The sequence below is a fragment of the Leuciscus leuciscus genome, assembly GCF_965113295.1.
Source record: "Leuciscus leuciscus genome assembly, chromosome: 1".
Classification (NCBI taxonomy): domain Eukaryota; kingdom Metazoa; phylum Chordata; class Actinopteri; order Cypriniformes; family Leuciscidae; genus Leuciscus; species Leuciscus leuciscus.
In genome coordinates, this window is record NC_138725.1 from 26962563 (window position 1) to 27016276 (window position 53714).

The 53714-nt window shown below is 41.3% G+C and overlaps 1 protein-coding gene and 4 long non-coding RNA genes across 7 annotated transcripts; 4 read left to right on the forward strand and 1 right to left on the reverse strand.

The window, feature by feature from the left end:
* The first annotated feature begins 393 nt into the window (after nt 1-393).
* Nucleotides 394-23219, forward strand: LOC309502334 (uncharacterized protein). Its single transcript, XM_082174703.1, has 5 exons — nt 394-1822; nt 2110-2196; nt 22432-22479; nt 22625-22705; nt 22816-23219. The coding sequence occupies exons 1-5, from the start codon at nt 1405-1407 to the stop codon at nt 22869-22871; spliced, it is 690 nt and encodes a 229-aa protein (XP_082030829.1). The 5' UTR covers nt 394-1404; the 3' UTR covers nt 22872-23219.
* LOC309503251 lies at nt 17147-45375 on the reverse strand. 3 transcript variants are annotated; one of them, XR_014207581.1, is made up of 4 exons: nt 44780-45375; nt 19931-22760; nt 19208-19538; nt 17147-19116 (listed from the first exon to the last, which is right to left on the reverse strand). It is a non-coding gene; the product is annotated as an uncharacterized lncRNA (long non-coding RNA). The 3 variants fall into 3 exon arrangements; XR_014207582.1 differs by having other exon boundaries at nt 17147-17811; nt 18300-19116; nt 19208-22760; XR_014207583.1 differs by having other exon boundaries at nt 19208-22760.
* LOC309503186 lies at nt 30337-39524 on the forward strand. The gene is made up of 4 exons (XR_014207543.1): nt 30337-30674; nt 36733-37137; nt 37434-38648; nt 39234-39524. It is a non-coding gene; the product is annotated as an uncharacterized lncRNA (long non-coding RNA).
* LOC309503435 lies at nt 41396-41957 on the forward strand. Its single transcript, XR_014207643.1, has 3 exons — nt 41396-41530; nt 41787-41824; nt 41866-41957. It is a non-coding gene; the product is annotated as an uncharacterized lncRNA (long non-coding RNA).
* On the forward strand, nt 43252-43759 carry LOC309503315. Its single transcript, XR_014207608.1, has 3 exons — nt 43252-43351; nt 43589-43626; nt 43668-43759. It is a non-coding gene; the product is annotated as an uncharacterized lncRNA (long non-coding RNA).
* Nucleotides 45376-53714: the final 8339 nt, after the last annotated feature.

A 53714-nucleotide genomic window follows, 5' to 3' on the forward strand; every position in this document is an offset into this window, starting at 1 on the left:
GAGGGTAAAGCTGTGTGTGGAGTTGTTTAATCCTCCTCTGCTGAGATCTTCAGAGATCTAATGTCTTTTATCTTCAGTTGATTTCATCTAATGCTGAGTTCACACGGCACGATTTTAGTCCCGATTTTGTTACTGTCAAAATTTGGCAGTTTTTTGTACAGCAAATTTTTACAGTGTGCACTGAAACAAATGGCCACATTTTGACAGTAACATGCTGTTTTCCATTAAAACAGCAATATAACGTAGAAACAAATGCATTCTGGGAGATATTTGTCTTTTTTGAGAAAGTAGCCTACAGGAATATACTGTGAATTAACAGCTCAAAGTCGACACTCAGAGGCTGTGTTCAAACACACACCCCTCATTCACTATTCCCTACATTAGTTCACTAATATAGTTGTGACTGAGTGAATAAAATGACTGAGTGAATAAAAACAAGTGAGTTAATTCAGACACTGATGAACACCTGCTGCTAACAAGCAGAATCACTGAAGGACAGAGGAACAAGAAGAACAGAAAAAATATGAAATCGACTGAAGATAAAGACATTAAATCTGTGAAGATCTCAGCAGAGGAGGATTAAACAACTCCACAGACAGCATTACCAGCTTCACTTATTACTAACCAGACTGACTTTATTTCTGTCAGACGTCTACAGAAGCTCTTGACAGGTGACAGAGGTTTAGATGTCATTGTATTTTCATTTGATGTCACCATGATGGTGATCAGTGTTTGCTTTAGTTGGGCTCTGGACCCTTGACTTTTGAACATTAGTTTTTCTTTGGCTGCGATTGCTTTGTCTTTAAATACAGTTGCTATTGCAAAAAAACTGAAAGAAAACAGGATCAAATGACAATGGCTGTTAGTTAATGGTCACATTCATCATCTAGTGCCACGGATCTCATTTATTGTCTAATGTATTTTATCAGCTCAGTTATTTACAGTGTGTATTTTAGTTTTCTGCTTTTTCTGCTGGTATGTTTTATGTTTTCATTTATTAACATATATCATAATGATCACTGATATATACTGTGTTTCAGGAACCAGTGGAGTGACTGTGTTCATCAGTTCTGGTGAAAATGTGCGTCTGTCCTGTAATAAAACTCTTTCTGACTGCAAATCTAAAACTACATGGACCTACTATAACAGATTCAGACTTTCAGAGACAGATGAACTGATTACTTTAGGGGAAAAGAAGAAAGACACAGAGAGACATGAGAGACTGAGTCTGGAGTCTGACTGCTCTCTGAACATCACGAACGTCACAGAAGAAGATTATGGATTATACATCTGCCAACAATATGTGAATAACGAACAAGGAACTGATGCTTATGTTTATCTGCATGTTCTTCATGGTAAATTTATGATTATGTGGTCAATTTAAAAGTTTCCCTTTAAACTCAGATGATGATTGAAGAGTCTGTGATTTGTGTCTTGTGTTCAGTTTCAGTTTCAGTGTCTCCATCTTCATTATCATCATCATCATCTTCGTCATCATCATCATCATCTTCATCCTCACAGACTGAGATCAGTCCAGGCCGCTCTGTGACTCTCTCCTGTCAGTTGTATGCATATACTAGACTCTCCTGTGATGATTTGGTCAGTTATGTGGGATTTGAGCTGTTGTGGGTGAATCAGGCTGGTGTTGATCTGAAGACAGACTCCAGATATCAGATATCATCATCATCAGATCAATATCACTGTATCATCATCACTCTGACTACAACACTCCTGAATGAAGATGACAACAGAGAGTGGAGATGTCAGCTTACTCATGGAAATAAACTCGAGACCTCAGTCAGATACACTGTCAAGTATTCAGGTGAGAAAACAGTGTTAGAAGACCCTCATAATGTCAGTAACACTGAACCAGAACAAACTGAGGGAACAAAAGCTTCTTTGACTCTCACAGAAGAGTAACTCAAAGCATTGCTTCAAACTAATGAACTGCAGTGAAGTAACAGTCCAAAACGTGATGCTGGAAATAATAAAGGAATTGAAACTTGACAGCAAAAATATTAACTTTTTATGTAATGTGATGATCAAAGTTAAAATATGAATGTCATATTGAACAGTATTAATCATCTGAACTAACATTCATCTTCACAGCTCAAGCTGATTCAACAACAGCAGTGAATCCAGTCCACATCACACACTCTCAGGATCCCTCAACTATAAACACACACGTTTCTAAAGGTACATCATCACTGTCTTTCTCACATCAGTGCTTTTCAGAGCATAATGCTAGAGTTATCTTCAGTGTTCACTTATCAACATATGACTGTCATATTCTACAGTATGATTGTCACATTGAGTTGTTGTTTTAGTTTCATTTCATGGACTTTTATGGTGTGTCCCAATTAGCGTACTTATGCATATTCTATGACATGTTTACTAGGGGTGTAACGATATTCAAACCGAACCGAAAAACCGCGATACACCACCCACGATACGTATCGCGATACTCTCATGGCGTACCGAGGACGCCCTGCCCCCTGCTGCCCCGGCCCCTGCTGCCCTGGCTCAATGGACCTCATGTCTTATGTGTACACAACAAATACAGCGTTATAGCCTAACCACCATTAACACCCTACCCTATTCGCTAGTTGCACGTGGCCGCCATTTTGGATTTCAGATCAGCGAGGGTGTGCTTAGACACTTCCGGTTTCGCATTACGCCCGGTGCAGGGAGACGGAGAAAGCCGAAATTTATCTTTTATAGTTGTTTATAGAATCAATTATCACTTAAAATACTACTAAGATCCATATTACTATCACACGAGCCAATGGCAATTAAATGCACGGATGCATAGTCAGATTAATGAATGAAATACAACTGTTCACGAACAGAAGATTGTATTTGACTCATGCTGCATACACATACGCAATGACAGTTACCTACTGTAAATATAGAGATACAACTACGATTAGAGTTGTTTGCATAAAATACACCGTGAACATTCACACGTTTTTCCCTTGCGGTAATTTTGAGTGGCTCAATAGCGCGATATGCGGTTTTACCGCATTTATTAATTTATTTTGATTTATTTGTTGCTATATAAATAAGTGTTACGTTGTGGTCAGCGTGCACAAAAACGAGTACATTTTCAGTAACCAATAAACCGAAACTAAACAGCGTCTCTGCGCATTGAAAGCCTGTCACTCAACGCGCAGTTGTTACGGCAATGGACTGTCTTTGAGTGAGTCATTAGTGATGTCCGGTTCGTGAACGAATCGTTCTTTTGAACCGGTTCTTTTTAGTGAACTGGTCGAACCAGTACACTAAATCGGACTGAATCGTTCGAAACAGTTCGCGTCTTGCGTCAGCATTGATCCACAACAAGTTAGTAAAGTTACTCACTTTCGGACATGCCTGAATCCTGACAGTCACCTCTACTCAAAATAAACCAATATCCCGGAGTAGGCATATATGTTACTCCAGTGAATCCAACAGTTCACTGAACTGAGACGTGCTGAGAGAAGTGATGAGCACGAGCAGTTGATACTGAGCATGCGCGCACTACCGAACGTACAGGTACAGCGGTTCTCGGACCACCAGTACAGAACCGAGAACTGTTTCTTTCGGACACGTTCGATACAGAGAACCGATGAGCTGATGAGCTGAGCATGCGTGCAATTTTTTCAGAGGGACATGCATGCAAATCTTAAGTATTTTACTGAACATCAATAAGTGTAACAAAATAAAACATGTTAGAAACATTTTTATCACATAGGCTACTGCCTTTTCACTGTATTATTTTAAAGATTGGAAACACAATGAATGGATTGTAAAACTAAACATTTATTATTATACTAAAACATTATTTTCTGGAACAGATCGTTTCATTTCTAAGTAAGTTGATATACATTTTTGACGTAAACTCTTGCCAAGGTTTTAAAGGGTGCAAAGTAAATGTTTATAATGTGTTAATCAAAACATAACGTATTAAACATAGATATGCATCAAGTTTTTTGTTTTGTCGACTGAATAAGGCTATAGCCTAGTAAGGTTTCAGTAGTTCTCAGCTCACACACAGGCGGTTCTTGAGTCAAGAACTGGTTGTTGCAGCAGTTCTCGCATCACCAGTACAGAACCGAGAACTGTTTCTTTCGGACACGTTCGATACGGAGAACCGACGAGCTGGAGAGACTGCGCATGCGTGATAACAACGTCTCTGAACCGAACTTTCTTTTGGCCAACTGATGCTGTGTTACTGTCTATGCGCTGTGCTGATACATGAGCACGGGTGAACCAAGGACTTGAATGAGGGGCCGAATTCGGCGAAATGTAAGTTTATTTAATTACAAATAAAATAAAAATGATGAAGTTTATTCACTTTAAGACATGTAAAACATCCGCGTTTGCGCATCGCCTTAGGCCTACTACAGGGTTAATTTTCAAAACGTAAATGTAAGAAACCTATCCAAGATGATTATGACGATGAGCACTATTATTTAACTGAAGTTATGATTACAAATGCCTTTATTTGAATGTATATTTATCCGCCAGGATGATATAATTGACGTCATTACGTGATGACGTAAAAGAACTGGTGAACCGGTTTTTTGAACCGGTTCATTGAAACGAACTGTCCGAAAGAACCGGTTCGCGGAAAAGAACCGGATTCCCATCACTATGAGTCATTAAACCTTTCATTCAACAACACGTTCAAAACAAGCGGCAACCTCCCCGTCTCTCTCTTGAAACCAACACGGAAGTGAGTTAAACTGCAATTCATTAACTGGCCGCTTGGCCTGGCTGCAGAAGTGAGTCAAATCTGTATCTCCCCCATGTTAAAATTGCCAACTTTACAGCAGAAAAAAACATGTTTACAGCCTGGATCTCTATGTGGCTTTGGTCTATACAGCTAATTTTGCCCTTCATAACAACTGTGAGGGGGGTGAATTTTTTTATAACTCGTCCGTTTAGTTGATTAATATTTAAATTTAAGGGTGTGGCCACTTGAGTGACAGATGGATTGCCGCTGTCAATGCTAGCCGTTTGTCTGCTGTTACTAGCCGTCACTTCACCTCAGCAAATGTTAGCTGCTGAACTTGCCTTCTCTGCAGTGTTTGTGCTTTTTTTCGGGATTATTTCATAAAATGTAATACTTGGGTACAAAGCCCACGTCTTTGGATTCCGTCGTTATCGTTTGAGAGAACAACCAGCGCTGTATTTCAGTTGTTTTCCTCTGTGAACATGGATGGATGTCTGACAATTTCTTTGCTTTTTGGGGTTCTCAAATTTAAAACGTCAATAAAGGCTCGTTCATTCTTCTATCATGGAACAGATGGATTATAATATGCTTATGTACTGTCAGATGAAATCATGCAGACGTCGGCGCTTTCTCCGTCCGTGCATTAAATGCACATGAATGAGCGCGGATTTTCTAGCGCATTTACTTGCACTTCAAAGGCAATATATCTATGGTTTAACGGTTTAACCAATTTGAGAGGCGGCCAAAATCAGAATTTAAAATGGACTGAATAAGCTCTCTACGAACTTGAGCGATGCCGCGCTGACGGACCATGAAAGAGTGACTGACATGTAACGTTATGCACATAAATCACTGTCACGCACAAACACTCTCGAAGTAATACACAGTCTCACTTGTAGCCATGTCTTTTAACTATTATAATATTTCGAAGGGCAAAAATAGGAACTTTTAATTGGCTTTACATCATCAGCTAACTCGATCACGTCGAGCTAGGTGATTTCAGATAGCCAGGCTCATATCTATGGCCAGGCTTCTTAGCTCCACTCACGCCCCGCCTGTTTGCCTATTTTCTGTTATCCGGGAGTGACGCAAGGCCAAGATGGCGACGGCCGGCTCCGCCCACTTTAGGCTTCAAAAATGCTCTTCAGAAACCTACGGGTGACGTCACGGACACTACGTCCATATTTTTTTACAGTCTATGGTTCAAAAACGCTGATTGATTCATTAAAAGATAGTAATGAAACTATAGCCTGGGAAAACCCAGACTACTTCCGGCGAATTTTAATTCTCTCTCCAGGATACTCAGTTTCAACTGAGAAGGGTCTGGTTTTAACCAGGCTAATGAAACTAGGTTAATTATTTTTAACTTTGAGCTCCACTTTTCAAGGCTCAGCTGACCAGCAATGCGTCGCATGGGTAACGCTGAAGCTTCACTTAATAGAGAGAAATGGCATTGATTCAATGCGTGACTCACTGAGTTTTGTTTCCCGCGACCGCAAGTTCCTCGCACTGTGGATGCTGACCAACGCTGTCGCTGATGCCATTCATGGTAAATAAATACCCTTTATTTTAAACGTTAAAAGGATGACAGGACAAATATTTAACTTTCCTTGGACACGGCAACCTTTTCACGAATATGACTTGACCTCAAAGACAGACGCAGGTAATCGCACGCGCTCAGTCGATCTCTCTCATTCACTGTCTGTTTAGGCTTAAGTGCAAATCCACGAAGCCTCTGTACAAATCACCATGATAAAACCATGATCACCACGTCTTATTATCATTATTAACTTATTTAACATTCTATACACATGCACAAAGTTTAAAACAAGAAGGGTATAGCCTTATGAAAAAAGAAAACAACATCTTTTCTCGTAATAACGAGATCTTATGTCGTTAAAACAACATATTTTTCTCGTAATAACGAGATGCTATGTCATTAAAACGACATATTTGTTGGCCTTATAAGGACATGTGTAGTCATGTACAAAATATGCCTTTATCCACATAAAACTGATAGCCAATCATGTATTTATCATACTTCTACGTTCAAAAAGCTGAAACAATAGCCCAATGGACATTCATGTTAAAAGATCAAATTCTGTACACACCTTATTAATAAAGCATGTGTAGCCTATACAGATTAGCAGATGAGCCCAGAATACGAACATTGCGTTTAATTGCACATTAGGCTAAACGTTTTCCTTCCATAGAAAACCCTTATAATAAAAGAAAAATCTTAATGTGGCTTAATAGACTACTTCAGTGATAAAGATCAAATGCTGTACACACCTTATTAATAAACCATACTATCCTACAGAAAAGCAGATGAGCCCAGAATATGAACGCAACGCATTTAATTACACGTTAAGCGTTTTCCTCCCATAGAAACCGCCTTGGTTACTAACGTAACCTCGGTTCTCTCTAGATGAGGCCGCCAGCATTGGGCATTTATCTGTAGTGTTTCAGCTGCCCTTTTCAAACTGGCGCAAGAAAATGCAACAGAATTTGATTTGTTAAACATGAAGAGGACTTATCCGTCTGGCATGGCCGCTCGCTCTAACGTGAACCTAGATAAATGTTCACTATTATTAGGCTCAAATCCAAATACGAACAGTACAGTACCATCTGATTATGTAATCCTGTCCGTATGATTGGCGCATCTAGGCTACATTACAGCGGAGATGTGTGGAGATATGTTTGCAGGCAGCCTACACTGATTAATGCGCATGGATATAGTTTACCGGGTTGGCTGTGACGTTGGGAGAGTACAGCTCCAACTCCACAGTCTGAAGCGTCTACCTCCACCACAAACGGGAGATCGGGATCAGGATGTTTTAAGATGGGGGCTGTTGTAAACCTTTCCTTCAAAGTATTGTATGCTTGGTTGGCCTCTTCAGTCCATTTCAGCTTCGAAGGTCTCCCTTTCAAGAGGGGTGTCAGGGGTGAAGCAATCTTACTGTAATTTCTGATGAAGCATCTATAAAAGTTGGCAAACCCCAGAAACCTTTGAAGCTCTTTCAGGGTGGATGGTTGTGGCCATTCTGTGACTGCTTTGACTTTGGATTCATCCATTTTTACCCCTTGGTGACCGATGTGGTAACCCAGGAATGAAGTCTGTCTGACGTGAAATTCACACTTCTCGGCCTTGACGTATAGTTGGTTTGCGAGTAGACGAGAAAGGACTGTCTTGACATGGCTTATATGTTCATCCTCAGATTTTGAGTAAATTAAAATATCATCAATGTAAGCTATTACATACTGGTTCAGAAGGTCTCGGAAGATCTCATTAATGAACGACTGGAAAACAGCTGGAGAGTTGGCAAGTCCATATGGCATAATCTGGTACTCATAGTGCCCTCTATTGGTGAAGAAGGCAGTTTTCCATTCATCGCCCTCTTTGATTCTGATCAAGTTATAGGCACTCCGTAGGTCAAGTTTAGTGTACAGATGGTAACCAACCAGAATGCCTATTACCGCCGCGCCAGCCGGCGCGGTAAAAATAAACCAGTCGCATTTCAAAGTCATTCGCGAAATGACCGCCAGGTGGCTCAAAGGGATATTGTGCAAAACAGCAGCCAATAATGCATTTTTTTCAATTGCCATAAGTAGGGTTAATGTCAATTAACAGTAAGGATGAAATACTACAAACAGAATAGAACATTTTATAAGGCCAGAAAAATAGAATTTTTTTGTACTATTCTATTGAGGAATGAGACGAATGAAGAGCGCTTCTACACACATTAGAACGTTTGGGCTTTTTTGCAAAGAGTAAAGTCATGGCCGAGTGGTAGAACGTACGTGTCGCTCATTTAGATGACGGGTTCAAATCCCGAATTAACTTGAACTACTGTTTTTTTTTTTTTATATTAGCCTATTAATGCATTTTATAGCCTATTATTGATGCAGGGAGATTTGTCTAGTTCTAAAACTCTGTTACACCATAGTTTTTTGCTTATATTTATAAAATAAAATTACCATGCATTTCCATTTTACACTAAGGAACAAATATTATACAATGACTTTACTTCTGTTGCCTATAATAATTCCAATCGCAATTTCAAAAGCAGTTCTGTTAAAAAAATAAAAATAATATAAATATATATCAATGCTAATTCAATAGACCATATAAAATGTATAAAATAAAGATATGCAACAGGCACGTTTAAACGACAAACAATAAAATTAGAGTTACGTTCATGGTTCCAGTGGCAGTAATGCATGCACGGCTTTTCAAAATGTCACAAAGCGGTTTGAGATTGTTTTGAATGAAATATTGAAGTTTATAATAATATATAAAGTGTTTTGGCACACCATGCCGAGTGGCGCTATGCATTGTTCTAAAGTCGGGTTTTATTCTGGGATGTTGAATTAGTGTTCGACAAACGTGGCGGCGCGTTCATTTGGATTTATTTTTCTCTTAACAGCTAAAATAACCTAATAGGCTACTCTGTAATTTTTCGGTCATACAGATAAGAGTAGAGTAGCCAAAACTGCTGATTGATTCATTAAAAGATAGTAATGAAACTAGGTTAATTATTTTTAACTTTGAGCTCCACTTTTCAAGGCTTCGCATTGGTAATGCTGAAGCTTCACTTAATAGAGGCAAGGCAAGGCAAGGCAAGTTTATTTATATAGCACATTTCATACACAATGGCAATTCAAAGTGCTTTACATAGAAGAAATTAAAATAATAAAAAGAAATAAGAATAATTAAAACAGTTTAGAAAAATAAAATGAAATACAGTACAGTACAGTCGGACGAACAGCGGCACAGTGCTCATTCAGTAAATGCACAGCTAAACAAAAGTGTTTTGAGTCTGGATTTGAATGTGACCACTGTAGGAGCACATCTGATCTCTTCTGGAAGCTGGTTCCAGCTGCGGCTGGCATAATAGCTAAAAGCAGACTCGCCATGTTTAGAGTGAACCCTTGGTATTTCTAGCTGATATGATCCTAATGATCTGAGTGATCTGTTGGGTTTATATTCAGTGAGCGTATCTGCAATGTATTGAGGTCCTAGGCCATTGAATGATTTATATACCAGTAATAATACTTTAAAATCAATCCTAAATCTAACTGGGATCCAGTGTAAAGACCTGAGGACTGGTGTGATATGTTCATATTTTCTGGTTCTGCTCAGAATCCTAGCGGCAGCGTTCTGTATGAGCTGCAACTGTCTTATGGTCTTTTTGGGAAGGCCAGTGAGGAGTCCATTACAATAATCCACCCTGCTGGTGATGAAAGCATGAACAAGTTTCTCTAAGTCTTGTCTGGAAACAAAGCATCTAATTCTTGCAATATTTTTTAGATGATAGTATGCTGATTTAGTTATTGCTTTGACATGACTACTGAAACTAAGGTCTGACTCTAGTGTCACACCAAGATTCCTGACTTGATTTTTAGTTGTTTGACCCCTAGAGTGAAGGTATGCGTTCACCTTGAGAACTTCATCTTTGTTTCCAAATGCAATGACTTCAGTTTTATCTTTGTTTAACTGAAGAAAGTTTTGGCACATCCAACTGTTGACTTCATCAATGCATTGGCACAGGGAGTCAATTGGGCTGTAATCGTTAGGCGATAGGGCTAAGTAGAGCTGTGTGTCGTCTGCATAGCTGTGGTAAGCAATTTGGTTCTTTCTCATTATTTGGCTCATTGGGAGCATATACAGGTTGAACAGGAGTGGCGCAAGAATTGAGCCTTGAGGGACTCCGCATGTCATGGATGTCCACTCAGACTTATGGTCTCCTATACTCACATAATAACCTCTCTCATCTAAGTATGACCTGAACCATTTTAGGACTATCCCAGAAAGCCCCACCCAGTTTTCCAGCCTGTCAAGAAGTATGTTATGATCGACAGTGTCAAATGCAGCACTGAGGTCGAGTAGTACCAGCACTGATAATTTGCCTGAATCAGTATTTAAGCGAATATCGTTTATTATCTTAATGAGCGCTGTCTCTGTGCTGTGATGCGGTCGGAAACCAGATTGAAAATTGTCAAAGTATCCATTCGAGCTTAAGAATTTGTTCAGCTGATTGAAGACAACTTTTTCTATGATCTTGCCTATGAAAGGAAGATTTGAGATCGGTCTATAGTTGCTTAATATGGTCTTATCCAGATTGTTCTTTTTCAGGAGGGGCTTGACAACTGCAGTTTTCAGGGAGTTTGGAAAACTCCCAGAGAGAAGTGAGGCATTTACCACTTCTAGAAGATCTGCTTCTAAACTGTTTAGCACACTTTTAAAAAAAGATGTGGGAAGTGTGTCAAGAGCGCATGTTGATGTTTTAAGGTGCTGTATGGTTTCTACCAAAATTTTGCCATCAATTTTATTGAAATCAGACAAAGTTACTACTTTTTCAGGTGGTCTGATCTGTCTGACCCCAGCGCAACTCAATGATGTGCTGATCACCTTTCTGATATTATTGATTTTGTCAGAGAAGAAGGAAGCAAACTCACTGCACTTGCTGTTTGACAGCATTTCACTGGGAATCTGGCTTGGGGGGTTTGTCAGTCTCTCTACAGTAGCAAAAAGAGTGCGTGTGTTGTTTAAATTGCAGTTTATAATATTTGAGAAGAAAGTCTGTCTAGCTTTGCCTAGTTCCATATTGAAAGCATGAAGGCTGTCTTTGTAGATGTTATAATGGACTACAAGCTTTGTCTTCCGCCACATGCGCTCTGCTTTTCTGCATTGTCTTTTCATAATTTGCACTGCTGTTGAGTTTCTCCAAGGTGCTTTTTGTCTGCCACTCTTCTTCCTGACTTTCACAGGAGCAATATCATCAATTGCACTTTTAACTTTTGAGTTAAAAGAATCAAGGAGAAAATCAACAGAGTCAGCAGATATGCTTGGTGTTAAGGATATAGCCTTCATAAATAGTACACTAGTGTTCTCATTTAAGCATCTCTTCTTGACAGACACAGATCTAGCTTCAATGGCAGGAGAGATCAATATATCAAAGAAAATACAGAAATGATCAGACAGTGCTACATCCTTAATAACAATCGATGAAATGTTTAGACCCTTACTGATAAGTAAATCTAGAGTGTGTCCGCGATTGTGTGTGGGTCCATGTACATGCTGAATCAGATCAAAAGTTTTTAAAACAGTTTTGATTTCTTTTGCCATATTGTTTTCTGCATTATCTATGTGAATGTTAAAATCTCCAGCAATGGCAAAACAGTCAAACTCTGAGGTAATTGTTGATAACAGTTCTGTAAATTCCTCAGCAAAGGCTGGAGAATATTTTGGAGGCCTGTAAATAATGATGAGTAAAATGCGTGGAGCACCTTTTAACACAATACCCAGATATTCGAAAGATGAGTAGTTCCCAAATGATATTTGCTTACATTGATAAATATCTTTAAAAAGAGCAGCTAGACCCCCACCTCTCTTAACAGCTCTGCAGACACTCATAAAAGTAAAGTTAGGAGGGGCTGTTTCATTGAGGATTGTTGCACTGCAGCTGTCTTCTAGCCAGGTTTCATTTAGAAGCATAAAATCCAGGTTGTTTGTGGTTATTAACCCCCTGAGGTCGGCTGTATCGCCGGCGATACCAGCTCGCTTTTTTTTTATTAGTGTAAAAGAAACTCATAAATACTCTGTTGACTTTGATTTTCCATAGGAGTTTCATACATCAATCGATTCTGTTAAATGTGTATTATTTTTGTGTATACTCACAATAAAAACAAAGTGTTGTGCTTTTTGCCAAATAAAGAAAAATAAACACGAAGCGAGTTCTGCCTTCTCTCTGCCAGTGAAGTCCATTCTGAAACGCGTCCGAAAATTAACAATAACTCAGCGAATACTCAGTCAAACAGACATACAGACAGACAGGCATGAAGCTTGAATTCTCTTCTTTTAAATGAAGTCATTTATATAAAAAAACAATTATTCTCATCTTGTGAAATCTGTATTAAAAGAGAGCGATTCCAGTCGAGCTCATCTCATCTCATTACGTTATAATCGGCCCCGCCCACGGAGAGCGCGCGCTATTCAAACGCAAATGGCTGAGGCAATCCTGTGAACGCCCCCATCAGCTCGAGAAAACACACACGTTTATTTAGATCATTACTTGTTTACACCGTCTTGCAGCGCTGTGAGGAATAATACTAATCGAAAATGTCCCTCAGAAGTGCGGGTATATCGAGGAGCGAGCTGAGGAATACAAGTAAGTTTTTTCCTTCTCACGTGAATTTCTTCACGTGGGTTTCTGTTTATGAATGAATAAACGGCACAGATACGCGCTGTTTACCACAGCTGGCAAAGACAGTTTAAATTTAAATCGCGTGTGTGAATGAATGATGATGTTTTAGCAAACTGTATTGCTATACTGAGATAAGTAAACATCGACTGAATGTTGAAATAAAATGTAGGCTATTTGTATAAGCAATTAACGTATTAAACTGCAAATTAACAATATGCCCTAATATTTCATGAAAACAACGTTACAGTCAGACGAAATATGAAAGACAACATTTTGTTTAGTAGATTTGGGTACAGTTTTTACTGTAGAATATACTGCCACATCAAATAAGCTTTTGTTTAGCCATTTCTATATATAAAATACGATTTTTGTCAAAAATAAAGTCATCAACTAAGATGTTAGCTGTTCCAATGTTGGTTATATTCAAACTAATGAATACATAGATAAAATGTAGGGCCTATAATCATTTTTTTTTTTACAAAGAAAGAGTACACTTGAAATATTGTTGAAATTGTAATTATTGTTGTAATTGTAACCATTTTAATAAAATAGCAAAACATATTTACAAGATAGATGTAAGCAAAATCTTAAATGGTCAATATAAGTCTTCTTCTAAATATATCTTTTGTCCTTTCATTGTGGCTCAGTCAGTGTCACACCTGAGTGAATGGCTCATCATTATGCAGAGTGGGTGTATTCTAAGGTGTAAACCACTCCTCGTTCACGCCCCCTCGCATATTGGCTTTCCAAGCAAAACCTGTTTTACATCAATTTAAATCAATGTATGGTTTTATGTGAACGATAAAGCAAGACTATTTTCACATAATTTTGAAGAAAAAACTATAGGCGACGACATCCATAAGTCAAAAGTCTTATTGCCACATATTTAGTAGGGTAAACGTACCTATTAAGCTCACCAAAATCTACATTGAGACATTTTTAGTGCATAAGATATTGGTTTTAGTACAATAAGTTATTTTAAAATAAAATATTAATCTCTCACACTATAATATTTCATTTTATTTTAAATGACAAAAGTATTTCAATTAAGATGTACATGATTAAATATAAAAAGTCTGGCTGTGCTTAATGGGTATGTTTTGTACCCTTTAAGCACACCCCTGTTCCCAATAAGCTCACAACAAGTTTTATTAAAAATTCTTGTTTATTTTAAACAACTTTTTTAAGGAATAATTGAAAAAAGTATTATTTGAAGGTACAGAGTCAATCACAAGACTAAAATCAAGCAACAAGGCATTCAGTTTGATCAGGTAGCCTATCCTATTCATAGTGACGTGTCATTCAAACTCATTGCAACATTTCGTCTAGCTTTTGTCATCTTAAGACTGTGAAAATAAGTTTATTAATAATTTTTTTGAAGATTAACATAGTGACAACCATCAGTTAATATTTAAAGTCTGATTATGAAGTATTTACATAGACGTTCAATGTGGATGAGCTTAAAGGGAGCACACTGTGCTTAATTGGAGCAAAAACAATTTTTAATTAATAAATATTAAATGAAATTTAAAGGAAAATATTTAGCTAAATTAATATTCTAGGTAATGTATTAAGTTTATACAAATTTTAATATGAACAACTATTATTGACAATATCTATGAAATGCTTTTTTAAATTGATGTCACACTGAAGCTGTGTGATTGGCAGTAGTGCACCCTTTAAGCTCACCTAACATTAATATGAATTCTTTAAAAATTACAACAGTTTAAAACCACAGACTATCAATAAAATGTAAAATGATAATATTATGGATTTAAAAGTACAAGCCATTAATGCCTGTGAAGTAATATATTAGTGTAGCACACAATCTTATACAGCTAGTAAGCTGGCTATGTTCGTAGCATCTGGGCTATGTTGCTAAAACTATCTTTTAGATCTAACTGTAATTATTTCCCACATCCAGGTTCCAGGTTATAATATGCAAAAGTCTAAACATTAATCTCTTAATTTTGCAATAAGTAGATGTACTTAGCCAAAATAAAGGCTTAAACATATAAAAAATGCACATTTGAGGGGCTCCTCTTCTGGTGAAAGTTTTCAGACAGCTTTCAAAATGACCACCAGACAGTGTGAACACATGGATACACATATCTCAGTGTGCAATGGTCTGATTGGTTTAAAATTTCAGGAGGTATGTAGTAACAAACACATCAATTGGTTAATACATCAAATAGGATAATACATTGCTGTTTCTTTTTATAATCTGAGCTCCAAGATGGTAGTGTGCTTAATGGGTACTTGAGCTTAATAGGTACGTTTACCCTATGTGTTTTGTGGTCTTATTTCAAAAATTTAAATTTTTAGTTTTTTCGATAACCACGCATAAACATTATTCTCTCAAAAATGAAAACATGTACATACATGTGGCTCACATATTATTGTAGTCCTGTTTGTGCTATATAGAGTGAATTTACACCTTTGCCATTAATATGTTTATAAGCAACTGAAAAAAGCACAAATGTCAGGGCATGTCAGAACACCCCCAGGGCCCAAAAAAACGCTCAGACTCCAGAGGGTTAAGTCATTGACTAGAAGTGATTTATTTTTAAGTGAGCGGATGTTTAAAATTGCTAACTTAACAGTCTTACTTTTTTTCCCTACACCAATCTTAGTTAGACGTGCAATAGGCACCAGATTAGTTGAGTTTGCTGTACGGCTATTGAAGGCCTTAGACTTTCTATCTTGTAATAGAACAGCAATAGAGAAAGATACAGGCACACTGGGTTCCCGCTTGTTCTGTAAACATTTGAGAAAGTTACTGTTATCAAAGCGGGGAGAGAGAAATGGCTTTGATTCAATGCGTGACTCACTGAGTTTTGTTTCAAAACTGTAAACTTTTATTCGTATTAGGCTAACGACAAAAGTTTGTCTGTCGTCTCTGTCTCGGGAACCGTGCGTCACAAAAATGAACCGAAAGCACTTGCCTCAGCTCAGTCACGATACGAAATTAATCGGCTATGTCTAAAGCCTGATTATGTAATCCATATGAAACCGAGAGGTACAGAGGATCTACTCAAACATGTTTAGCTATCATGTGAGCGCTTCCCAATGAGGAAAGGACAAGGAAAGGGTGAAAATATCGCTCTAATTAAATAAATCGCCCTGAATTAAATTGTAAAAACAGATCAAATTAATGTATTTGTCAATGTTGCGATATTGTTTCATTTAAGTTAATAATTATTCTATAAATGTTATTTAGTTTAACAGCAGCACGAAGCACTGTGGTTCGAGATTTATTTGAATACAAAAATAAAAAACTTTATTCACAAATCGCACCCTGCGGTTAAGGATTCAAAGATCCCTGTGGAATTTAATATTGAGTTGAACATTTTGTTAATGACAACAAATGAACATGCGTTTGAAGATTGTATTTAGTTTTGCTTGGAAAAAGCTGGCCCAAACTGAAGTAGCGTTTTAATTCTTAAATTATTGAAATAGGCCTAATTAAATATTTAGTAATAAACATTTATGACAGAAATATTACTACATAGCCTAAATTATTTAATTCCTTCATTATCGACACTTGAATAGCCTATTGCTAATGTCTAGAATAGCGATTTAAGTGTGAATTGCAAACACTTTGTTTTGTTTTGCAAACTCAGAAAGCCCGTTGGGGGTTTGGAGAAGGCAGTAGGCTATAGTTGCTTTATCGTGGGGGTGCAGGACAAGAGGTGTTAATGTTCCGTCTTTCATATGGAGAGTGTCGGATAGCCAGTCTGATGAGCAGGCAAAGGCGAAATTCTTTTAAGGATAAATCTCAAAATCTCCAAAAGTCCATATGTAGGCCCTATATCTTATTAAATTATAAATATTGTAGTTTTATTGATTGTATTTAAAGGTTTTCCACACACAATTTCAATTTAGCAGATACAGAGCTCTTTAATTCGCGATCAACCTCGTTTTATTGTAAGGTGAATTCAACAAGGCATGCTGTGTCTTTGAAGCAACAAAGGCTATTTGTTACAGTTTTTTCTTTCGTGATTTGTGTGGATGACACGCAGCGACATATATTATCAGCTGTATGGTGTGTTTTTACCCTGAAATGTTTAAAGGGATACTCCACTTTAAAATTAAAATTCTGTCATCATATACTCACCCTCATGTTGTTTCAATCCTTTATGAATTTCTTTCTTCTAATGGACAGAAAGGAAGATATTTAGAAGAATATCAGTAACCAGATTCTTCTAAATATCTTCCTTTCTGTTCAGCAGAAGAAAGAAATTCATACAGGTTTGAAACAACATGAGGGTGAGTATATGATGACATAATTTTCATTTTAAAGTGGAGTATCCCTTTAATTTCGAGAGAGACCCGGCGCGTGCAGTGAGGGAGACCAAACTTACTAAAAAGAGATCCAGCGCGAGAGAGGCAAAGAAAAACGCATGTTCTTAATTTATGTTGCTTTGAACTATTTTCGTTTTGTACCGTTTTCATTTTTTTTACTTAGCTGCAATTTCTTTGACAATAGAAATTTAAAATGTTGCAAGAATAAGACTGTGTTTCTTATTTTGCATCGCAAAGGGAAAAAACTCTATCGATGCAACCCTGTTTTAAATAAATAAACTGTCCCGACACTTTATTTATACCATTAAATGTGCGATGGGTTTTCAAACTTAATTAATTTTATTTTTATTTTACATTTCCATTGTTTTTTTGTATTTTTCTGATTTGTTCGATCTGTTTTGAAAAATGTCTTCCGTTGCTTTGGCCGGGTATCACTGTCAGTCATCTCAATTTCGTGAATGATTCAAAAAAAAAAAAAAAAAAAAATTAGCAGATTAAAGACGAGCTTCATCATCTTCATTTTCTGGTGCGATCTGCTGACAGTCTTCCTTCATCAGATGTGTCGTCTTTGCAGCGGCTCAACTGGAATGTAGCAAATTTATGTTGTAATGTACAATTGATAATTAAACAAGATGCTTGACTTTAATAAACAGATACATATTTAAGCATCAAGAATGGAAAAACATACGAAAAACTGTCGGCTACACTGAGATTCGATCTCAGGTCGCTCGAAGCTCCGAGAGGCTCATGTTGTTGCATTGACCACAGAGCTATCGTCTGAATACTGTTAAACTAATGTCTTATGCTCTTATAAAGCCTCATTGATGTGGCCTAATATTTTTTTATTGCAATGTTTTATGTTGAATTTTTTTTCATTATTCAATTTATTCAATTTAATTTCAGTAATTTCAGTATTGTGATTATGAATTCGTTCAATGTTTCATTTGAATTGATTTGCTACCAATGAGCCGCGGCGCGGCGGCAGATTACGCAATAGAGAGAATAAACTGACACTTTGGAAAGTCTGTGATTGTAGTGCCTCTTAGCGGTAAGAGGCTGCAAATACACACCCGCAATTTACCGCCGCGGGAATGGCGGCGGTAAAAGTATTATTCTGGTTGAGTACCATCTGTAGATGGTGGCTTCTCGGAGCTGTTCCAGGGCTGAGGGAACCAATGGAAGGGGTAGCAGAATTTTTTGTGTGAACAACATCAGTCCTCTATAATCGATACAAGGCCTTAACCCGCCATATTTTTTCTCAACGAAGAAGAACCCTGCTGCAGCTGGAGATGTGGAGGGTCGGATGAACCCCGAGCTTAGTGCTTCTTCTATATAATCTTCCATTGCTTGGGTCTCCTTCCTGGACTGGTGGTAGACTTTACTTTTAGGGGGCATGGCATTGGCGAGTAAATCAATTGCACAGTCTCAGGGGTGATGAGGTGGTAATTGCATTGCTTTGGTTTTACTAAAAACTTCTGCCAGATCGTTATAACAATTGGGAATATTAACAGTCTTGTTAGTCTCTGGGTTTTCAATGTTAGTTGTGAAACATGGGAAACTTGGGAAAAACAATGGTTTTCACAGAAATTCGACCAATTGGTCAGCTCACCATAATGCCAGGAAATAACAGGGTCATGGATGGACAGCCATGGAAATCCGAGGATCACTTCATGTTTAGGGGAGTCAACGACGTACAGGGAAATCAATGATGAAACAAACCTACTTGGAGTGTTAATGGTTTGGTCTGATGGGTAATCCCCTCTCCAATTGTGTTATCATCAATGGCTTTGATCTTGATAGGAGGATTACATGGTTGGGTGGGAATGTCATACTTTTTGATAAGTTCCTTATGTATGAGGTTCAAAGCTGCTCCAGAATCTATCATTGCTGTTAATGAAATAGATGCATCTTCAGTCTTTAGTTTAATAGGGAGCTTGAATGATTTGTTATTTAGAAGTGAGAAATGTTCAATATTTACCCGGGAAGTTGTTTGGATTTTATGTGGGCACCCTTGGCTGCGATGGCCGGCTTCACCGCAGTAGAAACATAGACGGAGTTGTCGTCTTCTCATTCTTTCTTCCTCAGATAATCTAGATAGACCGAGTGGGCATTGGTTCGTCACTATGCTTGGTAGTTGAAGTTATCGGCTGCGAGACAGTAGGCGGAAAGTGTTGAAATTTCCTCACACTTCTTCGTTTGGGTGCTTGTCTCATCAGATTATCAATATTTATAGTGAGGGTCACAAAGTCAGAAAATGATAAATTCTCTCCTTTACAAGCCAGCTCTGTTTGCAGATCAGGGTTGAGGCTCTGTTGAAACACAGCTTTTAGTGAAATATCATTCCATCCACTTTGAGCAGTGAATGTTCTGAACATGAGGGCGTAATCAGCAGCAGTACGGTTACCCTGTGACATTTGTAGAATTTGTGCTGATATATCCTTGCCCCTAGCGGGATATTCAAACACTTTGTGCAGTTGTTGGATGAAATAATCAAAAGATGTTCTAAACTGTACACCGTTTCCCAAACTGCCGCAGCCCAGTCTAGAGCTCTGCCAGATAATAATGTCATCATGAAAGTGCATTTCTTTCCATCTGATACAAACTTGTCTTCTTGGTTATCAAAGTAAATCCTTACTTGACGAATAAAGCCTTTACACTGCTCTGCACATCCATCAAATTTATCTGGTAATGCAAAGCTTACCGTCTTCGGTGTGGTCAATGGAAGAGACTGGATGTAATGAGTCAGGTGTTCGGTGACAGACTGGAGCTTAGTGAGTTGATCTTGGTAGCTCTTTAACACTTCACTTTGATAGGCGAATGCTGCTTGCAAGTTGGAAACTTCCGCTGGATTCAGTGGAGGCGAAGTATTCTGTAACATCGAGGCTGAGGCAGTATTAGAATCCATTTGCGGATGTTTATTAGCAGCAGGTTCTAGAGACAGAAACGTTAAGCCAGGCAATAGGTCAAAATCACAATAGCAGTCCAATCTAGCAACATACAAAAGGGTAATCCAAAAGGCAGAGATGAGTAATGTATCTAACCTAACTATTTTCACTCGTTATTGTCTAAAAAACAGACAGAGTTATCCAAAGATAGGCTTAACGTTACTTGGCGCCAGTAGACAGACCTTTTTTCTCCCAATAAATAAAAACCTTGCTACTTGGGGTATTTTACATGCACAGTGCCAACTTTGAGTCAGTAAAATAATAATAAAAACAATAATAATAATAATAAATATTTCATAAATATTTGAATAATTCAATTCAAGTATTATATTAGATACATTTTAAAACTTCAATGCACACGTATAATAAGCCTAGTAATAATTAAATACATTTAAAATACATCAATAACTGATATCATAGTTTAACACAGATAAAATCAAAGTTAAGGCTTGCTTTACGTGTTGCTCGATGAGGATTTCTTAATCGTTGCAACTTTCAATCCTGAGGAGACAAAATTCCGTGAGTCTCCCGCCGCGGAGTGAAGAGGAGGTGGAGTTACGAGGATTCTCAGACAGTTGAAGTGTCCAGTGGAGTTAAGAGATTTGCTCTCTAGCTGTTTTCAACACTTTAGATTGGTTAATAATTTGTAAAAATAACAGAACCACGTGGGGATTGACCAATAGCATCGATTTGTGAAAAAATATGGTTTCCGCCCGACAGCGAAAATTTGTAGCCTATAATAATTCCAATCGTAATTTCAAAAGCAGTTCTGTTATTTATTCATTTTTTTGTGGGGGGGGAGTTCCACAGTAATCATTGCTACTTCACCAATAGACCATATAAAATATGCAACATGCACGTTTAAACAACAAACAATAAAATCAGAACCAGCGTTTTAGTTAAGTTTGTGGTTCCAGTGGCCTTAATGCATGCATGGCTTTTCAAAATGTCACAAAGTGGTTTGAGATTATGAATGAAATACTGAAGTTCATAATTAAGTGTTTTTTTCTCAATAGTGAGCCTACGTGGTGACGTGTTAACACAGACGCGCTGCGCAAAAACACTACGAGGCCCAGAGAGAAGGAAATGAATAGTGGAATAAAGTCGTTATTTTTGTTTGTTTTTGCGCACAAAAAGTATTCTCGTCGCTTGATATACTTAAGATTGAGCCACTGTAGTCACTTGGACTATATTAACGATCTCTTTAATAACTTTCCTGGGCCAGCAAGTTTGGGCCACCTAGCAGCCTATGGAGAAGTGATCCAGCACTCAGATTTCATCAAAAATATCTTAATTTGTGTTCCGAAGATGAACGAAGGTCTTACGCGGTTGGAACAACATGAGGGTGAGTAATTACTGACAGAATTTTCATTTTTGGGTGACCTAACCCTTTAACAGCTAAAATAACTTAATAGGCAACTCCGTAATTTTTCGGTCATACAGATAAGAGTAGAGTATAGCCTACATCGTTCAAAACTGTAAACCTTTATTCATATAGGCTAACAACAAAAGTTTGTCTGTCATCTCTGTCTCCAGGAACTGCACGTCACAAAAATGAACCGAACGCCACTTGCCTCAGCTCAGTCACGATACGAAATAGGCTATGTCTAAAGCCTGATTATGTAATCCATATGAAACCGAAAGGTAAATTGTTATGATTCCTGTCTTGTGTTACCCTTGTCTTGTGTGGACTTTTGTCATTTCCTGTCCTGTGCCATGTTTTGTAGTCCCTTGTAGTTGTTCTTGTTTATTAGTCTCCCCAGGTGTTTCTGATTAGCCACGCCCCCTTGTTATCTTGTTTAGCTTGTTTGCCTCTGTATTTAAACCCTGTCTTGTTTCAGTGTTGGTGAATTCTTGACTTTGTAATGTTGTGTTCCCTGTTCGAAGTTTTGAGTTAATCTTATAAAGCTGGATCCTGCCTCCTCCTTTGTTTCAACCTGCTTCGTTACACAAATGATGTTCACCGTTCCCCTTTAAAAATACATGTGGCCCTAACAACCTAAACATGTTGCGACCACACACGCACGCACGCACGCACGCACGCACACACACACACACACACACACACATATAACACCTCTAAGAATAACCCTTAAGTTCGCAGGTCAAGCTCAAATTAGGCTTTAAGTAATTTAGGCTTATCCTGCAAATTCAACACATATCGCCATCTGTGTGAAGCTCGAGCATTATGTGATGGTGATGTTGTGTATATAAGTGGCATTATGTATTGAACTGAACTAACAGACGTGATCCACAGATCCAGGAGAAACTGAAGTCAGTGTGACTGCTGGATTATTATACAGAGGTACGACACGTTCATTTATACTGACAGCTTTATAACATTAAACTATCAGTCAGTCTGTAAAAGCTTCATCAATAACTGTTGATAGTTGAATACCCTTGACTTCAGTCATGTACAGTTTATCTTCTTCCTCTCATGTTTCCTGCAGTGATTGTGATTATTGTTGAGATCGCAGTGTTTGCTGCTCCTACTGTGATTCTTCTTCAGATCATCTGTGCAAGAAGAGCTGGTGAGTTTTGAGCCGCACACGATCTGATCATTCACACTCATCTGATCTGGAACATCTGCAATCATGATAAAAACACATACGAGAGGTCAGTCAATGCTTTTATTTTGCAGGGAGGAAGGACTCGAAGCACCCAGAGGAAATAGAGATGCCGACAATATTAGAATAAAATACTGATGAGTTTAGAGCAAATCTGCAACAATATTTACAATAGCAAAAACTCACAGAGGATTGTTCATTGTTTTATTTTCTTCTCAGAAAACAGAGAAAAAACTCTCATCACAGTGAAGAAATAGTGACACCAAGTTTAGATTAAATTTTCTTGTGCTTCATATGTAAACTGCTTTAAATATAATAGTAAATACAGTAACGGACAGACTCAGACTGTATAATCTCTCTCTGTTCTGTGTGATGGAGCTGATTTGGTGATTCTTGTATCTTGTCTGTTCATTCCTGTTTTTAGCATCTTTTTTTAATTTTGAATAATTAATTTCTTAATAAAACCTCTGCAATTGTGTTTAATATGTCTCCTTTCCTGAGATGTTTGTTACAAATATGGTGATTCCCCCTCATAATCTCGTAATGTATTGTAATATAGAATAGTAAGTGTGAGTATTAATGGGTCAAGTGTTGATGTAAAAGAAGCGTTTCAGTCGTTTCTTGAAAGTGGCTTAAGTCTCTGCAGTTCTGAGAAAATTGGTTTGTTACTGAAATGCTACTCCTGAAATGCATATATCTTCAACAGTCGGACACTAGAAGACTGAAACCAGTGTCATCTTGACCTGCTAGATACACTTTTCACAGCAAAGCCTTTGTCTGTCATTCCGAGTCCTCCAGTCGGGAATGTGGAAAATAAGCATTCTTCATGTTTAACAGCTGTTTGCAAAAACACAGTCTGTGTCAAATCAGAATCATTTGTTTTTCATAGTGCCTGGTTTGTTAACTTTCACTATTCGTTTTTTGTTTCATGTTTAATGCTCTGTCCACTTTGTCTTGTGTTATAATGATATACAGGCTGTGCTGATGAATAATGGTCCAAGCCATTAGATAAATCAGCTTTAGGAAACGCAAAAGAGGAATCAATTTCAGTGTTCGAGCGCTATCTGAAACCCGCCTTTCTCACTCTCTCTCTCTCTCTCTCTCTCTCTCTCTCTCTCTCTCTCTCTGCATGCGCGCGCTTCGGGTGCGAGACCCGATCTTCGCCTCTTCTTCTGCGTTTATAATTGTTTGAATATGTAAATTGACAAGACAAAATATTGTCCAAATTGTAAACTTTCACTCTATGATGGTTAAATTCAGCAGTTAATTTGCGAATCGAACATGCGTGCCGAACTGTGGGCCAGCTGGTCCGTACGGATCACGGATAAACTGCGAGCCGTTGCACCCCTAATGTATATGCATTTCATCACCCCAAATTACATAGTAAAAATCTGAGCCTGTCAAAAAAGGTGTAGTGCTTTCTGCAATTGGGTCGGGTCATGTTCACACCTTAAACGAACCGTACCAGAGTTTGTTTGGATCCGGACCGAGACTACCTCTTCAGCTGAGTCTCGGTACGGTTGTTCGGTCCGCACCCGAGTGAGATTGCTGTATTCACACCTGCCCAAAAGATCCGCACCAAGGGGCGAAACGAACTTGAGTTCGATTTAATCTAATTGTAGCGTCTGGACCAATCGGACACACACAAATTATTAATTTATTTAATGAATAATCCAGCAAACTCACTGTGAAACTTTCACCAAAAACTAACATCCCAAATGAAGCTAACACACTGGCAGGACGGTGTCTTGTTACAGGGAACACAGAGTTTTTACGATCGAAAGGTATGTGGCTGCATGTGCAAGAGAGAGACAATGGAAAGAAATAATCTTCCATGCAGACTTCGCTGCATTAATCAGAGACAAACTGAGCTAGAAATGAACGTTCATCCCAGAAACTGTGTGAATGAGTGTGATGTTTTGTGTCCTATTATGTATACACCATGGTATGTATTTTATTATACAACCAACGATCAATGTAACCTTACCTGTTTCATGTCTCCTATCTAATTAATCCTCATTTGATGACTCACGCTTTGATGTACATCACCTTCTCTTAGAATGCAGTGTGGATTTGTTATATCTATCTGAGTATTAATTAACAGAAAAGAGGTAAGGCAGATTTGAGATAGCGTCATAAATCTTCACCACAGAGGAAACTCCCGCCAGACAGTCCACCCTTCTCATTGGTACAGCAAACCCAGAGAGGGGTAGCCATTCTCAGGCTTTATTAGAGACGGACCACAGTGACCGCTCCCTCTTCTCAGTGCTTCTCATCCGACAACAACGCAGTTTCTGCTGTTACTGGGGAGGGGGGGACCCCTCCCCCCCCACTGGGGCCCAGCTCCCTGGGCCCAACAGGCCTGAGCAATGCCTGCCATGCTTTCATATTCCCAAAAGGGAGTCAGACTTTTCTTCAATCCAGAAAACAACTGCAACTTTACCATCACTGACGGAACGATCCACTCCTGGTCTTCTCGGCACTTGGGGACGCCGCGCCGTCCAGCGTGCCCTCAGCAGGCCAGGGCAGCAGGCTTCGACTCACAACAGCCATGTGCTCGAAGCCACCATGCTCTTCTTCAATGCCACGGACCCATCAACGAATTCAATCTTCAACCACTTCAAGAATTGTCCACGATTGCAACTGCCATGCAAGTATACTTTGATGAGGTGCTCTGAAGATAAGCTTATGGTTCTTTTCAATGTTAAATAGATCTTTTCCATATTTCTATTTCCTGCTTCCGGTTCCACATCACTCACCCCTTTACCTATGCATGTATGGATGAATGTATGTATGTATGTATGTTTGTTTGTTTGTTTGTTTAATTTAGTTATGTTTGTGATTTAGTTAATAAAACTTGTGCACAATTATGCATTTGGTTTCTGATTCTCTGTTTGCATACAAAGTCCCTTTTACGATTTTGATCCTGTTACATGCTCTAATTGCTGTACACGATAAGAAATAATAATTTTTCAGTGACCCTGAAAGATACATTTTTCTTAGAATAAATGAATAATCGAAGAGTTCGTTGGAACTGATTAATTGATTGTAATATTAATTTGGCTTACCTCAAAGTTAATCTAATTAACTGACCCAAATATTAATAATTAATCATAATTGGTAATTATGGATTATTATTAATATTTCCCCTTTGAGCTAATATCGTTACAGAACCAAACAAGACAGGTGTGAATACACCCTTAAAGGACAAGTTCGGTATTTTACACTTAAAGGTGCAATGCGCAACATTTCATGTTAAAAATACCCGTTTTTCTAACCCATACATGCTTAAACAATTGCCTGATGGGCTGAATGAGCCCTTCTCTGATCACTGCGATTGCCTCTATAATCCTGTACAGTAAAATAAATAAGAGGGATTCGGGACGGAATTGCAGTCAACCCCTCTGATTGCAGTTTCGCTTGTCGCCAGAGGGGGCATAGTTCTGCAAAAACTCAGAGACTTGCGCTTTGCACCTTTAAAGCCCTGTTTACAGATCGTTTCTGATGAAATAGAACGGTTAAGATTAAAATTTGGACACATGCTGCTGTCCCGAGAATTTTAGGTTTCTTTCGCTTCTCCCGGTGTTTTACGACATGAAAGTGTTTACGCTTCTAAAAATCAACCCCATTCTGTACCCAAGCAAGCCTTCTAACTCCATGAGTTAAGAATCATTGCGTACGGTATTAATGCACATCAGACTTACGTCAAACCACCAAACCTTAAAACTTAACCAACATTATACATTACTCACATCCTCTTTTGCTAACACTAAAGATAACTTTGTTACTAACAAGCCTCAAGCATATTATAAACATTGCATATTAAATCTCCTGAGGTAAGCATACTATCTATACAAACTTCTGGTTGTGGTGGCAGTTTCCCTTATTTATTTATTTTTCCATTCGGCCTATCGAGGCTAACTCACTAACTCAAGCTGTCTTCTCCTATTACTTGGCATTACTCACAACACTCTAGGCAACGGCCTAACGGTTAGCTCTGTTTAAAGATTATTACACCAATGTCAATGTCTGTATTTTTCAATAATATAATCAATTTTCTTTGCCTAAATATCTTAGGTTCTTCATACAGGGAATCCTCCAACTGGTGGGTATCGATTTCCTTTCTCAGTTCTTTTGGGGTTAGGCTCCGATCCTGCCTTCATCTTCAGGCGGGAACTGAGAGTGTCTTTACGGATTCGGATTACGGACGGAGCCTACGTCAAATAATTTTAACATTGCGTTTTGTAAACAACAGATATGCTTCATTCAAAGTGTCTGCGGAATGCAGTGATGTAGCGGTCATGTATAACCCAGAGTTGTGGCCAGAGGGAACTTTTGTGAGGCGCTACTATGAGCAGCGTAAAGCTGGCATTGGCGCTAATGTTCCGCTTTCTACTGGGGTTTTAAGTGTACCTGCTGCTGTAGTGAGTACAAACGAATAAGACTGCTATGGACATTAAAGTTGTTTAATATAACTGTCGTGGCCTGCGCTTGAGCCAGAGCGCTGATTTAAAGCTCGCCGAATTGTTGTCGATCAGTTATTGGAACACTGTGATATATTGTGCTTACAAGAAACATTTCTAGCTAAACAAGATCTAGAAGGTCTAAACTCCATTAATGGCAGTTTTTTTGGTGCAGGAGAGTCAACTACTGACCTCAGTTTGGGAATTAAAAAAGGAAGGATACCAGGAGGTGTGGCTATTTTATGGAATAAGAGGCTGGACTCAGTGATCAGTGTGGTTAGGCTTGGTGTGGACTGGTGTATTGCAGTACACGTGTCACAGCATGACAAATCATTTATTATTTTAAATCTTTATGCTCCTTATGAATGCAATCACAATGAAGAAGAATACTTAAGTAAGCTTGCTTTTATTAGTTCCTTTATACAAGATGACAGATTTACTTGTGTCTATGTAATTGGTGACATGAATGCCGACATCTCTGATAAGAAATCAGTTTTTGCCAAGCATATGGATCATTTTTGTACAGATACTAATCTAATATTATTGAGCAGAGCGCTTTTACCAGCAGAAAGTTATACACATATAAGTGAAGCCTGGTACACTACATCTTGGTTGGATCATTGCATCACTACAGCTGACGCTCATGCTGCTTTGGCACAGATGAAAATTCTATATAATATGTCTACTGTTGATCACATCCCTGTTGAGGTGACAATTAGATCTAATTGTATACCTGTTACTGTTAATGTTGAAAATAATCCAAACCAGAAATACATAGACTGGACCAAGCTTGCTACAGAAGAATTGGCCTCTTACTATGCTTGCACTGATCAATTATTATGCAACGTACAATTGCCAAGAGATGCTATTCTGTGTACAGAGAGTAACTGCTCAAACATCAGGCACAGAACAGATATCTCTTCTATGTATTCAGACATAGTCAGAATATTACTTGAAGCAAGTTCCCCTTATAATAAAAGTATAAAGAAAGGCAAAATTAGGCCTGGTTGGAACACACATGTATCTCAGTTTCTCACTGAATCCCGTGAAGCAACAACATCTTGGGTCCTAGCGGGCAAACCTAGACAGGGGCCCATATTTGACCATAAAAAGAGGACAAATGCGAAATATAAATATGCAATTAGATTTATTAGGAAGAATGAACAAATCATGAGAGCTGATTCCATGGCTAAAAAACTTTTAGGCAAGGACACAAAAGCCTTTTGGAAAGATGTAAAAATGATTAATAATAGCAAACCCTCTCTCCCCTGTACAGTAGACGGAGTCTCTGGAACAAATATGATTGTAGAGCTGTGGCGACAGCATTATAGTAAACTATTCACCTGTGTCCAGAGTGAACCTTACCAGGTTGATAATGTTACTGTAGTGGACACAATTAAAACTCATGAGGTTTTTCAAGCAATCAAAAACTTGTCTGTAAATAAAACTACAGGTATGGATCTCATCTCTGCTGAACATCTCAAGTTTGCAAGCTTAAGGTTAGCACCTCTTCTTGCCTTATGTTTCACTGCCTTTATTGTACATGGTTTTATGCCAGACTCCATGATGAAGGTTTTCCTAGTCCCTGTAAAAGACAGAGTAGGAAAAGTGGGCAACTCAGATAATTACAGACCCATTGCGCTTGCTAGTATACTCTCTAAAGTTATTGAGCAAATCTTTCTGGCAAGGATTGACAAAATAATTCCTTCAACAGACAATCAATTTGGGTTTAAGCCCAAACATGGCACAGATATGTGCATTTATGCCTTAAAGGAATTACTAAGTGACTATAAGAGCAAGAATTTATCTGTTTTTATATGTTTTTTTAGATGCCTCTAAGGTGTTTGATCGTGTGAATCATCGAAAATTATTTTATAAACTGTGTCAAGCGGGTGTGCCTAGGTATATAGTTAGATGCTTGTCATACTGGTACGCAAACCAGACTATGCAGGTCAAGTGGGCAAACTGTGTGTCTGCTCCTTTTCAGGTTTGCAATGGGGTCAGACAAGGAAGTATTTTATCCCCTGTTTTGTTCATTTTTTTTATGAATGACCTGTCTAAGCGGTTAAACCAGTGCAGAACGGGCTGTATGGTTGGAAGTTCAGTAGTAAACCATCTAATGTATGCTGATGACTTGGTAGTGTTTAGTCCCAGTACAGCTGGTTTCCAGCATCTTCTCAAACTGTGTTCTGAGTTTGGAGAACAACATGATGTCAAATATAATCCTTCTAAAAGTGTAATCATGATCTGCCGAACGAAAGAGGACAAATGTATGACATTCCCTGACTTTAAGTTGTCTGGTAATGTCCTTAAGGTTTGTGATGAAGTCAAATATCTTGGTCATGTGATCACTGACCGTCTGTCTGATGATGAGGACATTTATCGCCCGTTCTCATACCCAAAACGTCACTTTTTCGTCACTTTCAACCATGCTTCAATATCCGACGCACAAAGCACCCTTTAGCGTCCATATGAGACGCATAACCCTACCACATACCTAAACCTACCCATAACCGAAGCGTCACATATGGACGCTAAAGGGGAACTTTCGAAAGCGTCAGTTACATGACGCCTAAACCTACCCATAACCGAAGCGTCACATATGGACGCTAAAGGGTGCTTTGTGCGTCGGATATTGAAGCATGGTTGAAAGTGACGAAAAAGTGACGATTTGGGGTGAGAATGTGTTGCTTATCGTCAGTGTTGTATGTTATATGCACAAGCTAATGTACTCCTTCGGAAATTTGGTTATTGTTCTGATGAAGTTAAATTAACTTTATTCAAAGCATGTTGTACTTCACTGTACACAGCAAATCTCTGGTGGAACTACAAAAAAGCCAGCCTTCAGAAACTACAAGTGGCTTATAATGATGCACTAAGACTTTTGTTAAAAAAGCCGAGATGGACTAGTGCCAGTGACTTGTTTGTGTCTGCTAGAGTTAACACATTGAAGGCTGTTTTGAGAAACACAATGTATCATTTCATTTGTCTACTTAACGAGTCTGGAAATAGTGTCATCATGATACTGACTAACACTGAATATAGCGCCATACGCTACAAACTTTGGAGACACTGGTATGACTGTCTTTTGAAAGGATAGAATGACTTTTTTTTTTCTTTTTTTTTTATAATACACTGTAAAAAATTATTTCCATGATTTGTTAACACAACATATTTTCTTTTGTCAAATCAACTTAGATGCACTAATGTTGTTCAGATAACAAAACATTTTTAGTTAAGGTTTATTAAACTAATGGCTTGGTGGCAATTCACTGATATAAAATAAAAACATTAGTTGATTCTACTAATAGATAGTTCACTAGACCTCTGAGTCTTATTTTTCGCTGCGCATGCGCCGGACGCCCGGGAGTACGACACAGACGACACTTGATTGACTTGAACAAGAGGGCGCGATTTTCTCCTCAGCTTGACAAGCTAGCTTCTTCAGAAGCAAGGAAAGACGGTTTATGGTAAGTAATTTTAAAATTCAATGTCTTAATAGCCTGGTTTTCTCTAAGGGTAATTTAATTTATTTGCTAGGAAGCAAAAATTCAGAAGAAGGTTTAAATCGCTCTCGGTTACTAACGTAACCTCGGTTCTCTCTAGATGAGGGAACAAGTGTTGCGTAAGCTAGCTTACGCTACGGGAAAAACCCTTTTCTCGAGAATACTGAAGCCAAAAATTATCCTTAATTTTGCATTAATTTAAAACGCATTGCTGCATAAGCAGACCTAGGCAGAGCGACTCGCGCGCCTATTGGTTGCTCAGCAGCAACTGCTGCAACCTATCCAGGGCCTGCTCGTGACGAAGCACCAATGAGGGCGCGGGCGCCCGTGCGCGTCACGTCCCGCCAGAATGGGCGTGGCTACAGGCTATAAAAGCAGGCCCGTGAGGTTGTTCTCTGGTTTTTCAATCTGAAGCGAACCAGAAGTAGCACAAGCACGGCAGGGTTACGCAACACTCGTTCCCTCATCTAGAGAGAACCGAGGTTACGTTAGTAACCGAGAGCGTTCTCTTACGAGAGTACTCTCGTGTTGCGTAAGCTAGCTTACGCTACGGGAACCCAATGTAAAACGCCGTGCGTGCTAGAGTAGGTCCACATGCACGTTCCCAAGGGCATGTGCCCGGGGACAAACGTAAGTGGTAATATCTGGGCCGACGAGGGGTGGGCCCAGGGAGTGATAACCATTCCAGAATGTGGGAATGGGTGCTTAATACAGTAGAACAGCCAGGGACATCTGTGGGCTGAACTAAGAATAACACTGCCTGTCAGCCACCTGAACCCGAAGGACAGGTGAAAATCGATCACAGACAGGAAGACCTGGTCTGTCGATCTGGAGCCTGTGTATAACACGAACCACACACAGTCTGTGTCGATCTGCAGCGAGAGCGAACAGAGCTAGTATGTTAGACTGACAACAGTTTAGCCTGTAGGGCAGGCACCTCCAGGTTATAAAACCTGATAAATGTAGACGGGGAGGCCCAGCCCGCCGACATACAAATATCATGGAGAGAGACTCCGTGAGACCACGCCCATGACGAGGCCATGCCTCTGGTGGAGTGCGCTCTGACGCCCAGAGGGCAATGAAGGTTCTTAGACCTGTAAGCCATAGCGATAGCGTCAACTATCCATCTGGACAGGCTCTGTTTCGATGTGGCTAAGCCCTTAGCGCGGCCACCAAACGAAACGAAGAGCTGCTCTGACTGCCTGAAAGCATCAGACCGTTCGACATATATTCTCAGCGCCCTGACAGGGCAGAGAAAATTCACATCGTCCTCACCCTCAGATCTCGGAAGAGCTGACAGTGAAATGATCTGTGATCTGAACGGAGTGGAAAGCACTTTGGGGACATAACCGTGCCTCGGTTTAAGGATGACTTTAGAGTCATTAGGCCCAAACTCCAAGCACGAAGCACTCACAGAGAGCGCGTGAAGGTCACCCACTCGCTTAACTGAAGCGAGAGCCATGAGAAAAGCGGTCTTCAGGGAAAGATACCGCAAATCCACGGACTGAAGGGGTTCGAAGGGTTCGCCCTTCATGGCATCCAGGACCAAGGAGAGGTCCCAGGCTGGAACCAGAGGGGGCCGGGGAGGATTTAACCTCCTAGCTCCTCTTAGGAACCTAACAATGAAGTCATCTCTACCCAGTGACCGGCCATGCAAGGGTTTTGTAAACGCAGCAATGGCCGCCACATACACTTTGAGCGTGGAGGGGGACCTGCCCTCATCCAAAAGCTCTTGCAGAAAGGAGAGAACCTCTGTAACGCTACAGCGCTGTGGGTCTAAGTTTCGGGCTGAGCACCAGCCGGAAAACACTGACCATTTAGAGGCGTAGAGCCTTCTCGTAGAGGGTGCTCTAGCCTGAGTAATTGTGTTCAACACTGCCGCTGGGAGGTCAGCGGGTACCCGTTGATGGTCCATGCATGCAGGGCCCATAAGTCGGGGCGCGAGTGCCAGATCGCGCCCCTGGCCTGGGAGAGGAGATCTTTCCTCACCGGAATCGGCCACAGGGTCGTTCTCATCAGTTGCATCAGCTCTGAGAACCACACTTGATTCCTCCAGAGCGGCGCAACGAGGAGCACAGAGCATTTGCTCTCCCTGATGCGCTTGATTACCTGTGGTAACATCGCGATCGGGGGAAACGCATAGAGCGGACGGCTGGGCCAGTCGTGGGCCAGCGCATCTCTCTGTTTCGTGAAGAATACTGGGCAGTGCGCGTTCTCCGTCGACGCAAAGAGGTCGACATCCGCTCTGCCGAAGATGTCCCATAGTAACTGGGCTATCTGAGGGTGCAGGGACCATTCCCCGGGGGGAACGTTGTCCCTGGACAGCATGTCTGGTCCCACATTTTGGCAGCCCGGGACATGCGATGCTCTCAGTGAGCGCAGGTTGTGATGGGCCCACAAGAGGAGGCGTTCCGCCAGCTTGTGAAGACTCCGTGACCTGAGACCACCCTGGCGGTTGATGTATGATACCACTGACATGTTGTCCGTGCGGACTAAAACGTTGTGGCCTTTGAGGAGGGGGAGAAAGTATCTCAAGGCATTTTCGACCGCTTTCATCTCCAGACAGTTTATGTGTAGGCGCCTTTCTGAGGCTGCCCACAGACCAAACACTGGTCTGCCCTCGTAGAGGGCGCCCCAACCTGAGTTGGATGCGTCTGTCGAGATTACTTTTCGTCTCGAAGTCATGCCCAGATCCACTCCTGACTGATAACAGTCTGCCGCCTTCCAGGGATTCAGTGCTGTGACACAGTTCTGAGTCACCCTGAGGCGAACGCGGCCAGCGGACCATGCTCGCAACGGGACCCGCGTTTTCAGCCAGTGCTGCAGCGGGCGCATGAAAAGCAAGCCCAGTTGAAGCACTGCCGAGGCCGAAGCCATAAGACCCAGCATCCTCTGAAAACGTTTGAGAGGAAAAATGCTGCCGGTCCTGAAAGCTGCAGCTGAGCGCTGAATCTGCAGCGCGCGCTGTGACGTCAGCCGCGCTGTCATTGACACAGAGTCTAAGTCTGTTCCCAGAAAAGAGATTCTCTGGCTGGGAGACAGTAAACTCTTGGTCCAGTTGATTTGGAGACCCAAATCCCGTAAATGGTCGAGTAATAGAGCTCTGTGCGCTATTAACTCTGACTCTGACTGGGCTAGAATAAGCCAGTCATCCAGATAGTTCAGTATTCGCATTCCCCGTTGTCTCAGGGGAGTGAGCGCTGCATCCATGCACTTCGTGAATCTACGGGGTGCTAAGGACAGACCGAACGGCAGGACGGTATACTGATAGCTCAGACCCTCGAAGGCGAATCGCAAGAAAGGCCTGTGATGGGGCACTATTTGGATCTGAAAACATGCGTCTTTCAGGTCCACAGAGATAAACCAGTCCCTCGGGCGAATTTGCGCGAGAATCTGACTGGTCGTGAGCATTTTGAACGATCTCTGCATAAGGGCTTTGTTCAGCCGTCTGAGATCTAGGATGGGTCTGAGACCGCCATCCTTCTTTGGAACGAGGAAATATCTGCTGTAAAAACCTGACTCGCTCAGTGTGTGAGGGACGGTTTCTACAGTTTCGCAATCTCGGCGCGAAGTAGGTGTGCTACTTCGCTGTTCACCGTGGTTTCGACCCTGGCTCGGAAGCGAGGGGGTCTGCGAGCGAACTGTAGTGAATAGCCTCATTCTACCGTGTTCAGTACCCATTCTGACACGCCCGGCAGCTCCCTCCATGCCTTTATGTGAAAGGCTAGAGGGAGAATAACGCGCGGGCTGTTGTCGCTGTATGTGTGTGGCACATATCTCACAGCGCCTGAGAGAGAGCGCGCGCTCATGGAGGCGCGCGCGCTTCGCACACACATAACACAGCTCGTGTCTGGTAGAGGGTGATTTACACACGGGACACATTTTGTGTTTATTGACGGGGGCTCTGAATGAGTGCTTATCACAGAGCAGCCCGTGTTTGTGTGAAGGGATGAGCGCTGTACAGCGGGCACCTCTTCCACATTTGAAACACACACGGCGTGAGCCGAGTTTATGGATATGGGCCGTGAATGAGTGAGAATCACTGAACCGGCCGTGTTTGTATGTAGGCGCGAACACTGTGGAGTGGGCACATGACCTGCATTTATAACACCATCGGCGTGAGCCAGATAAACAGACAGAATGCTCTTTCTGTGATATGTTTGGGTGGCCGTAAAAACGGCCTTTGGGTACAGGCGAGCGTGTTGTGTAACGGGCTCGTTGGCTGTGAAATACACATCTCCAGTCACCTCCGCTGAGGGAACTGTGAGAGCGAGGTGCGCTGATTTCGATGGCGGTCCGGCCGCAGCGGGACTTGACCATCTTCGTCTTCCTAGCACGGTCAGGAAGACTTTGAGGGCTCTGCCTTCAGCACAATCTTGGACCGGGGTCCCAGAGGGGGAGGCAGTCTGTGGCGGCTGGAAGAGCGTGAGCGCTGCTGGGAGTCCCTCGGCTGACGGCGCTGTGAGGCTGACGGCGGGGGAGGCTGTGGCGCTGACTTCCGATTGGACGGCTGCTTAGAGCGGCCCATAGCGGAACTGGAGCGCTTCGGCAAGAAATGCCGCATAGCCTGGGAGGTCTTCTGTACCTCAGAGTACCCCTCCGAAAACCCCTTGACAGCCGGGCCGAAGAGACCGGATGGCGCCACGGGCGCGTCGAGGAAAGTGACTCCATGTCGGACAGTGTCAACCACAAGTGCCTCTCAGTGACAGTGAGAGACGCCATATTCCTCCCGATGGCCTGAGCAGCGGACTTGGTGGCTCGTAGCGCTAAGTCGGTCGCGCTCCTGAGGTCAGAAAAATGTTCAGGGTTCGGGCCCGCCTCGTCCATTTTACGGAGAAGGTCGGCCTGATACACCTGAAGCATGGCCATCGTATGAAGTGCAGACGCGGCTTGACCGGCAGCGGTGTAGGCGGCAGATGCCTCCGGTGTTCTCTGTGAACGGCGCTTTTTACGGCGCGGCCCAGAGGAGAGAAGCGGAGGGGCGGGATCCACGCTGAAAGATGTTAGGCGAGCCCGCAGGGTCGCCATAGACATCGCTTCACATTCCGGGCAGCCGCCCAGGGAAAGCGCGTGGTCCGCGTGAGTGTGTCCCAGGCAGGAAACGCACAGGATGTGGCGGTCCCCGTCACTGAGATCGGCTCGGCAAGAGCCGCACTTCTTGAAAAGAGGCATTTGAAACAACGCCTCGCTCTTTTAGGTGCAAGCGTGTGTAACGTAACACGCAAATGAAAAGGATATCGGCGCCGGATAGCGCAGCAGGAACGGCAGAGGAAGCGGCGAGATGGCCGGCTTGAAGCTCGTCCCGCTGAAGGCTCTTCGACGGCGCAGCTTCTCCGGAGAACAGCGAGGTGAGTGTCCACTTCGCTGAAGAGTTGAAAAATCAGAGAACAACCTCACGGGCCTGCTTTTATAGCCTGTAGCCACGCCCATTCTGGCGGGACGTGACGCGCACGGGCGCCCGCGCCCTCATTGGTGCTTCGTCACGAGCAGGCCCTGGATAGGTTGCAGCAGTTGCTGCTGAGCAACCAATAGGCGCGCGAGTCGCTCTGCCTAGGTCTGCTTATGCAGCAATGCGTTTTAAATTAATGCAAAATTAAGGATAATTTTTGGCTTCAGTATTCTCGAGAAAAGGGTTTTTCCCGTAGCGTAAGCTAGCTTACGCAACACGAGAGTACTCTCGTAAGAGAACTATAAGTAATAATTTTGCCTCAGAAATTCCAGAAGTTTCCATTGAGGTTATTTTAAAATAGTGTGTTTCTTATCTTTACAGTTTAGTAAGGCTGTTAGTGAAGCGTTTCAACCTTAAAATAATCCCGATAAATAATATAATTTTTGTTATTTTTCATTTTCGTCTTGATTAAACACGAATGCGTATTGCCCATTTTAAAATATAATGCATTCAGGTTAAGTTACATTTAAGAGAAGGAAACGGCAATAAGTAATAGAGATTGAACTGTTAACGTTATACTTATGCTTCTTAAGCAATAAGTGTTCAAATGAATCTTTTTATGTGATATTTCAGACATGTTGAGCTTTTGAACATGTTTGCCACGTTACGTTATACAACGTAACTTGGAACACAGCTGAACGGGAAGGCGCCATATTCCTCTAGGTTGTTTATGGTAAGTAATTAATCTCAACTGGTTTTGTCTAAGATTAATTTAATGTATTTCCTAGGCGGCAAAAAGTCCGAAAATGGTTGAAATTTATTATAATTTTGCCTCAGAAATGTCGTCCTCTTTCGTTGACCCGTTTCCATTGAGTCCATTTAATATAACGTTAACGTTAGTGGTTTAATGTTAACGTAGTTGCTTTCACACATGAGCCTTTTATACGTTTTTTACATTTTAGAGATTATGTGTAAACGGATCCTAAACAGGTTAAAGATGTGAGGAGCAGATGGCCTGCTTTATTTACCCAGAGACAGGTTCTTTACTAAAACATGGGTTAATTGTTACTTTTGTAATACAGTATTGCCTTGTATTATAAACCATCTTTTTTAAACTACCTACATATTCTAAAACTTAAAACACTTATTTATTTATTTTAATCTTTAGAACCCATTTCTCAATACTTAAGTTACTTTGTCAAAACTCTTCACACAGTAAGCACAACAGTGGTCTATGTGGGTTAAACTGTGGATAATTTATGACTGCTTTGGCACAAAATAAATTCAATGAATTTCATTTAATCTTTCTTTGCATGATTTCTTGTCTCTTACAGACAACCATTACCAAACCTACAGGCCAATCTGCACGTTTACATAGGCTACTCTTTTGAAAACTGAAAAGGTGACCTCAGTATTGAGAAATGTGTCCTAGCAATTGTTAAAAAAAACTAAAAAAAAAAACTGTAATATTCTAATTGTGGGTCTGTCATTTTACTAGATTGCTGCAAAATTTCGACGCATAGTGTCCACCGACATTAAGGCGACCTTTTTCCATGGGCTTGATGAGTAACGTTATCTGAAAGGATTTTTGCGGTTGTACCAAGCCAAAGACATTGGAGAACTCAAGACCCTGATTCAGTCTCTTGAAGATGATGTGAGTATATGTTAATTTATTTTTAGAAAAATAGTTCCAGTGTCACATGCCTGATTAATTTAAAATTTCCATGCAACAGCATAGGCGTGTTTCCACTATCGGGCCAAAATCGAGCATGCTAGTGCGTGCCAGGGCCAGTCGTGCTTCCACTGTCACTTCCAGGGCTTGATCAGGCCTCAAATGGGCTTCCTCTGGGCAAATGGCCAGAGCTTTTTGGAGGCTTTTTATTTTATAAAATAAATGTATCATGTTATTTTATCAGGCTACCAGCTAACTTCAACATTTAAGACAATTTTAGCAATTTTCAGTTCAAAACTCACTTTAAGACACCAGCGAGTGTTGCGATTCGATGGAGATTCTGATCACTGTGAAGCAGATATATATTTATATGTGATGCTAAAGGCTACTTATGCTAACCATAGTGATAATAAATACACATGTTTTATATGTCTCTTTTTTTTCCCTTTCCCCTTTTTTCCCATTTGTTGATGCTCTTTTATATGAAATGATAAATACCAGTTTGATTCAGCATGATTGATAAGCACTCCTGACACAAAGTAATAAGTTAATGTCACTGTAACATTTTTATTGTAAAACATTGGTCAAATATCCATACTAGAATCTCAAGTCTTTAAGTAATGGTGGGGTTGTCTGATGTTGTTCTATGGAGCCATGTTAAGGGTGGGTTTTAGGGAATCACTGCAGAGCTACTGGCCTGAAAGTGGAAACGCAACTTGATTTTGGCCTCGGTGCTCGAGGTCCGAGGCTATTGGCCCTCTCCCGGCACACTGTTTGCCCTGGCTTGCACTGGCCTGACAGTGGAAAAGTGGCATACCTTTTTGGGTTTCCTTACTTACTTAAAGAGGAACCCTCCAAGTTCATCAAAATTTGTGAGGTATGTAAATATCATGTTTGTTGTAATACAATAAAATCAGGGTTCAATGCTAAGGATTTTTTTCTACTGCTATCGCAGATACACATATCATAGTATCGATGCTTAAACGATATATCGACCAGACTAAGAAAAGTCTATTTTTGTGTTTTAAAATATTTTATCGACACATTGCACTTTGTTGGACTGCAAAGCTAAACGTTTTTCAGTAAAATAATTTGTGTCACATTATTAGTGTCATATCTGTTTTTTTTTGTTTGTTTTTTTCTTATGGGGATGGGGTTTGGCCAATGACTTTTCTTTTTTTCAGGGGAGGGGGTCTACCCCATGTAGAATGTAAAGTTCTTTGGAGAAACTGAAATAATTTTAAGCTATTTTAAACTGACGTGGCCAAGACCTAAATTTATTAAAGCATTATTGGTTTTTAAAATAATTAAAACATTAAAGAACATTTACCATTAATTGTACTATAGATTCTATGGACTATGCAGGCTCGCCTCTGTTTAAAACTCATTCATTGTTAACCTACAAATGCTTTGTAATTTTGTAATTTTATGATTCATAGTAATTTCCTTTTTCTCTTGTTAGCCAACTGATGAGGAAGAGGTGGTGAAGGGAATGAATGTTGGACTCTTGGTGGTAACAGAGGAGAACACTGCAAACCTCCTCCCAAAGGAAATAATTGATGTGGCTGTGGTGTTAGAGGAGGAGATTGTGCTTGATGGCTTAAAGGACGTGTCAAATGCCTTTGCTGTACTAATGGGGCTTCTTTATGCTCTGGATATCACTTACCCCAAAGAGGTCAAATATACATTTGAAGTACTCCAAAAAGTGCTCATGAAAATTGGTGGCGAGGCATGTTCGGCCAGAGTTCACGGAATAAGGAACAAACTGTTCAGTGTTTAGTGGAGGATTTTACTCTCCCCTACTCACACTCACTGACATTCTGACTTGATGTTTTTATTCATTAATGGGTTGAGTGTTGATGTAAAAGAAGCGTTTCAGTCGTTTCTTGAAAGTGGCTTAAGTCTCTGTAGTTCTAGAAAATTGGTTTGTTACTGAAATGCTACTCCTGAAATGCATATATCTTCAACAGTCGGACACTAGAAGACTGAAACCAGTGTCATCTTGACCTGCTAGATACACTGTTCACAGCAAAGTCTTTGGGCCCTATTTTAACGATCTGAAACGCAAGTGTCAAGCGCAAAGCGCAAGTAACTTTGTGGGCGGGTCTCGGCGCTGTTGCTATTTTCCCGGCGGGATAAATGACTCTTGCGCCCGACGCAAATCTAAAATGGGCTGGTCTGAAGTAGCTTCATTATTCATAGGTGTGGTTTGGGCGTAACGTGAAATAAACCAATCAGAGCGTCATCTCACATTCCCTTTAAGAGCAGACGTGCTTATTCCATAGCTGATTGCTATTGTAACGGTGGATTTGCCAGACGCGCGCCAGGAGCGGTTCACAGCCGAGGAGAGCAACGCTCTCGTCACGGCCGTAAAAGAGAGAAGTTACATTGAAATGGAGAAACCCACCCAAATTAACTTCGGTTAAACAGGCGTATGATAATTTGGGTAAATGTGTAAGCTAGATGTATGCTTTTATAATAAATTGTCTATCTATCTATCTATCTATCTATCTATCTATCTATCTATCTATCTATCTATCTATCTTCAAACCTTATCTATCTATCTATCTATCTATCTATCTATCGTAATAATGTATGATTTGCAAAAATGAAAACTGCTGCTTCTGTGTAGATGAGAGAATAAAAGTGTATGCGCGTTGTGCACACCTACATTGATTATGGCCAAGCATGCGCCCTTAAAATAGCATATGAATAACATGTGCAACGCGCCACTGACTTTAAACAATTTTTTCCTGGTTAGTGGTGCAATTGTTTTCTAAACCTGCAAAATAGCATGAAGGAACGTTTGCGCCGGAACACGCCTCCTTTTTTGCGCTGAACCGCCCCCGGGAGTGCAAGTTCATTCCCTAGTTTAGCGACGTGCTTCTGTGGAGGGAAAAGCGCACTTTGCGCGGGTGCAAAATAGGAATGATACATGCGTCGGTGTACAAAGTCAATTGCGCTGGTTGCAAGATAGGGCCCCTTGTCTCTCATCCCGAGTCCTCCAGTTGGGATTATGTAGAAATTAGGCATTATTCTTGTCTAACAGCTGTTTGCAAAAACACAGTCTGTGTCAAATCAGAATCATTTGTTTTTCATAGTGCCTGTGTCACGGGGTGACGAAGGCGGGAACCTTTTCTTTTTGAGAACGTGTTTCCCCCGGTTTCCCGCGTGAGTGTCATGGCGGCGGGCGAGGCTTGACGAGGAAAACTCGCGGCAGGTGTGAGAGGGGAGGATACAGGATGGTGATTGGGACATGGAGGAGGAAGGTGGCTGATAAAAGGACACTTTGGCAGTGAGGAAGGTGCGCAGGAGGGCTCGAGGAGAGGTGAGGCACGCAGCACGCGAGCGGCCGCGGTCGCGGCGGGAGGCCGCGGGAGAGAGACAGATGAGAGAGACAGATGAGAGAGACAGATGAGAGAGACAGATGAGAGAGACAGATGAGAGAGACAGATGAGAGAGCCAGATGAGAGAGCCAGAGAAAACTTCGGCTGGATTGCGGGTGGAAGCCTTGGTACACTGAGTCTGTTGAATTGCAGTTTTATTGTGGAAATGAGCACGAGTGAAACCTTGCAGTGTGTGGTGGAAATGTGAGTTGGGAATTATTTCTGCTGTTCACTCGCAATCACAGCTGTCCATTCCTCCCTCTGTCTGAGTCCAGTGAAGAGCCTGCTAATGCTTGAAGAGCCTGCTAATGCTGTGAGTTACACGTGTCTATTCCTCCCTCTGTCTGAGTCCAGTGAAGAGCCTGCTAATGCTGTGAGTTACACGTGTCTATTCCTCTCTCTGTCTGAGTCCAGTGAAGAGCCTGCTAATGCTTGAAGAGCCGGCTAATGCTGTGAGTTACACGTGTCTATTCCTCTCTCTGTCTGAGTCCAGTGAAGAGCCTGCTAATGCTTGAAGAGCCTGCTAATGCTTGAAGAGCCTGCTAATGCTTGAAGAGCCTGCTAACGCTTGAAGAGCCGGCTAATGCTGTGAGTTACACGTGTCTATTCCTCTCTCTGCCTGAGTCCAGTGAAGAGCCTGCTAATGCTTGAAGAACCTGCTAATGCTGTGAGTTACACGTATCCATTTCTCTCTCTGCCTGAGTCCAGTGAAGACCCTGCTAACGCTTGAAGAGCCGGCTAATGCTGGAGAGGCCTGTTGATGCTGAAGGCGCCCGTTAATGCTGGAAGAGCCTGAGGCTAGTGAAGAGCCGGCTAACGCTGGAAGGGCCTGCTGATACTGGAAGAGCCTGCTGATACTGGAAGAGCCTGCTGATGCTGAAAGAGCCCGTTAATGCTGGAAGAGCCTGAGGCTAGTGAAGAACCGGCTAATGCCGGAAGGGCCTGCTAATGCTGGAAGAGCCTGCTGATGCTGGAAGAGCCCGTTAATGCTGGAAGAGCCTGAGGCTAGTGAGGAGCCGGCTAATGCCGGAGGGGCCTGCTGATGCTGGAAGAGCCTGCTGATGCTGGAAGAGCCTGTTAATGCTGGAAGAGCCTGAGGCTAGTGAAGAGCCGGCTGATGCTGGAAGAGCCTGCTGATGCTGGAAGAACCTGCTCCCGAAGAAAGGAGGATGCGGAAGGGACTTTATATTGTTTTTATTATTTAATAAAGAATATTTATTTTTAATTCTGTGTCTGCCTCCTTTGTGTCCACGGTCAGCTCCTCAGGGGCGGCACGCGGGCGGAGGGGTGGGCGGCCCGCTGGCGCTCCACCCCGACCTGTGACAAGTGGCGTAGTCGGCAGGATTGTCGCCCTGAGTTGAGCGACCGTGGGCCGAAGGTATGGCGACCAGTTTTTTTTTCTCCTTTTTTTGTTGTTTGTTTTTGCTGTCTCTTTTTTTTTTCTCTTTCTTTTTTTCTTTTCTTCGGCGTCCCGCTCCAGGGACTGGAGCGGATTGGTGGGGGAGGATGTCACGGGGTGACGAAGGCGGGAACCTTTTCTTTTTGAGAACGTGTTTCCCCCGGGGAGTGCTTCCGCGGTGACACCGGGACGGTTCCGGTTTCCCGCGTGAGTGTCATGGCGGCGGGCGAGGCTTGACGAGGAAAACTCGCGGCAGGTGTGAGAGGGGAGGATACAGGATGGTGATTGGGACATGGAGGAGGAAGGTGGCTGATAAAAGGACACTTTGGCAGTGAGGAAGGTGCGCAGGAGGGCTCGAGGAGAGGTGAGGCACGCAGCACGCGAGCGGCCGCGGTCGCGGCGGGAGGCCGCGGGAGAGAGACAGATGAGAGAGACAGATGAGAGAGACAGATGAGAGAGACAGATGAGAGAGACAGATGAGAGAGACAGATGAGAGAGACAGATGAGAGAGCCAGAGAAAACTTCGGCTGGATTGCGGGTGGAAGCCTTGGTACACTGAGTCTGTTGAATTGCAGTTTTATTGTGGAAATGAGCACGAGTGAAACCTTGCAGTGTGTGGTGGAAATGTGAGTTGGGAATTATTTCTGCTGTTCACTCGCAATCACAGCTGTCCATTCCTCCCTCTGTCTGAGTCCAGTGAAGAGCCTGCTAATGCTTGAAGAGCCTGCTAATGCTGTGAGTTACACGTGTCTATTCCTCCCTCTGTCTGAGTCCAGTGAAGAGCCTGCTAATGCTGTGAGTTACACGTGTCTATTCCTCTCTCTGTCTGAGTCCAGTGAAGAGCCTGCTAATGCTTGAAGAGCCGGCTAATGCTGTGAGTTACACGTGTCTATTCCTCTCTCTGTCTGAGTCCAGTGAAGAGCCTGCTAATGCTTGAAGAGCCTGCTAATGCTTGAAGAGCCTGCTAACGCTTGAAGAGCCGGCTAATGCTGTGAGTTACACGTGTCTATTCCTCTCTCTGCCTGAGTCCAGTGAAGAGCCTGCTAATGCTTGAAGAACCTGCTAATGCTGTGAGTTACACGTATCCATTTCTCTCTCTGCCTGAGTCCAGTGAAGACCCTGCTAACGCTTGAAGAGCCGGCTAATGCTGGAGAGGCCTGTTGATGCTGAAGGCGCCCGTTAATGCTGGAAGAGCCTGAGGCTAGTGAAGAGCCGGCTAACGCTGGAAGGGCCTGCTGATACTGGAAGAGCCTGCTGATACTGGAAGAGCCTGCTGATGCTGAAAGAGCCCGTTAATGCTGGAAGAGCCTGAGGCTAGTGAAGAACCGGCTAATGCCGGAAGGGCCTGCTAATGCTGGAAGAGCCTGCTGATGCTGGAAGAGCCCGTTAATGCTGGAAGAGCCTGAGGCTAGTGAGGAGCCGGCTAATGCCGGAGGGGCCTGCTGATGCTGGAAGAGCCTGCTGATGCTGGAAGAGCCTGTTAATGCTGGAAGAGCCTGAGGCTAGTGAAGAGCCGGCTGATGCTGGAAGAGCCTGCTGATGCTGGAAGAACCTGCTCCCGAAGAAAGGAGGATGCGGAAGGGACTTTATATTGTTTTTATTATTTAATAAAGAATATTTATTTTTAATTCTGTGTCTGCCTCCTTTGTGTCCACGGTCAGCTCCTCAGGGGCGGCACGCGGGCGGAGGGGTGGGCGGCCCGCTGGCGCTCCACCCCGACCTGTGACACCTGGTTTGTTAACTTTCACAATCCGTTTTTGTTTCATGTTTAATGCTCTGTCCACTTTGTCTTGTGTTATAATGATATACAGGCTGTGCTGATGAATAATGGTCCAGGCCATTAGATAAATCAGCTTTAGGAAACGCAAAAGAGGAATCAATTTCGGTGTTCTGAAACCCGCCTTTCTCTCTCTCTCTCTCTCTCTCTCTCTCTCTCTCTCTCTCTCTCTCTCTCTCTCTCTCTCTCTCTCTCTCTCTCTCTATGCGCGCGCGCGCTTCGGGTGCAAGTCCCGATCTTAAATATATACTTAAATAAAGCACTGTGGGACACAGTTGTCACTGTTTGGCATGTCAACTAATAATTTCATACTTAAGATATGAGAATGCAAAATATCAAGCTTTACACTCAAAATAATTTATGAAGACCGTTTTGACACACCCCACCCATCCCCCATAAAAAAAATAAAAAAAAAAGATTTTTAAATAGCCATGCATTTTACTAACCTCTTTAAGAGGAAGAAGTAGATTTTCCCCCTGTGTGGATGCCCCATCTTGGACTGGTACCATATTTTACGGCTGTTTTTGACCTACACTCTTTTACATCAGATACACCTCTCCTGATTATTTAGATCTCTGAAACACAAGCAAAGTAATAAGGTGAAGGATGCCGACAGCTTTTCTTTAGTGCTCTATCAAAGAGTCAGACGCTTAAATGGACACAAGTGTTGAGTCTTCACAAAGGTCTCATGTTTAGGAGCGCAGTGTTTCATTTAGGGCGCGGAAGTTGCCGTTTCCTGCTAAAGGTCGGACCTGCAACTGAACTGTTTCTTCATACAGCTACCACGTCGTCTCTTCTTGTTGTTCTGTCACTCCATCTTCCTTCCTCTCTCACCATGCACATCTCCATGCCACTCACTCTTCATCTTTACATATTTAGTCTCTATTTAAACCACCACAGTGCAGTTAAAACAGGATGCTCTGCTCTCATATTTTCCATGGTTTGACATTCTGTAGTTTGTCACCCGTCTGTAGCTGCAGCACACTAACTTCGCACCATTTGACGTGAATGGCCCTTGCATTGTGTGATCCGTTCTGGTGAATATTAGCAGATAACATTCAGTAGTATTGGAGAACACCACTGATTTGCATTAGGAGAGGGAAAAGCTTTAGACCGCAAAGGAACAAAGGTGTCGAATCTAACATGAACCAAACTCTCTGTTAGGAAGAATCAGTGGGAGAATGTGTTTTTTTCAAAATAAAGACAGTGCTCATTAATCTGAGCATATCATGACTAGTCTATATGTAGATTTACATCCTAAAAGCAACTGTAAATTAAAGGAAATAAAAGGGAAAAAGAAGCAGTTTTTTTTTTTTTTTTTTTTTTTGTCTCTACTGAAATAACTGGCAACAACAAAAAGAAAAACACAAAAAGTTTAAAACAAGAACCATCTGCATTATCTACACACTAAAGGTAACAAATGCTTTACTATTTCCAAGGGAGACATAATTGCATAAATTTGTTTATGATTTGTTTTCATAAACTTGAATCACAAGTCCTATATAATCAAAGCATAGACACTGAACAAGATCAGGGATTCAAGCAATTACATGATGATATCATCATCATCATCATCATCATCATCATCAATAAACAGCCAACATCTCCTGATCTCATTTTCTCATGGCTTTTTTAGCTACAACACATGTGCTTTATTAACACACAATTACAGCAGTCAGAGAAAAATGTATATTAATGAGTCAAGGGTCAAGAGCACAACTAAAGCAAACGCTAACCACCATCATGGTGACTTTAAAATACAAATTATGATTTCTTTAAACCAGAAATTAAATAAAGTAAATCTGGTAAGTTTTAAGTGAAGCTGGTAATAAGTGTACGGCCATGCATTTCACCTTTTTGTTTGGCAAAATGACATCAGCAGAGGTCAAAATCTTGACATCAAATTGACATCGACATTTTGACGTCAATATGACTTTCATTTTTGACCTATTTCGTGACGTCATTTTGACATCAATGTTGATGTCATATTGATGTTAAATTTACGTCAAGGTGCCCGCTGGGTTTGATTGCAGTGCCTCGAGAAGGGTTTGGACTCGGCCTGAAGACAGTGAAAGAAATATTGTTTTTAAACTTCCTCTTCCACTTCTCTCTGTCCAGTCCATATTAATCACTTTCACCCTCTTTTATCCTGTCTAAAGAACTCCATCATTCCCCTCTGTTCAACAAAAGCACTGCCAGTTACAAAATTATGAAACAACAAAACTCAAAGAACTCATTTGTTTATTTATTTATACATGTGTTTACGCTTGTATATGTTAATATATCATGAACCATGTAACACATTTTGGTGTTGTCGACTCCTGAGGATTTTTGTTCTGCACAATATTTGCATTGACCAGCAGGTGTCGCTGTGTGCATTCGAAACCTTGAGAAATCAACCACATTTACACACATCAGGCTGAAGCTTCATCTCACCATCACTACCTTCAGGTTCACTTAGCTCAACAGTTATATGGTATATTCGCAAAAAACAAACAAACAAAAAAAAACACTTCACATGAGAGTATCCGCTAAAAAATGAGTTCCCTTTCAGACTGTAAAGTTCGACGTCACATCAGAACGTACCGATGAATTGGGATCTGGCCTGAGAGATTCTGATGTTTATTCAGCTTGAAAGAGTGAGTGCTGCTGCCATTTCCCGTGTGCTTCAGCATACAGTTCCCTGAAAGAGCGTTATACACGTGTGACACTGCGTCTTTTTCAAGATGTCGTTCCACCCGTGTGTTTCTGGATGCGGTCGTTTCCTGGCGCCAGCTGATGGTCACAATCGCTGCCTCGCGTGTTCGGGCATTAAGCACACTGAGGTAGAGTTCGTGGTTCAGTGATGTTCTCACTGCGGGAAGATGATCATCTCTGAGAAGGAAACAATTGTTTAAGGTCTGGTGTTACCCGGACACATAATGGTGAACAGACATGAAGTAAAGTTTGTTATGATATGTTACTCCCTGTGTCCGTCTCATGCTTTCCGCTAACATAACATGGTGTCAGAAGTTTAGGAAAAAACAGTTAACTGTTAGTTGTGATGCCACCATAAATACTCGGGAGGGATATCATCTTTAACGAAGATTAAAGCGGGGCTCAGTAGTTTCAGGATTTCTTCGCTGTATTCTCGCTTTTTGCTCGCAGGTTTCTCTCTAGAGCTCCCCCCACAGCTTCGGAATAGATATTTGACAACACTGTTGTAAAAACTTGTTGGCGATTCTCAGTCACCAGAGGCTAGTAGATCAACGACATCAAAGCAGATGGGACATTCTTTAAAACGTCTTCTTCATTCGGGTTCAAACAGCGTGAGGGAGTGCAATAATGACAGCATTTTAGCAGATTTCTTTTGGCCGTAAAGCAATTGTTTACATCGCGAGACCTGATATCACGCGATACTTTCTGACGCTGCGGCCGGCGGCCCGCCGGCTCAAAGTTGCAAGTGCGGATTTTCCTCTCACGGGCACCAGGGGGGTGCGAAACGACCACCATTCAACCCGAAATAAGTAATATAACCATTTCAGTGACTCCGAAGCTGTTCAGTTAAGGTAAAAAAGTTACTTAGAGCACCTTTAAAGCAGAGATCGGAGAAGCCGCGAATGAGCGAGACGGAGAAAAGAGGACAGATGAGCTGGTGAGATACAGCAGGAAAAATAAAAGGAGGTGACAATGGATGATGAAGCAGCAAGTATGCGGCATCTGATGCCGTCGCTGATGCACCAGGCAAGTTTGATTTCAGCCATATTAGTGAATGGCCCAAATGGATGCGACGCTTTGAGTGTTAAGAATTGCGTCAGGCGTAGACAAGCAATCACGAGAATATCAGGTAAATACGTTTATGTATACCATTGGTGACGAAGCTGAAGATATCCTGAATGTTCTTCCCCTGTCTGAGAAGGAGAAAAAGTCATATGAGACAGTGGAAAAAGCGTTCACACAGCATTGTGTAAGCAAACATAATGAACATTTAACAGACGTAATCAAGAGGCAGGAGAGCGTATAAGCTTTCATCACTGCTGTACATGCTCTGGCAGAACATTGTGAGTTCGGAGCTTTAAGAGACGAACTGATGAGGGACAGATTTGTCGTTGGTATACAAGATGCAAGACTGTCTGAAAGTTTACAACTTGATCCTGAGCTCACACTGGAAAAAGCCGTGATTAAAGTGAGCAAAGTGAGGCCGTGAAGAGACAGCAGCCTATCCTGGGTGGAAGTTCAGGTTAGGTGCAAATAGCAGGGGACGTTCATGCTTTAAGTTCAAAACCAAAACAGTCAAAAAAGAATGTGAACTGGCCAAAACAAAATAGGCCTAGTAAAGTGGATAAAGACAGTAGATCGGCTGGGTGTTGTTGTATTTTGATCCCGCTGTAACCTGTAAATCATTCTCAGACATATCCATAATCTGCCGCAATTAAATATTGCCCTTACCTGTAGATTAAAGATGTAAGATGTCGATTCAGGGTCCTCGGCGGAGCCTCTAACAGCTCAATCATGAATTCGGATGCACTGGGCGTTTGCCAATATTAATATTTAATTATAAAAATCTTGAAATATTGATAGGGAAAAATTTATGAAGGTAAAATGATGCCATAAAGTATTGCATGCACAGGGTAAGATTTGTGAAAGTGTACATAAGATTGCAAGCGTAAATTAAATTTGCATGCGCAAGAGAAGATTTGTAAAGGTGTAAATCGCCTTTCAAGTGTAAGAAAAAAATATTTGCAGCATTTAACTGTTATTCGTAAGTGTAATTCATGTATTGTGAAGCTGCAGCTTCATGCTAAAGCAAAATAAATAGGATCTGTATTCTTCTGACTTCCATTTTTCCGCGCTTACACTTTTGGCATGGTTTTTACGCTCAAATACGGCCAAAAGTATTGCAGGCCCGTGAACAGCAATTTGCGACCGAAAACAACAGAGTTAGGAACTGCAAAACAGATTCACTGCATAAAATCAAACTTTGTGTAAAAAAATAAACTGTTGCAAATGTCTAAATGTGTGCATGGGGCAACAAAGTTCCTGAAATAGCCCGATTTGTACAGTTACGTCTTTCTTTTACCTGCGCTTCCAGTTTTGGCACGATTCTCTCACTCACTGAGTTTTGCAAGCGCGAAGAGGAGGGCGGGTCCACCTTCTTCATGTAGCCAATCAGATAAGCTTCTCGCTGACTCTAGGTTTACTCTTATCTGATTGGTTCAATAAACACGCCAGTCACCAGAACACATCTTTATCTTCATTTGGCTCAGAAACCTTCTGGTTGCCGAAATGGTACTTTTAATGCACACATACATGTTAAATAAATAGATAAACAAATCAATAAACAAATAAGTCATGATTGTTTAATAAGCTGTGCACTATTAGGCTGATTAAGGCTGACTAACATTCATACTGAATTTCAAGCTGGTGTTAACGTTACTGGATTGAAATTTGATATATTATATAATCTGTTACACCACTGAGTAGATGTTAAACTTTACAATCAAAACATTTAATACCCATTCTTTATGTAATAATACAATTCTGATGCAGTGTTTTTCACATCATGTCTCTGTTCGTGGTATTTAACACTCAATTATGTATTTTGAAATATTGTCTTGGTCGCACTGCCAATATTGATTCTGATTTAGTGATTACTTTCATGTGACTGATCAAGCTATTATATGTAGCTAGTATAAATAACAAAATGCTTTCTCTGTGTCCAGATTTGACTGTAATGAAAAACTGATACTAAATCAACATAAACTCAACTTTGACAAAAAGTAACTAATTATGTCTGAATAAAAACCCAGCAACCAGGGAATATACAGCCTCTTGATATGTTCATGTATAGGGCTATACAGCCATCTAGTGGTTACACGATGGCATTGCAGGTGATAAATGGTGCATAATTTAGAGATGCTCTTAAATACACGAAAAAATATTATTGTAACTCATTTGAGTGACATAATAATAGTGGAATCCTCCCAATCAGTAGACCGGTGAATTTATGCATGCAGTAGGTCAGATACAAAATTTTCATTCTTAACACCAGCTCGAAATTCAGTATGGACTCATATAGTCATCCTAATGGTGCACAGGTTATTAACCCTCTGGGGACCAAGCTGTTTTTGGGGCCCTTGAGATGTTCTGACATGCTCTGACATTTGTGCTTTTTTCAGTTATTTATAAACATGTTAATGGCAAAGGTGTAAATTCACTCTATATAGCACAAACAGGCCTACCATAATATGCGAGCAACATGTATGTAGATGTTTGTATTTTTAAGAGAATAATGTTTATGCGTGGTTATTTAAAAAAATAAAAATGAAAGTTGCTGAAATAAGACCACAAAACTCATACAAAATATGTGCCCACAAGACTTTTGACTAATGGATGTTGTCCCTTTCAGTTCTAGCTTCAAAATTATGTGAAAATAGTCTTGCTTTATCGTTCACAAAAAAAAATACATTGATTTAAATGGTGTAAAACAGGTTTTGCTTGGAAAGCCAATATGCGAGGGGAAGGAGTAGTTTACACCTTAGTCCCACCCACTCTGCATAATGACTCTGCATAATTAGCCATTCATTCAGGTGTGACACTGACTGAGCCACAATGCAAGGACAAAATATATATTTTGAAGAAGACTTATATTGACCATTTAAGATTTTGCTTACATCTATCTTGTAAATATGTTTTGCTATTTTATTAAAAAGGTTACAATTACAACAATAATTACAATTTCAGCAATATTTCTGCAAAAAAGTACTCTTTCTTTGTAAAAAAAAAAAAAAAAAAGATTATAGGCCTACATTTTATCATATGTATTCATTAGTTTGAATATAGCCAACATTGGAACATCTTAGTCTATGACTTTATTTTTGACAAAATAGTATTTTATATATATGAGCAGAAAAGCTTATTTGATGTGACAGTATATTCTACAGTAAAAACTGTACCCAAATCTAGTCAACAAAATGTTGTCTTTCATACTTCGCCTGACTGTAACGCAGTAACTGTAACTGTAAAAGCAGTTTATTCTTTCACACACAGACGTGCGATTCATATTTAGGCTAAACACTCTTTACAAATATGTACCCTTCATTCATCTCACAGAAACGCGATTCATTTTAGGCTAAACAGTCTTTACAAATATGTACCCTTCATTCATCTCACAGAAACGCGATTCATATTTAGGCTAAACAGTCTTTACAAATATGTACCCTTCATTCATCTCACAGAAACGCGATTCATATTATAGAAACGCGATTCATCTTTTTGTTTACATAAGCCTACAACGTTATTCCATAACGTTATTCCACATTAACACTTGAGAAAGGATAACTTAGCCTACCTCACTCCTCAGCGGGATCTGCTCCTCATATCAGCACGGAAAATTTTCTCCATAAGGTAGGCTATATTATGCCTCTTTGTTTACAGCTGATGTGGGGGCGTTTCACAGACTGAAATGGTTCTCAGAATTTGCGTTTGAATAGCACGCGCTCTCCGGGGCGTGGTCAAATTACTTTTGAATGGCTCGTAATGAGCTCGACTGGAGTCGCTCTCTTTTTATACAGATTACAGAAGCTGATAATATTTGTTTTTTATATAAATTACTTCATTTAAAAGCTGCGATCTCAAGCTTTATGCCCGTGGGTCTGTTTGCCTGTTTGACTGAATTTTCGCAGAGTTATAGATCATTTTCGAACGCGTTTCAAACGGGAGTTCACTGACAGAGAGAAGGCAGAAATCGCATCATGTTAAAGTTTCTTTATTTGTCAAAAAGCAAAACACTTTATTTTTATTGTGAATATACAGAAAAAAAATAGAAACTGAACAGGATCGATTGATGTATTACACGAAAATGAAAGATCAAAATTAACAGAGCATTTAGTGTGTTTTTTTTAAAAAAACGAGCAAAACGCGCGGGCGCGTTTTTGGTCCCCAGAGGGTTAAGCAATCATGATCTATTTGTTTATTTATTTAACATGTATGTGTGCATTAAAAGTACCATTTCGGCAACCAGAAGGTTTCTGAGCCAAATGAAGATAAAGATGTGTTCTGGTGACTGGCGTGTTTATTGAACCAATCAGATAAGAGTAAACCTAGAGTCAGCGAGAAGCTTATCTGATTGGCTACATGAAGAAGGTGGACCCGCCCTCCTCTTCGCGCTTGCAAAACGCCTCGGTTACGACTGTAACCTCGGTTCCCTGAAGAGGGAACGAGCGTTGCGTCGAATTGACGCTATGGGGAACGCTTTGCGTGATGACGTCTTGAAGCACATGTAAAATCATAAGCAAGTGAGATAGCCTCAACCACCCACTTGCTCATCCTTTGCTTAGACACTGGACCTCCTTTGTTAGGGGACCCAAAGCGAACAAACAATTGATCACTCTTACGCCACAGGGCAGCTCTGTGGACATATGTGTCTAACGCCCGAACAGGGCAAAGCAAATTATTCGCCTCCTGGTCCGCTTTTCGAAAGGGAGGAGGACCTCCAAGTGCCACGAGGGAAACGAGATATCAAAGGGTCTTTCCCCACAGACATTCCACCCAAAGGAATGTGGTAAGCACCTATGGCCGCCACATAAACCTTTAAAGTGGACGGGGTCAGACCTGCAGTGAACCGGTCCTGCAGGAACTCCAGAACTGTACCAATTGGGCAGTTGACTGGATCCAACCGACGGTCACTACACAAAGAAGTGAAAACTCTCCACTTCAGGGCATAAAGTTTCCTCGTGGAGGGAGCTCTGGACTGTAGAATGGTCTCAGCAACCTCAGTTGAGAGACCTGACTCTATGAGCTGGGCCCCCTCAGAAGCCAAACCCACAGGTTCCACAGTTCTGGCGGGGGTGAAATATTGAGCCCCCTGCTTGGGACAAAAGGCCCCTCCTGACAGGAAGCTCCAGAGGATGCCCGTCAAGGAGGGACACAAGATCGGGAAACCATACTCTGCCCGGCCAACGCGGGGCTATAAGAAGCAGGCAAACCCGGTCCCTGCGAACTCTCTCCAGAACTCCCAGGAGCAGAGCCACTGGGGGAAAAGCGTACAGACGTAGCCTCGGCCACGTCTGTACCATAGCATCCAGTCCAGAGGAGCTGGATGCGTGAGGGAGACCAAAGTCCCTCCATATCAGCTCCACCACCTCGGGGTGGAGCCTCCATTCCCCGGGCCTCGGCCCCTGTCTCGACAGAGTGTCTGCTCTGAACCCCGGGGAGGTATTCTGAACCCCGGGGAGGTAGGCTGCCCTGAGTGACAGCAACTTCCCCTGGGACCACAAGAGGATTTGGCGTGCCAAATTGGATAATGGGCGCGAGCGCAAACCCCCTTGGTGGTTGATATAGGCGACTACCGACGTGTTGTCCGTATGTACTAACACATGGTGTCCCCTGAGACCTGTGATA

What these genes read in the sequence shown, in the direction of transcription:
- LOC309502334 (XM_082174703.1), top strand. Translation starts at nt 1,405, where the DNA reads ATGATGATTGAAGAGTCTGTGATTTGTGTCTTGTGTTCAGTTTCAGTT. An exon ending in AAACACACACGTTTCTAAAG is followed by an intron (nt 2,197 to 22,431) that starts GTACATCATCAC and finishes CGTGATCCACAG; the next exon opens with ATCCAGGAGAAACTGAAGTC. An exon ending in CATCTGTGCAAGAAGAGCTG is followed by an intron (nt 22,706 to 22,815) that starts GTGAGTTTTGAG and finishes TTTATTTTGCAG; the next exon opens with GGAGGAAGGACTCGAAGCAC.